Here is a 72,089-nt window from a genome sequence, read left to right as displayed (position 1 = left end):
GTCCCCCCGAAAGAGGGTAAATGACTAGTGTGGTTTAATTTTTATTTATTTATTTCCATTTGGCTGCTGCTCGCTGGTGGGAGAGTCGCCTTCTGTGCGCCAGTACAAATTATGCTTCCAATCATTTTTCTTGATATCGTTAACATCCATTTTGATTAACGAGTTCCCCTTATCTAAGCGTTGAGAAAATCCTGCCCCAGATGAACTGTCAGCAATAGAGCTAATTAATATAGGCTGTGGCAATGATTTGAAACATGGACAACTTTCCAGTAGCAGCTGGGGTGAGTCTGTAAGAACTTGTTTCAAATAAAGCTCAAATAGCTGTAATATGAAAACGACTTTCAATCATCTATTGACTGACTGAAAATCAATTGTCACTCTTGAGGTTTAAATGCTTCTTATCGTTTCAATCCACTGAAAAACAGTAGCTTGTTCTCCAGTTTGCAACTCTGCTAACTTACCATAATTTATGCCCCTTGAGTGTTGTTTTCTTCCAGTGTAAATAAATCTACTGTAGTAATACCACCTGTTACTTTTAATATAAAGAACCCATTAAGATTTGATAGCCTGAACTGTGTGTGTGCTTTTTTTTTTTCTTATAGATCGGTCTCATGGGTCATGTGCTTTTAAAGTCAAGGTCATGTGTGGACTTTGTGCCTTTACAGGTTTACTTAAATATGATAGAGGACCTGTTTGCAGATTTATTATCAAATAACAATAACTAAGCAGATACATCGGTAATAGATTTCATATTTGTAAGCTAAAACAAACTTTACCCATAATTACAATGTTGTTTTGCAGTTACAATGTACTTAATGTGAAAATATTTCTGCATGATTTAATCCTAACCCTAACCCTAACCCTAACACTAATCTTAACCCTACCCCCCAACACTTACCCTTATCTGATACATATATCGTGCAAAATATTTTTACATTAAGTACATTGTAACTATGCATAATAGCATTGTAATTGGGTGTAAGCACACATGTATTTACAAAGTAACCATTATGTAAATTAGAGACACTTAATGGAAAGTGTTACTGCCAAATGTCATCTGGGTCCAAGGTCTGTAATAGTCTGTCTACTGCTGAATGGGTTCTGAAAGACTATTTTTATTTTTTGCTTTTCTCAAAATACATGTACAAAAGGAAATCCCTTCGAGCTGGCTTGTCTGTTTTGGTCATGATAGCTAGAAATTATGTTAAGAGTATATAGTTAAGACTAAGAGCATACCAAATACTGCTTTCTATGCATTTTAAATCCATTCCATACCTCTCGTGCCAACATTTAATGTCATTGTCAGGGTTCTTAATATCCGTGTACAGTTGGACATTTCCAGTGTTCAAATTGCACTTTGTCTCTATATATATTTTGTTACCGAGTTTTGGCGACTCTGGTTCGTTCTGCCCTTTTAAAATATAGCCCAAACACAGCAAAGTGATTTTAAAGCTCTGATGCGCTATTTTTAATAAACAAAGAATCAAAAACGGAAACAAACAAAACAAACACCTAGCTCTAATCAAGCACTAACTACACACACAGGCACACTAAACTAATACCGGACAGATTGGCTATCACAACAAAACATACACAGTTTCGTACAGATCTTTGACTATTACGACACACATTCGGGCTCTTCACACAGCAGCCTCGAGTAGACTGACTGCCTTCTTTTAAATAGTACAGTTCCCCAGGTATGGGCGACAACTAACAATAAATAAAATTAAACAATTAACCAAAACGTGGATACACACATCACTTTGGTTACAAATATATATATATATATATATATATATATATATATATATATATATATATATATATATATATATTACACACACATATAATTACTAGATACCACACATTCCCTTTGTTTACCTTTTGACATGTAACCAGTTTGAAGCAGAAACTAAATTTGGTTGCTTTTCAACATAATGTCAAACAAACAACCCTAGATAATACCTAATGCCTAATGCCTAAATGATAAGACATGTCATTTTCTAAAGCTTCTGGGTTACCACTGTCATTTTAGCAGTGCAGACATTATGCGAGGTTCCTTTCAGTCACAATCAATTGAGCTAGCTAAGCTAGTTAATGAAAATTATTTCTCACCAAAAATCATTATAATTATTAGTAATTATTTTAATTATTTTCAGACAAGTAGTTTACCCATTGGTAGTCATTATCTGTAATATCCTGGGGCTACAAATAACATACTGTACAATGTAAGAAACATTAACAGACTGAATCATTTCAGGGCTGAGACTAGTTGAAAGCCAATACTCCAGTCAGCAATACACTTTATGTTTTCCCCAACCTGTTTATACTTTGCTTGTGTCCTCTTGGGAGTCTGTACATGACGGGTTGTATCGATACAGTCCTATTTCTGTTAACAAACAAAAAAGGGAATCGGCCAAATAAATGATGCATTCTATAAAATAAACAAATCCAGGGATCTTTTTTCATTTCTTTTTAAATGTTTTACACAAAACTTGTTTAAAAGTGTTATGAATGTTGGGTAACTCATGTCTAGCTTTTCGCTGCTGTTTTGTAATATCTGTGTTGTGAATTACAATGCCTCTGAACAGCCTGCACAACATAATGATCTTAATCTGTGTTTTTATTAACTGCAAGTGGCACCTACATTCTGTGCTGGATGTCAACAGATAATTCCAAAACTCAATGATGGAATCCAACAAACTTGCTGCTGGAAACGTCATAGTAGGAGCAATCATGCAAGTTCAGGGGCAAGTTCAGAAATGTATTTTATCTGCCCAACTAAAGTACTGCTCCTTCATTGTTCTTTCAAAACCCCTGTTAGGTCTCATGCCATGAAACATCTGTTTCTGCAATGTCCTAATGGATCTATTTTGTTCTTAACTGGTTAGATCAATCTACCATTGATGCTGCCAACATTGCCAGTTTAACCCACTGTTAAACTATTGATAACCAGATTGGTTAAAAGGCAAACCGACATCCATGTCCGCCTATTTGTGCTTCTACCCCAGATTATAGATGTAAGACTATTAAGCAACCACAATCCTCCATCTGGCTCAGATCAACATGCCATAACAAAATTATGTTTTTTTTTTCTTTTTCTTTTAAGTGGTTTCTCCTCTTTTCATCTTTCTCTGCTTCTTCTTACAGCATGACCTTCAGTTGATTAAGCGTTGATATAAATTGTTAACCTAATTATGACATCAAGCTGTGTTGTTTTAATGGTTTATCTAATTTCTCTGGCTGATGGTAGTTGACTTCCCCTGGGATCTATGAAAATGAATTCTCTTGCATATTTAGTTCCAGGGTTTTCTCTCATTAGTCATCTTGATGGGGAATAGAATGCCGTCCTAATCCTTCTCTTTTAACAACTGGCTGCTGGAATGTGGAGGTGAGTGATTTTTAGATCGGTCATAGTTTTAGTCTTATTTGGTCTTTTTTGTACACTTATTCTTCGAAACCTATCATTGTATTACCCTGAATTAATTCTAGCAGTACCCTAAGTAGACCACTCAATTATCATCAACTGCAACACCGAAGTGCCACAGTACTGAAATTGTTAAGTGTGTATTGATTCATACCATTGTTATACTTAATGCCGTGTTATTTCAATTTGGCGACGCCCTCGAATTAAAGACGCCGCAGTCATATATCAGCTTTATAATAGAGGCCGCCCTGGAATAAACGCCGCTATCAATAAAGAAACAATAAGATGTTTTTTCTCCCCCTACTAAAAAAAAAAACAAAAAAACACACAGTAAACAAATAAGCGCGCAACACTGATTATGTACATGTAACGCACCCGAAGAGACGGGAGCCTCAATCTAGCACGTACATTTCAAACTAATGTACACACACATAGTAAACATGTTTTATTTTATGGTAGTACAGTTCTGAAAGAAAATGCAAGATAAACTACGTACAGAACAGCAGTCCTTCTGGTTTTGTTGTTTTGTTTTTAGTTCAATTGTAATTCCCGTACTCAATCCCGTACAAATAAAAACATTGTGCTTATTATCTATGAGAAGATTTTGTTTCAGTTTCTCTTGCAGAGATATTACAAACAGGCAAGTTAATGAGAAAAAAAATAAAAATAACGAGTAGGACATATTGAGTTTTTACAGAAATCAAACTGATATTCTGAATTTTTGGTGCAGAAAAACACCTACTTAACACTCTTGAACTTTGCTGCCACACCAGCATTGCCCCGCCCCTTAACAACCAATACACACAACTGATTCGCTGGTACAATACTGCCCTGACCTTCCAACTCCAACATAATAGACTCTCGGTAACTGTCAGGATAAATGTACTGTAGTCAAAGTAGGTTAGCCACACACGCTGCTACATACAGGTGGCTACCGCGTTACAGAAAATAAGCAAGCGCTATACTTCTAAAATGTCATAAATCGTGTAATAAAATATTTCAGCGTTTGAAAATCGTAGTACTCACTCAAAAGATGGAGCACAAGGAGATTAAGTGTCTTACTCAGGGTCAGTTAGTGAGCCAAGATTTGGACTGGGGACTTTCTGATTACAAGCCCTGTTCTTTAACCACTGGAACACACAGTTTAATTGCAATAGTACTACTGAGACAACCAGAAATGGATAGAGCTTAGCTTGTATGTGTGCAAGCAACAAATCATCTGGGTTTTCAAAATAGTCAAAACCATGGTATTTTATCACTGTTTTATTTACAGTACTTGATGGCTACCGTAACGCTGTCAGCCACTACTTGACTTGCCAAATAAGCATTTCCCTACTATCACTACAGTAAGAAGTTTTACATTATATCAATCTGCTCTGTTATAACTCAAAACAATAACTAGATACTAGATGTTTTCTTGCAATCAGCAGCATCCAATAGTAATATTAAACAATAAAATATGCATCAAATCAGTAAATCTACAAATAAGTATAAGCTGGTAATAACAGTCACTGAGGTCCATGCAGGAAAAAAAAGCATTGAAATGATAATAAGAAATGTGCATGTTCCAGAACAGTGCTCTTAAAAATTTACCACAAAGTGATAATAACATTGCGGGAGCATTCACACCTTCCAAATATCGATAGTACTAACAGTACTTTCATTTTAACTTAGCACAGTTAACATCTAAGTGTGTTTTCTAAGTGTGTGATGCGAACTTGCACATTCTCTATACAGTGAACTGTCAATTAGCAAACCTGTTTAACTTTATGCTTGATGAGTCTGAATTTATTATTATTTTTTGCATAGCCTGTCAAGCTTTATATATATAATTTGTGTCCTCTTGACACAGCAGTAATATACATATCAAACTAATGAAAAAAAAATGTAATACTGTGCCAAAGAACTGGAAACATACCAAATAGTTAAGAGCAGTGCTAACCGTACTAAATTCAAACTTACACCTCATGCTTCAGTACTACAGTGGATTTAAATGGTTACAGGCATGTATTAGAGAGGTCTTTCATCAGCATCCATGTGGCTCCATGCTGTAAATTGCATCTTGTATTTATTGATGCTAAAAGAGAACATCAGGCAGAGTAAACAGACACTCAAAGGCAGATATTAACAAATATGATAAGGCTAATGGAAAGATCACAGAGAATAGTGTATAAATAACATGATTGTATATTACATCAGACACAGGATGGCATTTCAATGAAGTCTTTGTCTTTCTTAACAAACCACAGAATCCTGATAAAGTCTTCTTTATGTCCCCATTCTTGGAATGTGCTGGCTGTATATTGCAGAAATATTCATGCAAGTCAGCAGTGCCTGTTAATGTATCCTGCCAGGTGTAAAGCTCCTTTGGCTCTGTGTGAAACTCTGAATCCAAATAAATCTTATTCCTCTACATTTACAGCTGACTATGCTTGCACAGATTAGCTCAGACATGTACAAATAAACTTGTATCCCCTGAAAAAGCCTCCACAAGGTGCAATGTACACCCTACCTTACAATAACTCCTGCTGGGATGGGAGAGGAATGGCCCAATCCTATTATAATTCTAGAAAACAGCTTATCTTATCCCCAGCCATATATGAAAAAAAAAACATCTGCTGTGTCCCTGTGTCACCTGAACAGACCAGATTTACCAGCAAATGTTCAGCTTTCTCCTGCCCGCCACTGCTGTTTTCCCTTCAATCAGCTGCAGTGACAAGCTCCTAGTGACAAACATGGATCAGATCCAGCCACATTGGAACATCGCATTGTTTCACCTCTGCTGGCTCATTATGATTTGATGTGTAGGATGTCAGTAAACTCAAGGGAGCAATACGAAGTGAAGGACTGCAGTAGATAATATACAGCAGGTGTTCACAAGCACAGCGTTATGGATGCACGGGAAACGAGATGAGATAGTGAGTTGAAGTGTGCAGTGTTGCAATAAGCTGGTAACTCTAATAATCTATGCTTGGTCTTTTTCATGTTATTCACTCTCGTTGTGGTCAATTTGGTTTGTTTATAGTTTGGGTACTGTTTAATCAGTCATTTTCATATTCAAGTCGGATGTCAGCTGCGTGTGTGTAGGTTTCTGAAATTTGGACTGCTAATGCTTTGAAGTGAGGGCTATCCATTCAGAGACGGCAAGAAATTTAGTATATAAGTGGTCTTAGTAAGTGTGAGTAGTGTCCCCCTTCCCTATGGCTGTACAAACCAGCACAGGTTCACATTTTGTTAGACCAGAGTATATTACTGTGTTCTTTGCATGATAAGTTATGCATGCTTGGTAAACATGTGTATCTCTTTAAAGTTCCTCTAACCCTGGGGAATGAAAATCCCAGAAGATAAAGTACTCTTATACACGAGAATATGTGAGCTCAACAATGTATTTTGTTTGAATTGATGGAGTACGCAATTAACACTCTGGTAAGCTAAAAGACACGTGTTGACTCCACTGGCTCTTTTAACACTCTTGTTGGTCTCTGGGAAATCACGGTCTCATCTGTTGCCATATCCTCCAATGCTGTGTTCAGGATACTGACCCTTTCAGCAGTTCTTGACAAAACATAAAGGAAAGACATTTCTGGAGGGCTTGTCTAGTTTTAGCTACCACATCTAAATGGCTCATTTTCATAATCAGACTTGCATGCATTGGCAATGATTGAGATTAGTCAGAGTAGCGGATGATATTTGAGTACAAAGCCACATTCGTTTGGTTGGGTGTTGACCTTTTAGACATTGCATTGTTTTTTTCTTTTCCAGTAATTTATTAAAAAGGGAGACATACTGTACAATGTATTGAAAGGAATTGGGCAATTCTCAGCATGTGTCAGCAAAATACACAATACTGTATATGCTTCTCTAATTCAGTGAACTCCAAAAGAGGTAGGCGGTGCTTTCCAGTTAAATGTTAAACATAACTGCTGTGCTGAATAACAGACCGAAACATGGCCAGTGTAGGGAGAATATGCAGTGCAGCACATTGACTTTCCACACATGTGACATTAGCATGACCTAATTCAGGGGATTCCAAGGGCTGATTACGGGTAAAAAATGAAACATGTTGAGAAAGAAAGCATTTGAAAATAATTAAAAAGGCTTTTTTTTTTAATATGTCATTTAAGAATATGATTGCTCCAGCTTAGTTTTTGTTGTTTGTTTTTTGTGGTTTTAAAGACTGTTTCAGATTTCGGGATGATCAGGATCCCTCAGAGTATTGCAGCAGATCCACAAAAACCGTTGAGCTGATCCAGCGCTGGATAATGCGTCTCAGCTGGGGTGACATAATGCGCTAAAACAAGAGGATGATGTAATGCGTATCTCGAAATGCAGAGGCAATTTCTGATCCAAAGTCTCTGTGTGGAGCGATTAGGAAACTAACCCCCTGCAATAGCACACAGTACACATTATTCTAAAGCACTGTAAGAATCCTTACTCTGTTACACTTGAATTCAACAATGAAACTCTAAACTATATATTCTACCTATGCATGTTCTCTTGTCCCACTAGCACCCATCAATGTGGTCTTCATGGTAAATATAGTGGACCACATCCTGAGACAGTGTGGACACACCTGGTTATACTGCAGTGTTGTTTGAAGGTCTCTTAAGCCTGAAACTATTTATCTAAGCCTAAAACATTGCCACTGTGTTTTTATTGGTCAGTCCTAGTACCTCAGGTTGTTACTGGGTGTGGGCTCTTTTATAAAGCTTCTACAATATGCCATTTTGTGTGAATGGCAATCCAAGGTGTCTTAAGCAGGAACAAATCTAAATATCCCACCTGTGACGAAAATAGAATTGTCAAGATTAAGTTGTTTCTCTTTTCTGTTTGGCTTGTGAAATAAAATATGTATGTTACCAAAAAAAAACAAAGAAAAAAAATGTATTGCATGCTATGCACAGGTGTCTAGTTTTGTTGGTGTGTGTGTTTGTGTGTGTGTAGCCTAGTTGCTGTTTTATTATATATAGATAAATGATTAGACAGGTGTTTCAGCTTAAAAGTTCAGTAGGTATACGCTGATTTAATTAAAAATACATGCATGGTGCACCAGTGACATCTCTCACAACCCAACAGCTTGAATTTCAATATGCAGAAAGTGCTAAACAAAAACGTATAGAAAGTGCTGCTGTTGTGTATCTTGTAAAGGTAATCAAGGAGAAAAAGGAGTTTAAAATGCTTGCCATGTTTGAAGGTTTGGTATTACTACAAGAGACACATTTTGAAGCAGGGGAGAGGCTCATTGTTATTATTGCTGACATGGCTGCAGGGCTGTCAGCGTGCAGAGCAACAAGGGGATTAAAGTGTTACCAAAAACTTTTAATTACCCTGCAATTCTAGGAATGTGCCATAACATGAAACGACAGGATGACTGCAGCCTTCTGGACACCTTACATAAATAAGCTTACTTGTCTTAAGTCTTAAATAATGAACGAAGCAAATAAATCCCTACAACCTGGTTTGATTGAATGTTATACACAGAAGCATTAATATAGAAGCTGAACCTGCATTTCAGAAAAGAGCAGCTACACGTTTTTAACGACAGGATCAAGTCTATTTCATGAAAATAAATTCTGGCTTTTGTTATTTTGAAATACCACTATAAATAGCCATCTGATTCGCTCTTACCTTTTTTTTTTTCAGTAAATAGAATTTAATTAATAGAAAAAAAAAAAAAAAAAGTAAACTTACAACTATTAGCCTAGGCTAAAATGATCTGCTACCATTAAGAAGGAACTACAGGTTTGTTATAATATACAGTAATTAGCACATTTTTTGCAGTCTTCCTTTGCAGCATGTTTCCTTCCAAAACCTGCATTATGATTAGGTTGTATTACGTTGTTGCCTGGCGCATCACACAGGGTGAGGCAATCCACACACAGGAACCCGAGACCTCTCGCACTAAAGCATAGCACCGATCCTGAAGTTTTTTTGGCCGGTCTAAATTTCACCCGGCCCAGGGCCGCCTTTTCATTTTTCGAGCGTTCACACATGAGATAAGGTGGCCCTGGGCCGGCCTAAACCGCGAGTGTGAACGGGGTCATGCTTTTGTTTTTTTTTCTTTAATCAGTCCTGCTTTGCCGCATTGGTTGCTGAACAAGCCAAAAAAACAGAGTGCTTTTTGACAACCTATATTGATGACAGAGATATGCCTGCATTACTGCTTTTTTCAAACGATCAATATAGTTTCCAGCTTTGCTGCAACATAAAATGATTTTTGTTTCAGAGGCAGTTACACCGCGAGCGCACTTTTTATTAAGATAAAGAGTTGACTTCACTGAGGAGGTGGCTTCCTGTTCACACAGACCGGGATGTTGACCGTGTGGTTTCTATTCTCTTTTTTATTTTTTATTTGGGGTCCAGGGGCCAGGTTCGTTATAATGATGGGCATTATAGCAAGGATGTACAACAATTAGTAGGCTTGTGAATTAGTCAATAGCTGAATTTGTGCAAGTATCTCTGAAATCCAACTTTAAATACAGTAATACAAAAACATCATGTTAAATCACATTACACTCGATTCTTGTTAATTACATAGCCTGTGTGCCTAAAAGTTTTATACAATTATCAGTAATATATACAGTATATTGCAGGTGCAATTAATTGTATACTTGATAACTGCATACAATTGTGAAGTCCATTTCTTAACAATGTGTGTATATATTTATAATATTCAGTCAGGACAATCTTACGTTAAATAATGACTTATTATAATACAAAATCTTACAGATTTACAAAACATTGAACCCAAACAATGGGAGAATACAAATAGTATTTGGAGCACAGTCTCATCTCTTGGAGCATCCTGGTGCCACCTGCTAAAAAACAAACAATAAAATAATAAATCTATGAGACGTGTTCATCCTGGTGATCAAAAATGATTTGGCAGAGGAGCATCATGTACTCCACCCCTCAGGATGAGGCTGGGAGGGAGGTGGTAATTCAAATCAAAAAGTGCAGTTAACATGTTTAGTGAATGGTGAAATACAACTGAAAGCTGCTGCAGTATGTCCACTGTTTTATCATTTCAAAACACTAAACTTTAAAACTGCATACTGTCCTGTGCAATAAACACATTTGTAGTTGAAAAACACTAAAATAAAAGTTGCCACATTTAAAAAAGAAAGTGTAATTTTTGATCCACCTGAATAAAATTACAGTGTCCACTGTGGAAACACAGCACGAAATAATAAATTAACATCCAAAGCAGCACTATAGCATTAAAATGTTCAATACAAACAAATTGTGCCTGAGTTACAAGCTAGTGTCTAAATATTTTTAAAAAATATCCAAAATATGGATTGTAGCATAACAACAGGAAAGAGTAATCAATCAGACTGCGGAGTGTGTATCATCTGATTCGAAACCTCATAACTCCACGTCTTCTTCGTCATCTGAACCTTCATCATTGATGATGCAAGCAGTTGTCTGAATCATTCAAGGCAGAGAGCTACTACTTCTAGGCAGGTTCTTCTGTTAATGTGAGCCATGATATTCCCCCTCACGCATTATTTGCCCATGGTTTTAAAAATGAAAATTCATTGTAAAAATATGACTTTCAGCTAAAAGTTGGGGTGGGGTGATTGTTCAAACTGCAGCGTTGACTCGGCAGAAGTTTAAAGTTTTTCTCTGTTTAAAATCTAAAAAATGTTTTGTGTATCAAATTTGTTGTAGTTCAGTTTTCCACGTCTGTCATGTAGGTTTATAAGTAAGACTCATTTGGGGAATTAAGGCAATTTGAAGTGGTTTTAAAGGCAAATGCATTAGTGTTTTGAAATTCTTTACTCTTCTGCTTCTCCACAGTTAATTATAAAAGGGAAACAGACTGAGCCTTGGTGATTGGACCTTTTTTGACATGCATTCGGATAAGTCACACTTTGAAACAAATGAATATGAAGTTTCTGACAGGTTGTGATTGTTATGTAAGTTAGTGCTCCAACTAGATTCTTTGTTATAAATATTGCTCAGCTGGGTTTGAATCCTTGACACAAAAATCCTCAGTTCTCTAATAACCATCTTTTTTATTAAGAAAGGTAATGCTATATTCATGGCCATGACTGACTAGCCGTGTGTGGTGTGATATATGTCTGTACATATATCAATATAGTAACAAACATTTCTATTTTTAGTGGCACATCCTACACATATATATGTGAAATATGTAGTCTGTAAATAAAGGTCCCATTTCTACTTTCTACAGAGGTCACTTCAGAGTCACATGCATGTGTGGTTTCAGTATTTACAAGCAGGGTGACTAGTCTGTAGACCGTATGCTTTGTACACAGATTGGGGTGTGGGGGTTAACCTTTATTTTGACCCTACAATATCCAATTTCACATTTTGGGCTGTCTATAAATATCATTCTTGCCCACATACCTCCCTCAGCAAAATATGATTTATCTAATGGTGTAAACAGTATACGTTTCCACATTTCCAACAAAACAAACAACAGCAAACACAAACCTAATGGATTTAAATGTATTATTGTTCTGAAATTATCATTCTACTCATTTTTAACAAAGTTGAATGTTTCAAATTATTTAATTAACTAGATTGAGAGGTTCATTTCCAGTGGGAACCTAGGAAATTAAGCAACTGTCTTGATCTAACTGGCCACAAGCTATTTGTGTACAAACTGTGTTGATAATATCTTCACTCTTCTTCCATTTTTGACAGAGGAAAGTATGGCAAACCAAATGATCATTTAGAAATGTCTGAAATACATTTATAGATATCTCTAAATATTTGAAGATATCTCTAAATCATTCCAGATCTGTAAATATCTGAAGATGTCTTAAAATATTTAAAGATCTCTAAATCATTTCAAGATATCTAAAATACATTTAGTGATATCTCAAAATGATTTACAGATATCTTTAAATGGAGCTTTAAATGAGATATCTAAAATGCATTTTTAGATATCTTTAAATCGTTTTAAGATATCTTTCAAATAACTGTCTGTTCATTTAGAGATATCTCTAAATCATTTGAAGATATCTTTAAATGAACAGGAAGCCATTTCGAGATATCTCGAAATGACTTGCTGTGAAAATGCTCTATGTTTTCAATTGACTTCCTGTCCATTTAAAGATATCTTCAAATGAACAGGATGTTATTTAGAGATGTCTCTAAAAGAACAGGAAGTTATTTGAAGATGTCTTTAAATGATTTAGAGATATCTTTAAAACCCTCATTTTAAGATATCTCTAAATGACAGTTTGGCGTGCCATGCTAGCACAATCCACATGGTTTCCATAGTGTTTAAAGATCTGTGTAAATCAATTTGAGATATCTTTTTCATTTTAGATATCTCTAATTGATTTACAGATATCTTTAAATTAATTCTGAATATCTTAAAAACAGCACAATTAAAGATATCTCTGATCAGACAAATTGAATTTTACTAGTAGAAATTATTTTATGATGTGATATAACATAGGGTGAGCTTTGACCTTATTGTCATCAGCTAGTACTCCTCCCCAGCTGAATTCTATCTGTAAGTTCTTCAGTTTTACCACTGAGGCAGCTTAAGGCCAGATTCTTTAAGCATCTTCTAGGGACATCATTTGTGTACTTCTTGTCTTTAAATAACAGTTTTGTAATTCCATTCGATAAAACATTATAGCAATTTAGGTTAGCAAAGCTTAGTGATGTAAACCTTACACTTCTCCATTATTTGGTTTCAGCAGTCTAGCAAACTGACACCTACATGTAACGTTATTTTGAAATGTAAATGTCAGGGACAGGAACTAATGTTGCCTAATGAATGATGGAAAAAAGGCTAATGCCTGTACTGATAGTATTGTAGAAAGTACTAACCCCGGTAGCAGAGATGAGCTGTTCTTCAGTAAATGTCGAAATGATTGTAGCCTTATTTTGACACACAATATTCTGTGGTCAGAAATTCTCTGAATGCAAACTACAGATGCAATTATATTTAGTTTAAGACCCAGCCTCCTACATTGACAGTGAAACACCAGACTAGCACATTGGGCCGATCTTGCGGTACCTCACCTTTTGTTATCTTCTGTTTTAAGTCATACGATTGGTTTTGAAGTGGCTGATTAAACACTGGGGGCTGCTACTTGTAGATATGTTTTTTTAGTGCTGGGACAAATATCCGAATATTCGAACAAATATTATTTGACATGTATTCGGATACAAAAATCAGATGTTCGTATTCATTAGAAATGACAAAAATACCTTACATCTGTTTACCATCTCACCAGAAGTTACGCTGCAGTTTCAAACATGGCAAATGAAAAGAGCTCTGTGTGTTATGTGAGATTAATATATTAAAAAAAACACAGGGTCAACACAGGAGTTCTTGAGCCTCTATTTAAAAGTTTAAGAGAGCAAAAAGTAAACAAACCAGATTATGCGTGCATGCATAGTGTTCCCTATGGAAGGCCTTCTGGGTCAAAAACACATTGTGCTGCTGTAGAGCCAGTCGGAATCTCATGGGACAGAAAAAAGGCTTCACGTCATTCAGAAATGCATCGCTTAAACAGTGCCCAACTTGCTGGAAATGTGGTGTAGTGATCTTTATATAGATTTTATATATTATGTATTTTTTGTTGTGGAATGTAATAAACGAGAACCAAAACGACGAGCTTTTCCCCCTTTATTTTTCACGTTTGTTTTATTCGAAGTGTTTAAAGTACAATTTCAGTTTTTGTTTGCTTGTACAGCTACAAAAGACACAAGTAAACCTTGTGTTATTACTTAATGAAAACATGTCTATGGCCACTGTTTACTGTGAAGAAACAGCAATGGCAAGGAATGAAAACAAACAAACAAATAAATAAATAAATAAATAGAATGTAGTGTCAATTTATGTAGCATTTATTACAGGAATAAACAAAACATCATTCAACTTGAACTGCTATTTGTCATCCTTTATTTTGTAGTTAATTCGCTGGGGTAAAGTAAGTCCTACACAACGTATTCTTTACTGTTGGGATATTGTTCTATTGTAACGTATTATGTATTGTAACGTTTTGCTGTAAAATAAAGGCACACATACAGGGGCCACGGCCACACCCCCCTGCTCCTGCTGCTATGCTGTCTCTGCTTGCGTTCTGAGCAATACAATGACTTTTATTATTTTTTGAAAACGAACAAATATCCAAATGAATATTTAAATTATGAGCGAATATCCGAACATGAAAATCACGAGTTTGGCCCAGCACTAATTGTTTTACGACAGGCTAAAAGTAACTACCAGTAAAATTGTTATTAATCTGTTTTAAATTCTACTGTCCTATAATTTATTTTTAGAATGCTATAACTGAGTACTGTATTTTTCCATAGTTGACCCTTCTGGGCCCAAACTAGTCCATGTTGTCTGTCTGTTTGTTACATAACATGTAAAGTTACTTTCTGATGCTTCTAGATGCCTTCCAGCTACTCTGTCTCTGTGAAATAAACTGCATTGCTCCTGCTGCTACCCGCAGTACTAGGTTATAAATATTATTCAAGGGAAAAAAAGGAAAACAAATTGAACAAACCTTTCTTTTTACAAATTTGAGTTTTTGTTCTACTGGTAGTCAGCTGACTATTTTTTTACATAAGTTAAAAACAAATTGTTGTTTATTGATTTATGAAAAAAAAAAAATTATATATATATATATATATATATATATATATATATATATATATATATATATATATATATCATATTTATGTCATGGTCCACCAATGAGCACAAACAAAAAAAAACACAGATACTGGTTAAATTATTGTTACAGATTTATTTATAGTTCTGACCATTTACACATGTTAAGATTGCTTTTTTGTTTGAGAAAAAAATAACAAACATATCTTAATTAGCAAGAAGCAAGGTGCATGTACTATAGGAGCTTTTAAAACAACACCGATTTTGTAAATTAATGTATCTATCTTTTTTTTCATATTTATTGTTTTTCAATGTTCATTAATTTCCAAACCATCGTCTACTATAAAGATGGACTAATACTATCTTAGTAAGGGAGAGAGGGTGTGTGTCTGTACTTGCCACATTCTCTCCCATGTTAAAACTAATTTCCAATAGTAAATTTGCAGGGTACATTTTTCTGTTTGCTTTTACCATGGAATCCAGCTGCAAACCTGTATAAGGGTAGACATCTGAGTTGTCCTCTCAAAAAGCTAACAGGTGAATCAAGTAACCCTCAGCAAAGATTCCCAGGGCCATGTTTATGTACACATATTCATTTTCAATTTGTCAATGTTTAAGTTATACTCCTTATTACTTGATACCATGCACATTCTCAAACCCAAAACAGTTCTGACTGTAAACTTGCCATCAATGTCCTACTAAAGCTCCACAATTACTTTATATTCTTTTTTTCACTAATATGTTTTACCAACCTTATAATTTACCAGCACAAGTTGTAGGAACAATTCAGTAATTGATAATCTAATGTTTATCTGGGTTGATTAGTTCTCTTGCTAACAATATTTAAATTGACATATTACAAAGATCGAGGATTTACTATGAATAAACATTCACATGCAGACACAAGGAATGGTTAATCAATAGTGGTATTTTATTAAGTACACAAATAATGAACAGAAAGCAGAAAAGTTAGAAAGTACATCTCTTAGTCTCTAAGCACAAACACAATTCCAAAACTCTCACTACATTCATGCTTGACTAGAAGGCAATCGAAATATGACACAGTCTGTCTCCTCATACCAAAGCAGCAGCTTCAACAGCAAGCAAGCAAGCAGGCTGTGATGTAGTAACTTGTTCACATACACCCAGTCCCACATCCAACCACGCAGCCTCAACTGAAATGATGCAGACAATCTTAGAATATATCACATTAAGTTATTAATGGTATATAGATTAAGTATATGGCAAGTTTACTTTTAAAGAAATTCTTCATACAACAATATGAGGTAGATTACTTATAATTACTTCATCAAGTTTCACTAAAAGTTATTTCACACGCGAAGTGTGCAAACTAATTAACACTGTTCCATTCTATGTGAATATGTTATAATTAATTAAATTAGTTCCATGAAATTAAAATGCAACTGTAATTATACTCAATGGTTCCTTGAAGCTTAGACTTTTGGTCTGTTGGTTTGGAAACTCAATCTGTTGAAGTGTCCCGTACAAAACTCTTCTCTCAGCAACAAAGTCTTCAATCCCACGTTGGATCAAACTTGGCAACAAAGCTTTAAATTCTCAATAGAATCAACAAACAGCTGGAGTCTTTCAGATTCTGTTGGTGTCATTAAATAATTAATAACTGCTAAAAGGATGTTTAATAAGTTTAATGTAGCAGTTTGGGTTAGATGTGAAACAAAGACCAGGAGATGCTTGGTACTTCAAGGACTGTAACTGAGTTCCCCTGGTAAGCCTTCGGGAATACCCCTAAAGCTTTCAAATAGACACTATATAACCCTGATGTCTCCTCTGTACTGCGTATTCTTGCAGATGTCTTGCTAAACACCATTGCAGCTATTTTAATATTTTTGTCTGCTTGCCCAAGTCATTAATCAGCTGGGCAAGACTACCAGAGTCATGCCACTCCCCAGCGCTTGTGTGTTTCCCAAGGAATGTAATCTATTTGTGTAAATAAGTCTTTCTCAACCAGTTTGCTATTTTATCTTCTTCTGTAAAAGAGGTGTTTGAGAAGACCCAAAAGCACGTCAGAAGATTAAATGGGAGTACAAGGAATTTGGAAGCATTCTCTCGGCTGGCCTATAATAGTACTGAATGTTCTAAAAGTCAAACGGTGTTCACGATCACTTAAGGCGTGCAATAAGTGAAGCTCGAGTTAGAAGTGAGGACAAAGCTCTAGTCTCTGATACAGCATGTCTAACCTTACACGTCAGCCAACAGGTATTTAATACGTTAATTACGTCCATCAGATGTTAGAAAAGGCAACTGATGACTAATTACTAGAACTTCCCCCTTTGTGCTTAATGTCTTACAGTTAGCAAGCCATTCAGACATTGTTTTTGAGTGTAAATTCTAAGAAGCCCGGATATAGTTTTGGCATTTGATAATAATGTTCAGTTCTGGGAAAGGATGATTGAGAGGTACTCTGTGGTTGTGTTGTGTCTTTTATGAAATACTGATACTGGATAGTGCAGAAAGCAACAGATTAACAGGACTGTAAGCAAGATGGCCTTGCCTTATAAATGTATTGGTTTCAAATAAGGGTATAAACTAAATATGTACGTGGTATAGATAACTGAAATCTTGTGGTGGATTGATTATGTCTACAATTCCCCAATTTTGTATTAAGTATTGAAAGTGAAGTGTCAGGAATTTAAATTAGTGATATATTTAAAAAGAAAAGAAATGCAGTAATAATATATTGATCAACAACTCCTAATGGCATAAAATGTTTATTTATTTGATTATTTGATTATTTGATACCCTTGTTCACTGCATGAAAAAACATGACAATTACTAATATAAATAATTAACTGATGAGAAATCTGGCTGTCCTTGTCAGAGGCAATCAGTAAATCTGGAAGGACGGTGGAGGAGAATGGATCAAGAGGAACATGAATTAGTTGTAGCCCCTTTGTGTCTTCTGAGACCATCAGAGGCTTTGCTGTATGGAGTTGTGCCAGTTCTGAACTGGGGCCTCTGAAACAATACACTCCTCGTTTTCTTCCATTTCATTTGATCTTCTCTATAACCAACCACTTTAGGAATTACTCTGCTTGTGAGCCTGAATGCTTTGATTGCGAGTTGGCAATTGTGCAAGAGAGATTTACAGTGCGCCTGCTTCCTTACATTGCAGTACAACAGGGATGCTTTAGCAAGTTGAATACCTTGAAATCGTTTCCTTCTTCTAAGACAAGGAAATGCAGTTTATTTTTCTCCCCCCCCCCCAAAAAAAGAATTGTATTCAGCTTCTGTAAGTCTGATTTAAATAACGATTGTTTAATCAGCAGACCTATGTAATTATTTTCTTTCTTGCTGCCTCTTGCAGGCCTGCATGGATTTTAGTTAATTCCTCCGCTCGATTTGCCTTTTGTAATTAGGCAACACATAAATAATGTTGTATTTTTCAGGAGGATTTTAGAGGACTTCTCGACCTTATTCAGCTTATTTGTTTTCAAGTGCTGTCAGACGTTCCTTTTGTGGCTCCCTTCCAAAGAGTAAATGTGTTTACTTTCAGAAAAAAAAATCTCTGTTCAATATCTACTCCAATGTCTAACCATTAAGAACATAAGAAGGTTTACAAACGAGAGGAGGCCATTCGGCCCATCTTGCTCGTTTGGTTGTTAGTAGCTTATTGATTCCAGAATCTCATCAAGCAGCTTCTTGAAGGATCCCAGGGTGTCAGCTTCAACAACATTACTGGGGAGTTGATTCCAGACCCTCACAATTCTCTGTGTAAAAAAGTGCCTCTATTTTCTGTTCTGAAAGCCCCTTTGTCTAATCTCTATTTGTGACCCCTGGTCCTTGTTTCTTTTTTCAGGCTGAAAAAGTCCCTTGGGTCGACATTGTCAATACCTTTTAGAATTTTGAATGCTTGAATTAGGTCACCACGTAGTCTTCTTTGTTCAAGACTGAACAGATTCAATTCTTTTAGCCTGTCTGCTTATGACATGCCTTTTAAGCCCGGAATAATTCTGGTCGCTCTTCTTTGCACTCTTTCTAGAGCAGCAATATCTTTTTTATAGCGAGGTGACCAGAACTGCACACAATATTCAAGATGAAGTCTTACTAGTGCATTGTACAGTTTTAACATTACTTCCCTTGATTTAAATTCAACACTTTTCACAATGTATCCGAGCATCTTGTTAGCCTTTTTTATAGCTTCCCCACATTGCCTAGATGAAGACATTTCTGAATCAACAAAAACTCCTAGGTCTTTTTCATAGATTCCTTCTCCAATTTCAGTATCTCCCATATGATATTTATAATGTACATTTTTATTTCCTGCGTGCAGTACCTTACACTTTTCTCTATTAAATGTCATTTGCCATGTGTCTGCCCAGTTGTGAATCTTGTCTAGATCATTTTGAATGACTGCTGCAACAATGTTTGCCACTCCTCCTATTTTTGTGTCGTCTGCAAATTTAACAAGTTTGCTTACTATACCAGAATCTAAATCATTAATGTATTAGTTAGACACGATCTCCCTTTCCTAAAACCATGTTGACTGCCTCCCAGGACCCTGTTACCATATAGGTAATTTTCCATTTTGGATCTTATTATAGTTTCCATAAGTTTGCATATAATAGAAGTCAGGCTTACTGGTCTGTAGTTACCTGGTTCAGTTTTGTTTCCCTTTTTGTGGATCGGTATTACGTTTGCAATTTTCCAGTCTGTCGGTACCACCCCTGTGTCAAGAGACTGCTGCACAATCTTGGTTAGCGGTTTGTAAATTACTTCTTTCATTTCTTTGAGTATTACTGGAAGGATCTCAGCCGGCCCAGGGGAATTGTTTATTTTAAGAGCTCCTAGTCCCTTTAACACTTCTGCCTCAGTTATGCTAAAGTTATTTAAAACTGGATAGGAACTGGATGACATGTGGGGCATGTTGTCAGTATCATCTTCCTTTGTAAAAACTTGTGAAAAGTAATAATTTAATATATTTGCTATTTTTTTTCTTCCTCTACAATTTTGCCATTTGTATCTCTTAAACATTTAATCTCCTCTTTGAATGTTCTCTTGCTGTTGTAATATTGGAAATTGGTTTTAGCTCCCTTAGCAATGCTCATTTCTATTTCTCTCTTGGCCTTTCTAACTTCCTTTTTGACTTGCGTTTGCAGTTCCGTGTACTCTTTCTTCGTACTTTCTTTTTGGTCCTTTTTTAATGCTCTATAAAGTGCCTTTTTTTGCTGAATTTTTTTTTTATTGATCTGTTAAACCATTTTGGCAATTTAGTTTTACATTTAGATTTGTCTACTTTAGGGATGTAATTGTTTTGCGCCTCTAGTACTACATTTTTGAAGAACAACCATCCTTCTTCTGTGGGTGTTTTCTCTATTTTATTCCAATCTACTTCTGTTAGTCTCTGTTTCATACCTTCATAGTTTGCTTTTCTAAAATTGTAAACCTTAGCTTTAGTCATTACTTTTGGGGTTTTAAAAAACAGTTCAAATGAGACCATGTTGTGGTCTGAGTTTGCCAGTGGTTCTCTTTTCTCTGTTTTAGTTATTCTGTCTTCGTTATTTGAAAAGACTAAATCAAGGCATGCCTCCCCTCTAGTCGGTGCCGTGACAAATTGTTTTAGGAAGCAGTCATTTGCCATTTCTACCATTTCAATTTCATCCTTCGTGCTACCCATCAGGTTTTCTCATTTTATATGGGGGAAGTTGAAATCCCCCATGAGTATGGCTTCTCCTTTGCTACACGCATTTCTAATGTCGTTGTATAACAGATTATTTTGCTCACCGTCTGAATCTGGCGGTCTATAGCATGCTCCTGTTATTATGCCCTTTGAATTTTTGTCCATTATTCTGACCCATATTGATTCGGCTTTGTTTTCTTTATCCAGGTTTAACACCTGGGCTTCAAGACTGTTTCTTATGTATAATCCTCCTCTTCTGTCCTGCCTGTCTTTCCTATACAGTGTATACCCACAAATATTATATTCGTCCCCATCACTCTCAGACAACCAAGTTTCTGTAACACCTATCACATCATAGTTACTTGTTAGTGCAGTAGCTTCGTTCTAGAATTTTGTTTCTGATACTTCTAGCATTTAGATAAATACATTTAATGGTTGTCTTACCTGAGTTGTTGTTCTTGTTTTGCAGTGCAGTCCGTCCCGTCTATACAGATAGTCCTCGTTGTAGAATGTGGTCCAATGATCAAGATAGGTGAAGCCTTCCCGTGTGCATCACGTCTTCAGCCATGCGTTTTGATTAATTATTTCCAGCTGTCCATATGGTCCTTTGCAGGTGCTGTCAGACGTTCCTTTTGTGGCTCACTTCCAAACAGTAAATGTGTTTACTTTCAGAAAAAAATATCTCTGTTCAATATCTACTCCAATATCTAACCATTGAGTGATTATACCTTGTGCTTTATAGATCCCTGAGAGAATCATTTGAACACCCTGTTTTAAAGCTAGTCTTTTATTATCGTGGCTCATGTAGCTGGTGCTCTGCTTAGTAGCACGTTGATGTCCTCTGTCACAGTTCTTTAGTGTCTTGCTTAGGCAAGGAATTAAATTCAACAAGGTTCTGAATTATATCTTGTCATATATTTCGCCAGCCTTGAATTTCTCTACAGCTGGTAGAGCTGATTATGTGTCAAGATGATTAAATTAATGTTATTGTGGCCTTTTCTGAGTCTTCTACAGTCTGCAGGATTGAAAGTATGTTCTAGGACCACAGTGTCCCGCAGACCCTAATTAATTCCATGCTCAATTATCATCTGGAACTACAAATGCTCATTATGACAGCTAACTGGATACTAAGATAATGTAGCCAGCCCTAACTAATTACAAGAGTCATGGTCTAAACATGTTCAACTACTGTTCAAATCACTCAAACAGGAATCAGCTAACCCATTTAATCTAGAACAAAGAGGTACTGTATATTTCCTGCAAATACTGTATTTGAAAGAAATCCATGAGGAGTTCACGGCAAGGTAAATCAATAGCACCATCTAACATGCAATTGAAAGGTAATGCATAAGTAAGCATCTGGTGACCAAAGACATGTCACAGAAGACCCTGCAGTGTTTATAAGAAATGCATTACATGACTTTTACTGTATTCTGTGTTGCCTGAATTACAGCAATATATTTTTACACATGTTCCAGAGATTGTTTTGATATTTTATTCACACATAAATCACATGGGAAATACATCACACATAAACTAGATGCGTTCCCCGGGAATACAGAACATTTCTCCTATAAACATCGTCGTGTATATCCTGCAGGGCACCACTCATTTCAATTCCCAAGCTGATTCATGACACATGATGTGTGAATAAAAAACAAGCAGGACTATGTAAAAATAATTCTGTAAATCTTAGTTGTCATGCACTTCCATTATCTACCGAGATGTGAACTGTGCAGTTGTGAAACACGTGTTATAGCACGTGTGTATTTCCACTTTAACACATGGTATCTGGTACTACTCCAGGTTAATGAAAGATCTCAGTTTGCATGCCTTGCTCTCAACTAGTCTGGTACTCCTAGGCTGCTTTGCAGCAGCTGGTTCTTGTGGGTCAAAGCATGTTACTGGATGAAAGCATATCTGCAAGGCGCAGTTTATTTTCACAACTTGATTAAACAATCGTATTTACTTTTACCATAATGTATGCATCTTTCAAAAAGGTAAACTTGATATCTACCAAGTGATGGCAATGCATATTATGTATTACTGGAAGTGTATTTATCTATTTATTTATTTATTTGTTTGTTTATTTATGTGTTAGCTGTATGTATTGTAACAATTAAATGTATTAGGTTTTTCACATTCAAGTTGGGGGTTTCTTTCAAATAACAGCAACTGGGTAGTATTCATTCATAAAGGTCTTTCACTTTGTACACAAACAAAAAATGTAATTTTTAAAAGTTATGAGTCATAAGCAAAAAGCTTAAGCAAAAGTAACCTCCCATTTATATAATAACTGTTAAAGTGATGTTTTTGCCTGAGTCACAGTTGGCACAGATAAATGTCTTTAATGTACTAATTGTGCTCAATTGTGTAAAAACACTTATTGCAGATAAACCTGCAAAGTAGCTTTGGCTGACAATCAAGGTGGAACAAAAATTGATGGCATGACATAACATTTTCCATAACAGGCCCCTTTCTCCTGAGCGTGTGAAATATTGTGTGAATTTACTGCTAGTGCAGACGATCTGTCAGTTAACTTCTGTTCCTCGGTAGATATAGACTACATGTGTTTATTCAGATTTACATATTGACAAGATGATGTTTCCGGGAAAGAAGATGAAAGTTGATCGGTTAGTTTGGGGGAGAAGGAGCTTCATTTACCAAGGTTATCTATTGCTATATCATGTCTATGGTACACAGCCCAATCATTGATTTGGCTGATGTCAAGAAGGAATGACCCAGGCTGTCCCCCAGCAACGTAAAACATTTTCAGCAAATTTAGCCTATGCCTGGAAAGGACATTATATATGTCTTACATATTTAATATTCAAATATGTGTTCTCCATCTTTCTCTATTTTATGCTTACAAACTATTACAGCCAAAAAGAGGTGTCAGACATTCATTCTGTCTACTGTCCGCTGTAATTGTGATTTTGTAGTCAGAGTTGCCACAGTTGCCGAGGAGATGACTGTTGCAAACCCCTAGTGGTCACTTCTAAAACCAACTCATGGCAGAAATTCCGCTTTTCTGAGTCTTATAACCCTGTGGTTGAAAATGGCTATCAGTTAGTAAGCCTGCTTAATAATGCTCTTATCAGAAACATCAATAGACAATTACACAAAACACACATAACAGGATATTAAACAGATAAGCAATGAAACGTCTGAGAATGTTGGTAGTAAAGTGGCCCTTTAATCGGTTTAGTTTTTTAGATTTCTTACCATGCACTTTGTAACACTACACAGCTCCAACTGGTAAAGGTGTGGTACTCCTTACAGTTTTAAAGAAACACAGCACACCCTGTAGTGTTAAAAGAAAAGTAGAACTTAATCTGTTCAATTTCCATGTTGTATTTTTCAACATAATCCAGATTGTTTTTATAACTTGTCTTAGCTTTCATTCAGAGATATGAAAGAGGATTTGTCCACTTACTGTATAAGTGTCATAGTGTATAGTGAGGTCATGCTCTTTCCTGATATGACTATTATGAAAACAGAAAACCATCAAAATGCATTTAGCACGCTTTACCATGTATAAAAGACGGTACCATAAAGCTTCTGCAAAACCTTTTATGATTCAAATGCCTATGAGACAAGTTTATTTGTACTAATTTGGATAAACAGTCACAACAAACTTAAAAGTACAATTTAAAAAGGTCTTTAGAAAAACAATTTGGTTAATAATCTGAAGAGAATTCTCTTTTCATGTGCCTCATGTTTGTATTTTCCAGTAATCGGCATTAAAAAGGAAAGGAGAATTAGGAACCCTTAGCTTGACTTAACTGGAACAATCAGGATTGAATGGATCAGGAGATGAGATCAGAGTCCATCGTTACTAGCTCCACTAATTATCTTGGTCTTCTGCCAGTTTCATGTGGCTAGGTTGTGCCTGCTTTATTAAACATGTATGCACAATTTATCAAAAGGAGTAAAGGAAGTTGCCTCACTATTTAGAAAGCTATGAATGCAGCTGATCTGATACATTGTATCTGTATGGAAACACCCTTTTTCAATATACTTTAGGAACTAAGTAAAGTAATAATGTGATAATGTTGAGAACCACAGTATGCTCAGAATTCCATTCAGAATGTCTGTTTTTACAAGGTTCATGATTCTGCAGTACTGTGGCAAAGCCAGCATATTAATGGAAAACTTGGTAACGCATCTCTCCGCTATTTGTAGACAAGTGTACAATTTTGTGCCAGTTTGTGCCGCTACTGAACCGTCTCTGGGTTTTAAAATATCCATTCACACAGTTCAAAATTGCGCAATCTAGGCCAGTATAATACGGTCATAACCCTTTGTGGCAAAGTGCCCGCCCCTGTGTGTATTTTCTGTTATATGTTGTGTGTTAATGTTGGTGTATAGTCATTGGTACACGGGATATAAACGGGTTTGTGTAACACGAGTGTTGAAAATGTATATTTGTATTTAGGCACGAGGATTGCACAGCACTTCACGTGCAGGTAAAACGTAATAATATGTGAGCACGGGGAATTGCACTTTATTAATTCACATGCAGTTGTACCGCTACTCCAATTGAATGATTGATTAGCAATCGAGTCTCGGTACAGCTGCATGTTTTCACCCACTCGGGGTTGTGTGTTCGTGAGTGAAGAACGGGATTGGAGACGGAGGTAATAAATAATTAAATAATAACGTAAAGTTAAAATATCTACTTGCCATGTTTTGTGTAGTGTTAGTCCGTTTTGTTTGTCTCTTTTGTTTTGGCGAATGTGCCGTGTCCTGTGTTTTTGTGTTTGTTACAACCGTTTATTTTCTGACTGTCTGTTCACTTATTAAATGCTGAGCAAAACCATTCGCTCCGCTCCACCAAACTCCACCTCTCTCTGTTGTTTATTTCCTGTTTCTGGTCTGACGTCACCCACTGTAGCCATCTTTGTGACGTAGGATGTTGACTTTCAATCCACGCCCACAATAGTGCTTCAGTGCTGGCATAGCATTTCACACACGAGTTAAGATGCTTCAGTGGTTAACTGGATGCTTTCACACAGAGAAGTTATGATGGTTCAGAACCTTCATTGAAGCGGGTTATAGCTCTGTGTGAATTGCCTATACTGCCACAGAAACGTCATATTTTATGCCGTCTCTGAATGACCTTGCGAGGAGGTTCAGAGATGGCACTGAACCGTCATAACTGCCTGTGTGAAAGGCTATACTGCCACTGAAGTGCTATAGTTGGGCGTGGATTGAAAGTCAACATCACATGTGACTATACCAGACCTGCTGTGTAATTTTATCATCGGTGTTACGCGCTTTCAAATACAATGGATTGTCAGGAATTAGGAAGTAATTGGAGACCAGCAGAAGTTAAGGAATTGTTAACTTTACAATTGTAAGGGTGAAAGCTACTAAACAGATGCAGCACTTGGGGGCACAGACCCTGTGCAAATCCAGTTAATGTGAGGGGGCAAGTAAAGCGAACAACAGACACAGCAGACAGTGTAGTATATATATATATATATATATATATATATATATATATATATATATATATATATATATATACATATATATATATATAATATATACATAATATAAAAACAAAACATATGCGATTTATTGTAGCTCTTGACACTATATGGAATAGGTATAGTTGTTTTTTGTTATGGTCGACATGCCTACAACTTTTAATACGCTGCAGTTGGTATAAAAACATAAGAACACAAGATTTTTTTTTCAGAGTAAAACAGGTTTAAAAGGCATTGAATCTCAAAAGTACACTCAGTACTGTATCTCCAGCCAAGCCCCACCTCTTGTTTGCTGTATTTTTCACATACCTCTTTATAGACGTGCATACTGATAAATCCTCTCCTGGTCGCTCATTTTATCACCAAACTCCTCAGTGATGCGATCCGTCATTATTTAATTACTATAACATCTCAAAAAGCTCTGCAAATGTCCATGATATTCTTTGAGCAACTGTCTTCTTTGTTTATGTCTGTGTTATCTCTGTAGTGCACGGAGATACGCCTTTTTTCTTTCTTTTTCTTTTGGCTTAATTCGGCTCATATTGGTCTCACTCAGCCATTGAAAGGTTTTCTCGGCTATTTCCGGAGAAAAAACGACTGGAGACTCTGTTTTACATCTTTTTGATGATGTCAGAAAGGGTCTGACATCAGACTGGAAAGGGGAAATTGTAAAGAGTTAATAGAGAGGGCAAAGCAAGCACAGGGAAGTTTACATATATATAAAATGAGATGCACCGAATCCAAGTTTTTGGGATTCGGCCCGAATACCGAATCATTTTCAGTTGCAGTTGTTTGATTTCATATGCACAACAAATCAAAACTACAGAAGGAATTTAGTGCTCCAATATTTTTGCACACTACTGTGTATATATATATAAGATATTTAACTATACTTCCTTTTTCATCAATTTCTCACATTTCTGTTGTTAGTCCTGATTAAAATGTAGATATTTCAGATGAATAATGTTTGGTATCAGGTGCCAATTGTATTATTGGTCAAAAAATGGAACAAACCCAAAACTTAAAACCTATGAATCTGAATCCAAGCTGAAAATGAGCTTCAGTCCTTGCAACCCCTAGTAGTAGATATATGTGTTTGTGGCGACCTTATAACGGAGAAGGTGATGAATCAATTGAAATGTTCAATGAAAATATAAAAGGCAACACCATTATTGTGATAAAGGTGTCACGCGTTACTAATGCAAGACATACTGTTGTTAAACACACACTTGTAACACACAATCAACCTCTCTTATCATCATCCATTAATAGATGGGACAGGCAAGGAAATGCATACTCAATCAGGCCCAGCCAGGAACAGATAGAGGCTTGTGCCACAAGATACAAGTCTGTAATTAAAGCAGAATAAATACAAAGTTTACAAATCTAGGACATAACCTTTAAGTTAGTGTTTGTTAGCTTGTACAATTGCACTGGATTGCTGTAATGTAGTTTTGGATGCCAAAGGCATTCCCCAGATGTATTGTCATCTGCTGATTCAGTTTGTTGCATGTATGAACCCAAGAATACCCTTGTGGAGTACTTGCAAGTAGACAGAGGTCATGTTTCATCTGTGTACACATTAGTTCATATTGCAAAAGAAGGATACACCTAAATATAGCTTAGACTCAGAGACAACCCCAACAGCTGGTTTGGGAGAAAGCAGATGAGCATTAACTAGATGTTGCCTTCTTTCAGATTAGCTGAGAGCCCACAACCTCCCTTTTGCTTTGTGCTGAAAAAAGTTACACAATGTAGCTGTACAGCAGGACTTAATGTTGGTGACCACTAAGTGTGACACAGACTGTTTGGAATTTCAAGAGCATGAGGGTAAAATAGATTTGAGTGGCATCTGTGTAATGATGAAAGCTCATGCGAGTAATTGCCATAACTGTTCAAAATACAATTAAAGATGGAGCCTCTTGGAATGCTTGAGCAACAAGAGAGATTTTGATTTGCTATCTAATGAGATACTTGGTGACACTGAAACATATATGAGTTATGTAAGGAGTTTTGTCTGATAGTTCAAACAGAGTTTATTCACAATGTGTTGCTGTCAATGGTGTGAAAAGCTAGAGAGTCTTAAGCAATAGCACTATAAGCACCAAGAAGTGCCCCCTCCGCATTGGTAGCAGATAAATATGTAATTAATATGAATTCAAAAGAATATAATATGTTAGTTCATATATAAATGCATATAATTGATTCACTGAAAGTTTAACCTATTATTACAATATGAAACTTAAAAAAAAAAGATTAGTCTCATTTAAAACAGACAATGGTCTTCCTTTAATTCAAAATTGCATCAGAAAGAAAACTATGGGTTCCAAAGTGGTGCTTTTCCTGAAGAATTCAGGAAAGGGATTGCTGCCACTTCAGCATTCTTATTTACAGAGCATGTAACTGCGGGAAACCTCCTCATCTCTCCAGTGCAGAAGTACAGCTTGTTCATGCACATTGTCAGAGCTGGTGTGAAGGAGCGAATCTGCACAGCACGGAGAGAGCTGTTAAAGCAAGGGATGCTTTTGCCATTTTGCTGATGAATACATGCATTGTTCTCTGACCTAGCTCTAGGTGACAAGATTGTGAATAATGAGCTTTTCTGTTAAGTGATTTACCAGTGACATAAGAATGTGAAAAGAAGGCAGGCAGGCTGAACGTGTGGCTTTAATGATATGAGGCAGGCTGCCAAGAGGTTCTGTAGACTTGATATTGAACCTGGGTTGCTTCATACCTATAAAGCGTGAGTATGTTCACATCAAATTGCATGCAGTGTCGTCTGAAGAAGAAGTTTCTCCACTCCTGCTGTCAAATATGTATTGGTTAAGTACGAGTGTACTGACTATGTCAGCAGCAGTTGAAATAGAGAGACACCGTGGGATGTTTTCTGTGCAATGAGGTAATCTTTGCTGGGAAGATAAATGTACATTTTGTTGTGGCAGAATAAAGTCAGGAACAGAGTCTACAAAAGCGGCATAGCTTTTAAAAACACACTGTGTTTTTTTTTTTTCATACAGGGTCAGAATTTGTTTTCTCCAGCTGCTATTCTTTTTTTCATTAGCGTTTTGCCAGCTCCATAGCAGCATGGCTCAGGCAGGTCAGGCTTCTGCAGTGGGACACAAATTATCACTGTATATATACAGAGCACAGGTTTATTTTTAGGACACTGACAGTAAGGATTAACATCATAAATAAGGTTGTAGTCTAGGGAGGGGCAACTCCAGTCCTGGCCAATTATTACTGGGAAGGAGGAGGTTTTCATTTCAGTCTTGGCCAATTATTCTGTGCACATACCGCAGTATTATATAAACAATTGGGTCAGCTGAAAAAAATGTATCAAAAAGAACTACTGGCGATGAGACATTTGTTTCGTGTTTTGTTGTTGTTGTTGCCATCCCTGAATAGAAAATGGTATCCTGTTCAAACATATACAAAGAATTTAAATTAGCAAGCCACAGTATGTCAAAATGTCAATTTTCTACTTAGATGCAGGGTGACCTCTGGATTGCATAAACTAGTTATCTGTGGTTGTACTGGAACGACCTCTTCAAACAAGGAGTTGTTGCAATCCAGGTGGACTCTCTGGTACTGTAAAATGGAATGGCTTATCCCATCGGAGTACAGCTTGATCTAACCAACCCCCCTTGATTCATATTAGTTTTACATCATCACATTCATGTTTCGTTCTGTCGAGGAGCATGAGCAGGAAAGCATGCTGATAACACAACAGTAACACTGTCAGAACACATACTGTGTTATATTGTTATAAAGCATCACCTTGCCTCCAGTGTAAGGTAGCCTGCAGCTTCCTTGCTTAAAGTTTTCCAGTCAAAACTGAGATCAGCATGCACCTCCATGTCATGTTAGAATATCTGTCACGTTTTATAATTATGGTACAAAATCCTGATACAGTACCTGAAGCATTATACCATTGAGAATACAAAAAAAACAGTAAATTTTACCAGTGGTTACTCTTTTCTTCATTTTTAAACATTGATTGAGTAAATAGGCTCAATTCCCCTCTCCAAGGCTTTTATTTCAATGTGTTTCTATAATGTTATTACACACAATGCTGTACTTAAAGCAAGTGGCTACAATGGACTTAATGAAAGTGAAACCAGGTTATTATGGCACAAAAGTAATCAATGCATGAAGAGACACTTATTTTATGTCACTTGATCTTAGGGACCTTTTGCATGTTATAAACCTTCAAGTGAAAAGAATACTCTCTGATAACACTTTTCATGCTATACTGTATGGAAATCTTTTTTGTTTTTTTTGGTTCTGCCAGGAAATAAAACAGGGTTTGCATACTGTTTGCACCCAGTTTATCTGACAGCTCAAACTAACTTGTCATCTTCCTTGGTCGATTGAATATCCCTGCCCAAGTGGATATGGTAGAGATATCTGTTGTTAAGAAGAGCGGGAGGAATTTCCAATTTATTAAGCTGTGCTGAAAATGAACCCTTATTTAAAATAAATAACCACTTTTTAGGGACATGCAATAGGAGGTTAAATAATAATATATTCGGTAGATAGAATGACATATACAAACTAAAATAAATTACGTTAAGGATTTGATACGATATAAATAAAATATGTTTCCGCTACAGCACAGTGGATAATAGGGACCAGAAAATTTTACCGATATTTTGTGTGGGCATTCGTAAGAATTAATGTAGGTCATGGTTTTGTTTGAGTTTTGACATATTATTTTTTATATTACATTATGCTACTTGCTGTTCACATACTGTAGGGTATAGTATCATGACACTGGTACATGTAATATGTTATTTATTCTATAGTCTAGGTGGGGGATAGGTTTGTAATTGCTAATTTCTACTGTTAAAGAAAATGCAGTCAAACTAAACATATTTGCTTTTTCTTTAAGAGTTTACAAATATTTACTGTTACGCTACTTCAAAAAAACCAGAATATAATCAGTGATAATGATAACATTACAGTATACTGTTTCATCAGCATAAAGAACCTGCAGTAGATTCTGAATCCAATAGAAAATGTAGTTGTACATTATGTCTTTATGTGTAATGCCTAATATATCAATAAGTCACCATAAAGTGTAAATACATTAAGAACTGCATTGTAAATCTTGGGCCCTAATTTGCACAGGGCTCTTCCTTGATGGTGGTAATGGAAGGTACATTGCGGAATGTTTCAAATGCATGTTTATTCTCCTGAATATAAAGTTATTGGCATATCTGACATTTAATAATTAGCTTTTGTAATATAGTTATTAGAATGGGGTGTTTGATTTATGTCTGTCTCCCTGAGGAATGATCACAGTGGCTAAAATCTTTATAGGCTCTGAAATATTAGCTTGATATTAAACTAACGCAATCTATGGTTCAGTTGAGCTTTATATCTGAGGGCTCTTAATCTTCCAGAGAGCTTGGAGAGGTGAGGGTTTCTTAACGTGAGACAATACAAGTGTAGCTGAAGCAGGCTACTGCGGGAGAGTGGATTTATAAAGGACACTGGGTCCTACAAATTCATTTATTGCCTTAGTCTGGTGGTACTCAAGGAACATTTTTAACCACTGTAAATGTAATAAAATGTTTCAAAAGGTTCCTGTTGAAATATTTCATGAAATTATCATTAAAAAATTCTAAAGCAGATGTAGCTGCAATTTTGCTCTTTTTACAAAAAAATAAAAACAAAAATGGATAAAAAATGTAACTGCAGCGTACAATTGCAGAAGAGTTTTAAAATATATTTTTCTGCTTCCCCTTGTAGCTCAGCATACAGATATGGCTAAACGTATTGCATCACCCTATATAATTTACAAATTTTGCTTCATAAAGTCGAATAAAACCTGTTAATAATGTTACGTTAACCTATTGAATTGCATACTGCTTTCTAGTTTTCCATATCTTTAACGAAAAAACTGACAAAAATTGAAAAATGTGACATTTCGAAATCTAACATGAAATACTGCACTACCTCTAGGCTTCTGGTAGGCTTTTGCGATATCATGTTGTAGTTTCTTTGATTATACAATATAAAAGATCTAAATTATGTTCCTATAGTTTTCATTAGGACTCATAACCAGAGGATGTTTTTATGTGAGGCAGCACATACAGCACAGTGTGAGCGTGAGCGCAGGATTATTAACCCTGAACAGTTTTAAGTGTTAACTCATGTCAGCTAGAGAGCACTACAGAACCACAGTGTAAATCACAATGCACAATTATTTGTGTTTGTACCGCAGTAGTTCACTACTATAACCTTCTCCAATCTGCTATGCCTAATATAAAAAAAAAAAGAATTTTTTAAAAGTTCCTTTTTCATTGGTTGATCAATAGAATTTGTTCACACAAGATATCTAAACCACCTCCTGTAGTTTGCCCTCTCGTATTGTAATTGTTGATAAAGTGCTTCACGCTGTTCTTTTTGAAGCTGTGCTTGAATGATAAAGTGTGCTGTGCATTATAGTGACTCTGTTTGCAAAACTCATGTTCTAATACTTATGTTCTTATGACATCAAGTTTCATTATCACAAGACCTTGAGGACAAACTGGAAGTTCTCCATCCACCGACAGAACTGTTAGTAGGTAACCTCATGAAAACTCATGGTAACAAGATCTTTCCAAATCAATCACATACTTACAGTACCATTTATCATTACACCACCAAGCCACCACCTGCCTCACAATTTGTGAAAATGGTTTCCTGTAAAATGTCTTCACAGCTTAATGGATTTCAATTATAGTTTGTATATAGTTACTATTAGCCGAAGCAATCAGGGGCCAGTACACATTATATACAGCAGGTCACAGACCATGACCTAGAAACCTTCCAGAACCTATGCTGAGGAATGCCCACACTAAATGGTTCTCAAAATATAGCTAAAGATGTGTGTGTCCTACAAAAGTATGTAAGCATGAGTGCCTCCACTATATCCTTCTATGCCAATAAATTAACTGTGTCCCACAATGCCAATAAATTAACTGTGCTGTTTATGGTTCAGTCCTCAAAAAGATAAATAAATTAATAAAATATATATACACACAGGCTCACTCTGGTTCTTTACCCTTCAAAGTCACGACCCAAAACATAGGATTGAAAGGAAATAGCACTGACACACACTTTTAATTCACAAAAATAAACAAAAACAAACAAACACCTAGCCCTGAGTAAACTGGCTGCTGACTATATATACCCTGAACCCGGTCCTAATTTACAAGAATCCCCAGGTGCGGGTGATAATTAAACAATAAATTAGTTAAACAAAACGTGCATTCACACATGTTTTTGGCAGGGAGGATATTAACCCCCTCATTGCTGTGTTACTATATATATATATATATATATATATATATATTATATAGATATATTCTATATATATTATATATATATATATATTATATATGGTTTGCACATATCTAGTGACATTGGAAGATCCCACCTGCAAGTGCTTCTCAATTTCGGTCTCTACTGAGATTAATCTCCTGCACCGGCCTTTTGTTCTTGCTTTGTGTGCTCTCTGTCATTCTGCCTTGAGAGTGATGGCATTTCCATGCTAATCGTACAGTAGTAACACTGGTAGTGAATTTATGATGCAGACTCTGAGCTGAGACCCAAACAGAGCAAGTTTTTTTTTTTTTTTTTAAAGACCCCAATTTCTTGGAGGAGAGAAAAAATGATTTTTTAGCCTTTCAACCTTGGCATAGATTTTATCCCAATGTCTGGAAGTTAACTCTTTTTCCTGATTGCCAATGCAGTCACAGCTGTGATTCTGTTCTTATTTCTGACCTCACCTTTTGTTTGTGTGACTTCAAATCACTTGAATAGCAACATTAAATAAAGTTTCTTCTGAATCTGTAGTACAAAATACAGTATTACAACAATAACAAGAGGGATATTGAGTTTAAAAAGCATTCACTCCATTGTCTCATTCCTCTGTCGAGTTTTAACATTAAACCATTGAACTATAGTCCAGGTTCAGCAAGGTCCATGCCATTTCTGAGAAATCTAATAATGGCTTGAGTATAAAAACGGCATCGCTGCCTGCATTTTTACATTTTATAAAACACTCCCATGTAAGGAAAGTAATAGCCTGGAAAAGGGATACAGCCACTTAAGGCTCTGACATCAGCATAAAGTCCCTGCAGCCAGAAGCCATTATGGAAAATAATTTTGAAATATAAACATGAGGGGGTCCCTTTAGAAGCTGAAATTGGGTTTGGTTAACCTGTTTAATGGTACAGTTAATTTGCTATTTGTATGTATATGACTAAAAGGCGGTCAGATGTGAAATAGTCCAATGCAATTAGTATTTAATGGCTGCTGTAAGTTATATCTTAAACAAAAATATTTCACCTAAGTGTTGGGGACTACAAATTAAAAATGAAATGGTGCTTTTGGCTTATTTACTTTTTCTGCGCCAATATCCTGAAAGCACGTAAACTGTCCTTGCTATATAGAGAATACTTCTCTTCTCGCATATCCGTCCTGCTGTGTTCACACCAGTTGAAGTTGGTGCACGCAGCAGACATTTATTAAATCAGTTACACCAAAGCAGTTTAAATCCCGCCTATAGAGGCAATGCAATTATAATAAATTAACATACGTGGTGTTCAAATAATGTCTGAGAAAAAACTGACCTGATAACCCTTGATATAGACCTAGGATGTTGAACAGAATGCTGTTGAGAGTAACACAGGTTCTAATAAAGTCAGTAGGAACTGTTGAGCATATTCCTAACCAGTGTGTACTGCATGCCGTCTGTTGAATTGTGCTGTTTTTCTATAATATCGTTCTCTCTGTAAAGTCCTACAATCTTGCTGCTCATGACTGGTATGTTTTCTGAGGTGAGTGATTTTCACATGGCAGCATTAGAAACTGTTCTGCTTGGAATTTTTATTTTTACAATCACTGGTTTTTCTCTGAGTTTTAATTTCCTTTTTTTTTTATTGAACCTGTTAGCATCTTTCATTTCCTTTAGGTTAAACAGAACCATTAATTTTCTGTGGTATCTGAAGAACTATTTTTTTCACTTCATAAAAGCCATCAAACATCAGTGCCTAACTGTCATCTGGGAGACGAGGCAAGTCATACAAAGTCACTGCCCTGTCAGTGGATTAGCTGTGTGTGCGTTCTCTGTTTCTCCCTTTCCATTCCCATCACTGGGGTCGAACCTGTTGGGCACAGATGACCAGTGGCACTGGAACAATTTTTAAAGTGGGGGTGCTGAAAGCCATTGAACAAAACTGTAACCCCTGTGTATGATGGAAGACATGCAAAGCCAGGGGGTGCTGCCGCACCCCCAGCACCCCTAGTTCCAGCGCCCTTGCAGATGACCCATCCATCTATATTCAGATAGAGTATAGACATCTATATTCAAGAAGTAGCACACTTTTGAAAAATAAACCAAGGAGGATTTTTAAAAAATCCAATAAAAACAATTATAAATAGCATAAAAAACAGGCAGAGTTTAGTTTTCCTTGCAACTGCTTTCTTTTATATTCTTAAGGCTAACTGGTCATTTGAAAACAAACACAGATTTAATATTTGGTGTATCAACTGTGGGGAGTCAAGCAAATGGATGCTTTTATAACACCAGGTCTTCTCTACAAAGAAGTGTGGAAATAGCTTTAAAAGTGGATTGCCAAGAACAGGGTTGAGACGAGGTCTAAGTATTTTCAAGGGTCGCCACACTAGAAGAGCATTGTTTTCACTAAAAATCTTTAGGTGTTCCACTCCATTGGAGTTAAATTGTTCTCCCTGTTCTAATTCAACCCCCCTGATTTCCTCCATCCAATATATCTGCAGTGCTGTCCTGCCTATTGGCATTGAATTTACACCATGTTGCCATTCTCTTCCCACAGATTGTAAGCACCGTCGTGTCTTTTTGTCAACCTGCTTGATTTGGGACAGTACCTCAGAAATGAGCTTGATGAACAGCAGACTTTTGAGGACATAGACTGTTTTCTCCCATTATTCCAGTTTCATTATCTGTAATCTACTTTAATCAGATTACTTTGTTAGTTGATTATCTGACTAATCTAAATATTATTTTAAAATCACAATTTAGAAAATATTCTGTTTGTTTTTGCCTGATTTTTGAGTGCACATTATTAAAATGCAATGCTTAAAATCATTTGAAAGATATCGGTCTTACAGTACATAGTTATGTAAGAACTTCCTCCTAAAACCAAGCAATAGTATAGCATTCCATAGTCAGGGGTAGGTGGTTTGTCTTTCACATGTACCATGGGTCTTTCAGCCGATATTCCCATATTCCTGGTGTCGCATTCAGGTTTGATCCGAAAAAAAATGTAAATTGTTTATTGCAATAAAAGCAGCTGACATGCACTGCAGAGTTAGGTTGTGTCTATGTGTTAAATAGAGTGAGAGGCAGCCTGAAGGGAACAGTGGTACCATGAGCTATTGAAAATATGCATCGTTGAGCTCTGTATTCTTAGACCGCAAAACCTCTGCTTAAAAAAATTCAAAGAATATCAAATTAAGAAATCTTTCCTTGGACATTGCTTTGTGCACTTTGTGATGGGCTGAAAAACCCTCACATGTAAATAGGGTTTCTTTTTAGGTTTATTTTGTAACACCGTGTACTGCGCTTGCCCAGTTATGCACAAATGATTTTAGTTCAGAAAATGAGGAAATGACCAGCTGAAAGGGGTACGATGTACTGAGTTTGGCCCTTAAAGTTATTTTTAATATAATTTTTTCGCAATTCAGCAAATTTATGTGACTTTAACTGATGAGCAATAAATTGGGTTACCTAAAATTCTAAACATATGCAATTTTGTGGGTGAACTACAGTTCGTCTTGTTCGTAGTGATTTGTGCAGTAGTCAATCACAGCATTGACAGCATACCACTTTCTGCCATTATACAGGCATTTGTACTTGTTTTCATTCAATCCAGTACTCTGCAGTATAAATGCACAATATTATTCCACCAGCTACACCAGTCGTGTCCAATCACGGTCCTGGAGGGCCACTCTGCTCCATGTTTAACAGCTATAATTATATCATTAAATATTTCTGGGTCTGGGAGGTCTAATTAGTTCAATTTAACAATTTGGAATAGGGTGGAACAAAGACCAGGAGTGGAAAGATCATCTTTGGCCACCCTTGAGCTGCACCAATAACAACATTATCTATAGCGGTGGTGCACAACTCGGTCCTGGAGGGCAAAATGCAAGTGATTATAAAAGGCTGCAATAGTCCAGCAGGGACTAGATGCTGGTGTGTGTGTATTGTTTTTGTCATTGTTTTTTAAGAACCTGTTAGTAGGTGATTTTTTGTTTCATATTTTTGTTTAAGAGCTTTCATTTTGTTGGTCTTTAATAAAAGTCTGTGCCTTGCACTTAATACCTAATGAATTTGTTTGTGTGTTGCCTGCCTGACCGTGACCACTCAGCCTCGTCCCCTTTACACACTTCATTAACCCGGCTGGCTTCTCTGACAAGTAACCCTGAACCTATACTGGTTTACAGCATGTACGTTTCATATTACCAGTTGAACCCCATGTACTGTACAGGTGATCACTGAAAAAACACCCATCAGAGTTTTTTTTACCACAGTTAAAAACTAGGTGAAAGCAGGTCAGATGGTATTTAACCTCCAACTGAGATCCAAAAATCTTGCAGTTATATTAAAAGAAATATATATAACTCTGACAAATGCTCCAGCTAGATAGCTTTCTCTGTGTCTTCAACAGGTGATTGTTGCCAAAGGTGGTGCAACACTTTATTTCGCAACAAGCAAAAGTAGCAGGATAGCAAGAAAAAAAGGACAGGTTTTACCCAATATAAATGCTTAAAAGTGCTGAGGAAAAAATGCACTAAGGTTGTTCTTAACCCTTATTAAGCCCTTATTTTATGCATGGAATGTGCCATAGAATGCTACATTATGATACTGGTGGAGAAATGTATGGTTTGCTAAAGAGGTCTTAGTGATTCATAAGTGTACTTCACTGAGATGGTAAATAATTAACTGTCTCAATATTTGTTCTGTTTGTCTGCCATTGCTTATAGATTATATGCTCACATGATTCACAAAGCTTTATCAGTGTATAATGATATTTTATTATCCTGCTAACTGAATAGAGAGGCAGCAGATGGCTCGTGCATGCTGTATATGTCCATAACTTAAACTCATAAAACCTGAATACAACTGCTCCTTTTATTTAAAGCTATTGTGCAATTTATATTTGACCTGCAGACAGTCCCATCACATGTTGAATCCCATGTCTATATGTTTTCTGTGGTATTGTTTGGATTGTTGCACTGCTAGAGGGCTGGCCCTTATATGCCAAATCATTGTTATACATGAGAAATATTTTGGCCCAACAAAAGGCACGTGATGTCACCTGAAACAAAATGACACAATCAACTCACTGAACACAAGAAAAATATTTGCTGTGTTCATCAGACATCTTTAAACACACACTTCCATGAGAAATGTTTTGGAAACTGGCTCCTCGGAGCGATGTTGCTGAACGATATATAAAACCATGGATATTCCTCGTTCGCAGATAGTAGAGGTATGCAGCTTCCTCGTGTTTCCGCCTGCATGACAGCATTGCAGACGCATTCATTTCCCATGATCATTGCCACAGCCGGGTTATCTGTGGATTTGCTCAGTGCTGACACAGTTTAGATAAAGGCTGTAGCAGTGAGAGGACACAAACCCTGCTATCTCAGGGCTTGAACTTCTCAAGGTAATGGAAACTCATTGAACCAGTTCTTTATCTCTAGACCAATCAGCCAATGGCAGGTGCATCAGCTAAGGTCTATCCTTAGGGCTTCTGGTTTTTGGTTTTAACCGATAAATCCCGATAAAACACCCCTGGTACAAAAAATAAATTAATAAATAAATTGGTGTATAGCCTTGTGATGCGGATGGCTTGAGGGTGACGTCAGATCAGGAAGAGATGGACACAACTGGCAGGTTGAACAGAAAACAAAACACTTCCACAAAACAAAACGACATGGTGACTGAAACAAACAAACAGATACCAAAACAAGTAACATGCTGGTTTATAGCCAGCAAGAGCACCAATTGTTTTTATTCTTACTTTCTTTATCTCATGGCTCATGTCTCTCGTTCTCCACTCTGAACACCAGCCCTGTTTAGCCAAAGCTGCAGGTTTTTATACATGTGATCATCTCCAGAATCAGTCTGGAGACAGTCACATTCTACGCTGGTTTAGCTGTCACAAGCCTATAAACACTGGAAAACATCGGAATTTTTTTTTCCCATTGCAGCTGGGCAATGTCCCTCCTTCCTGACTCATATCTATCATTGATTCGTTCTGAATACTTTAAACACACCCCAAATACTGAGTGGCAGCACATTCCTGCATTTCTATTGGAGACTTTGCTTGTGAGATTTAAAACAGGATTACAATTAGGAATGGAGTCTTGTTAGCAGGATTTAAAGTTGTATTACAGTTAAGATACAGAGGATTTAAAACAGAATTGTAAATTGTGTTGTCGAAATGTAAAGAAAATGCCCTAAGAATGTGCCCATGACCATAAGAATTTTGTTGTGGAAGACAGCAAAGGAAAGACGATACAACTCAAGTGTGTAAGCCCTGTGGAGTTATTATACATATTGTGACAGAAAAAAAAAACGCTCAAGCATTTTGGAAAATAATCAAAAACAATAATTTCATACAGTATTTAAAAAGCGAAAGCCCCGAAAAAAAAAAAAAAATTACATAAAACTCGAAAGTAGCTAAAAATAATCACCAAAAAAAGAAATGAATAAAAACCGAAAAACTGAAGTCCTACCTATATTCTACTGGTAATAATCACAACTGCTCTTTCTTTTGACCTAATCAGAGTACCCACCACAATTAAACACCTTACTGCTTTTTAATTTACAGTGCCCAATTATTGTAACATAGTTTCTCCCCTCATACAACGTCCAATTATATTCCACCACAGCAGCAACTCCCCACAGCACCTCATGGGAACTGAAGGTCAGTGAGCTTCCAATTTACAAACCAATAAACTGATTGCACCCAGCAGCTCAACAGCAGATGTTGGTGAGCTACATGCCACTGGAGGACAAAGGCTAACCATGCAAGTGTCTGTTTGGGCTCAAACAACGTTGACGAGTTTGTTCATTATTGTCTCCCAGTGCAGAATCCCTAACAAGGATTGTCAACAATGCGTATCGAGGATGCAAACCTGCATTCCCCTAACTGTATGACTCAAACCACTCGCCTCACCAGATGAGATGCTCAGGGACCACAATACTAACACTTTTTCTTTCTACAACGCAATACATCAGATTCAAATGCTAAATGCTGTTGTGCACATGTCCCCTTATAAAAGTTTACCACAGTAAATCTGCACGTTCCTTTTGCAGTTCCCCATGCTTTTCCCATGCATTCCTATGTGTTTGTTTTACCTTCAATACTTATGATGATTTTACTGTTCTTCTTGACACTTTTCTATGCTATTGCCAGTCCACTTTGATATGGCAACATTAGGGTTCATCAGTTTTGAACTGAACACCCCTGGGCCTCCCTCAAACAATGACTGCCAGGTGTGCCAAAATTTGTGGTGGTTGTGTGATGCGAAATGTCCAGTGGGGGCTCTCTAAACTCATTTCTTGAATGACCAGAGCCAGATCTGAACAGAGGTGAAAAGCAGGGAAGGCTGATACATTAGCTTGTTGTGCCACCTTGCCCCTCTATAAAAGTTCAGCAAGCTGGGCTGAAACTTCTGGGGCTGATACCTTTCTGGAAAAGAATTACGGGACCCCAGGGCAATGGGTTTATTTCCAACTGAGCGCTCTTTCAAAAAATATGTTTGTGATCTACAGGGTTTATACAAGTTAATTGATGACCCCAGGATCACTGTAAGTGCTCAGTAAACCAGAGCTTTATGTATTTACTGTATTTATTTTTTATGGATCTTAACTGCTGCGACAAACCCAGCGCCATAATAAAGGCTTACACTTTTTAAACCTCAGCAAAGACTCCAGCCTCCACTTAATGAAACTGACGCTCTACCAGAATTTTAAGAGAGCCCTGTCTGTCTCAGTTGAATAATGAAAAAGATCCTCAGTAATCTTAACTAATCCAATGCAAATCCTGATAATCTTCTTTGCTTGTTCACAACAATTATTCTTTGAACAGATAACAAAGATTATTGTTGGGTGCTCTGTAGCCCTCTGAGCACTTTCTTTCCTTAAAAAAATAAATAAATAAATAAAAACTCTTGTGTTACTCTGTAATATATGCCTTGTAATTGAAATTGCTTCCAAGCATTTTTGTATTTTTTGATATTTTTCATATAGTAGCAGGGACAGAAAATAAATTTGAAGTATAGTTGAAACACAACCATATTTTATAGTGCTATTTCTTGACGGTTTCTCATGCCAGCACCTCTTTTTGAAAAATTAGATGTATATCCTTGTTAAATAAATAAATTAGAAACGTTTCAAATTTTGAGAGCCTTTCCAGTTCAAACTGAAAAAAGAAAGAATCTTGCACACACACTAAAGAGCCCAGATCTGTTTGGAACTGAAAGGTCAACTACAAAGGTCAACACATACCACGTATTCTCTCCAAAAAGTACCTTGACCAGAATCTGTTTGATTAACACTGGGCTTACCCAGTTAGTTAATGAAATACTTTTGGAGGCTGTGCTGGAGTTTAACACAGTGGTTGGCCAGCACTGAGTATATGAGAATGTATTTGCATTTGTGGGAAAAAGTCAGCAATTGCACAAAGTTGCTTCCTTTATTTGTCTTCAGGGGATCCACAATACTTATGAATGATCACAAAGGTATATATTAAGAGAGAAGGAACACATACCGATAAATGGTAAAATGCATGGGACTTTTTAAAAGTTATTTAAGATTAAAGCACACATTGGTCTAACATTTTCACACGAGTGCCTGTTGTTTCTATATCACTGATTACTGATGGAAAATGGAAATTCTCACACCCAGAAGTTGTCATGCAGGTAGGTATATAAAGGATATAAATTACAAATCTTGAGATGTTCGAATACAATACTACTGTATATTCATCTCATTCCACATTCTTTACTAACAAAAGATAATATCTTGCTTTTATTTAAGACACAACAAGGGGGTGTGAGACCCAACTTCTCTAATAGTGTATTCAGGTTTCTTTAGTGTACCGTAATTATGTGACTATAATGCGCACCCTTTATATGGATGAAATGCCTTTTGACAAGCTCCCACTTACACAAGAAAAAACACTATAGTTTCTACTCGGACCTTACTTTGCAGTGCCCCTTGTACATAACATGCAAGCTGTGTAGTATGCATAGGCAATCTGATGATGTTTATAAAAGAGTGCACACTGTACTCTAACAAACATGGTATTTTTATTACTGTATTTCAATCTGGATTTGTTTAAATCAATTGAATAGTCCCTAAATTCTTTATTTTCAGATATTTTTAACCTCTTACATTTTTACAGGGGTTAATTACACACTGCTATTCATGGAAAGCTGCAGAAAACCTTCATAGGGGAGAAAATGTGTCAATTAGCAAGCCATACCCAAAGAGCCTAACCAGCACTCCCAGACTCTTTATTTGGCTTATTAATTAGAAATCAATTAACAGGTTCTTTCTAAGAGCTTTTAACTTTTTTACTGTTTTGTGTAAAATATTACAATCAGCGTGCACTTTTAATGTCTACTTTTTGAAAGGAGAGACATTCTGATTTTGTCAGCCTTTCCTTCTTATTGTTCTCTAAGTAGCAGATACAGTTCAGAGTAACACTTTGTTAATTGTCTCTTATTACTGTGTATTTCCATGGTAGTTACTTAGTAAATACATGTGTACTTACACATAATTACAATGTTGTTATGCATAGTTACAATGTACATAAGGTGTCAATCTTTTTGTATGATATAACCCTAACCTTTTTTTGATACAATTGTGTACTTACATATATTGTGCAAAAATGTTTACACATTAAGCACATTGTATGCATAATAACATTGTAATTAGGTGTACGAATGCATGTATTTAATAATTAACTATGATGTATATACACAGTAATTAGAGGCACTTAATATAAAGTGTTACCCAGTTCAGCTATACAGTATGAGCTGTTTTAAGCACTATTCAATAAAACTTTCAGCCTTCAGTGGAAAATCCACGAGCACCCGTTGCATTATCTAAAGTATCACAAAGGTAATGGTGAACAAGTTCATGTAATGTACTTTTGCACAGAGGATAAGATTTTAGGGGTGCTAGTCTGATGAAATGACTGCAATCGCAGAAGCAGAGGTTAAATCAAACGCGTCTGCCCCGTAGGGCGTGGCTTCTCCAAAAGTGGGATTCTGAGCAAAATAAAAACCCAACGCAAGTGCGTTTAGTGGTGCAGTGACAGTGCCGAGCCAATCAATGCTGAGCAGGTTGTGGAATCTGCTATCCAATCAGGGCCATGCAACAATCCCTTTAAGAGACAGAATGTGCTTGTTTCACCGCAAGGCTCCGTTTTGAGTGTAAAAGTGGCGATCATGTCGAGCGGCAGTAGCACAGAGCAAGAAAAAACAGTGCAAGTCAGAACAGCAAATAGCCGGTCACTCGCCGAAAGAATACGTAAACCATTCTTCAAGACACAGGAGATTGCTATATTAATAGAAGAGGTAGAAGCATGTAGGGCAATCATTTATTATTTATAATAATTATAGGTACATTATTTCATGGCATTGACATTAAGCGTAAAATACTTACTACCCTCCCTGATCTGTCTACCAGTAGCAGCAGCTGATTCATTTTCTAGTGGGACATGAAGTATTGCATCACGTTCCCTCTGAGCTTGTAATGTACTAGAGTTTCAATATAACCAGGGCTTAAATTCTCATGGAATATTTACCGAAACCCACCCCCACCCACCACCATTTGTGAAAAGATCACGTGTAAGGAGTAAAAGTACAGATTTTTTTTTTTTTGCATTTGCATCTGAGTGCATGTTTGTGCATTTGTGTACATTTCAGTATTTAAGACACTGTTAGGTCCTGAAGTTAATCACAGCCTGCAGAAATAATGGAAGACCTGCAGACAGTCTTCCAGTTTGGTACACTTATTTGCATGGTGTTATGCTACACACCCTTTAATAAATATTTCCCATTGCCTTATATCCCACAAAGTGTTGATTCCAACTTTTTCAACAGCTGGATTGAAAGACAGTACAGAGAATTGCAATAACTATGAAACTAGAGTTTAACACCTGTTGGGGAGCGTACAGAGCCCAAAGTCATCTAAACTAAACTGTCAACTGAGATGCTGATTATAGCCAATTAGACAACTTTTATGGAAAAGCGAGATGCTTGACATTAAAATCAATACAGTAGTAATACTGGAGATTATGTTAAATGCAAAAGTGCCCTTTTTTGAGAATAATAAAATAAAAAAATTGAACTCAAAACAATAATCATACTACTCCTAACATCCCTTAGGGTGATCATTGCTAGTTGCATAACATGGATGCTGATGTTTTTTCTCTTTCAGAAAGACATGTAGGGCAAAGTAAGTGAAGTATGTTATTCCACCTGTAGCAGGGCGGCTGGGTGGGTGATGTCACCAGACCAGGAAATACAAGCACACTCACAAGGACTGCGGGGTGAATCACCATTGCACACTTTCTTTTATTAAATAAATCAAATTAACAAATAAAAGACTTAAACACACAAAATAAAAGACTTGTACACAAATACACAAAACAAAAGACACAAACACTGTGACGTTAATATAATGAGTTCTGGTTGGAAATCTCCCTCCTGACCTGAGAGGGCTCAAAATAGCGAAAGGAAAAGTCCTGAAACAGGCTGGCCTGACAGTTCATTTCCAGGGTCGGGAAGTTGGTCAGCCTGGAAGAAGGCGAGACTCCATTGCAGCAACGTATTGACCTGGAAGGTTAACGAGGTAGCAGCTGCAAGCAATAAAAGCAGCTGCAGTCATTTGCCAAGAGGTCATGTATAATAGCATAAAGGGGATGGAGAATCAGTAATTTTTTCCTTCTCTTGGGTTGTGTGCATATACCTGAAAGGACTGAGAGAGCCGCAGTAGTAACTGCCAGAGAAACATTATTGTGAAAGAATACTCATGAGTGTTTGTTTGTTTTACGTGTTGTTAGTAATTGTCTTGTTTGTTGAATCACCAGACTGCTAAACACGTTCCGGAGCTGTCACTTTTGGGCCAGCACAAGCTGGAACTGTACTTCACGAACTGTCAAAAAATAACCTGTTATCACCCACCACGAGCACTAATACACAGACCCCGGACTGGTTACCATGTTTTAGTATTGTGGGGTGGGTAACGTTTATTGTTTGGGACTGTAAACCTGTTTGTTTTGCTCTGCGCCATACACACTGTTGTGTATTGCCAGAGCGTTTTCTTTTTGGTCACCAGACCCGGACTACAAAAAAAACATTTCCAAATGGATTACAATGGTCTGTGATTACTCCTGCACTGCATCACCTCTACACCTGTTCACAATCACCAGCCGCTTTGCCACAAACACACAAAACAAAAGATTTGTACAAAAACACACAAACCAAAAGACTTGTACAGAAAAAGGTATGATGACAAATTTTATATATAAATATATATATATATATATATATATATATATATATATATATATATATATATATATATATATATATATATAATAGAGCCCGTCGATGCGGGCTCTATCGTGTGGTAGATGACCACGACTGGATTTATGCGTCCCAAGCCATAGGCGAGGGCGCTAACGAAAGTCAGGGTCATCTACCACACGATAGAGCCCACATGGAGAGGGCGCTATCACTATTATAAAACAATGTATTTCTTTATTTTCTCTTGAAAAAAAAAACTTTAAAACATTTATTTATTTGGAACTTCTGATATTTCGTCAGGCAACATTCTGCTGAGGAAAATACTCCCTAACATAATGAGAATAGAAAAATGACATCCACGTAGAGAAAACATTATTATTACAATTATTATTATTGCTAACATATTTATTTATTGAGGTCTTACTCTTTCTTAGTATAATGTATCTGGACAATTTTGTTGAATAGTCTGTGTAGTATTGAGTCTGACTCGAAACTTGTTGTTGGGGGCGGGGCTTCATTCAAGCAGGCAGGGAGTGGATTGGCTGGTGCTGTTCGCAGCCAATCGTTATATTATATATATATATATATATATATATACAGTACTGTGCAAAAGTTTTAGGCAGGTGTGAAAAAAATGCTGTAAAGTAAGAATGCTTTCAAAAATAGACATGTTAATAGATTATATTTATCAATTAACTAATTGCAAAGTGAGTGAACAGAAGAAAAATCTACATCAAATCCATATTTGGTGTGACCACCCTTTGCCTTCAAAACAGCATGTGCACTTGCACAAAGTCAGGGATTTTGTAGGCATATAGTCAGGTGTATGATTAAACAATTATACCAAACAGGTGCTAATGATCATCAATTCAATATATAGGTTGAAACACTATCATTAACTGAAACAGAAACAGCTGTGTAGGAGGAATAAAACTGGGTGAGGAACAGCCAAACTCGGCTAATAAGGTGAGGTTGCTGAAGACAGTTTACTGTCAAAAGTCATACACCATGGCAAGACTGAGCACAGCAAAAAGACACAAGGTAGTTATACTGCATCAGCAAGGTCTCTCCCAGGCAGAAATTTCAAGGCAGACAGGGGTTTCCAGATGTGCTGTCCAAGCTCTTTTGAAGAAGCACAAAGAAACTGTTAACGTTGAGGACCGTAGACGCAGTGGTCAGCCAAAGAAACTTACTGCAGCAGATGAAAGACAACATGCTTACATCACTTTGAAATCAGAAGATGTCCAGCAATGCCATCAGCTCAGAATTGGCAGAAAACAGTGGGACCCTGGTACACCCATCTACTGTCTGGAGAAGTCTGGTCAGAAGTGGCCTTCATGGAAGACTTGCAGCCAAAAAGCCATACCACCAACGTGGAAACAAGGCCAAACGACTCAACTGTGCACGAAAACACAGGAACTGGGGTGCAGAAAAATGGCAGCAGGTGCTCTGGACTGATGAGTCAAAATTTTAAATATTTGGCTGTAGCAGAAGGCAATTTGTTCGCCGAAGGGCTGGAGAGCGGTACATGAATGAATGTCTGCAGGCAACAGTGAAGCATGGTGGAGGTTCCTTGCAAGTCTGGGGCTGCATTTCTGCAAAAGGAGTTGGGGATTTGGTCAGAATTAATGGTCTCCTCAATGCTGAGAAGTACAGGCAGATACTTATCCATCATGCAATACCATCAGGGAGGCATCTGATTGGCCCCAAATTTAATCTGCAGCATGACAACGACTCCAAACATACAGCGAAAGTCATTAAGAACTATCTTCAGCGTAAAGAAGAACAAGGAGTCCTGGAAGTGATGGTATGGCCCCCACAGAGCCCTGATCTCAACATTATAGAGTCTGTCTGGGATTACATGAAGAGACAGAAGCAACTGAGGCTGCCTAAATCCACAGAAGAACTGTGGTTAGTTCTCCAAGATGTTTGGACCAACCTACCTGCCGAGTTCCTTCAAAAACTGTGTGCAGGTGTACCTAGAAGAATTGATGCTGTTTTGAAGACAAAGGGTGGTCACACCAAATATGGATTTGATTTAGATTTTTCTTCTGTTCACTCACTTTGCATTTAGTTAATTGATAAATATAATCTATTAACAAGTCTATTTTTGAAAACATTCTTACTTTACAGCATTTTTTCACACCTGCCTAAAACTTTTGCACAGTACTTTATATCCCCAGCACGAGTATCAATTGTCTACCTTTAATTTATTCTCTTTTGCTCTCTCTCCTGTTCTTTCTCCCTTCAACCCTCTCTCTCCTTGTGAGTGGCTGCTGTGCTTTTATATATGTGGCCATCTCCAAATTAGTAATCACATATTCAATTTGGAGATTGTTAATTCCACATCTGATTTAGGATGTGTATTTAGAGTTTTTTTTTTTTCTGAATCTTTATCTGACTGATTATTTAAATTACATTTTCACTTCTTTTTATTGATCTGTGCAAATATAGAAAAGGTCAGAGAGGGGCCTATTTATTTTAATTTACACAATTTGAAATCCCAATATGAATGTTGCCTCAGCGCAGCGACACACTAACAGGAGGACTGAAGATCAATGGGTGACCTCCATTCTGCTTGTTGAGCCAATTGGCTGTACCTATTAAACTAAGAAACAGAATTTACCAAGTTACTGAGCCCCAAAGATAAACCTGGGGAATCTCTGCCTACACATATGAGACACCAATCTAACAGGGGTAGCTGAACAATGCTAAAACATAGAGGGGAACTGAGTCTATTTCCCTCTCCAACCCACAAGTGCAAAAAGTCAATCCAGCACTTTCTGTGGTCCCTCAGCCAAGATCATCATGCCCAGGATTCGAGTCAGCAAACTCCTGATTTATTGGCTGACAGTGCCCTCCTTTGCAGAAGTGCCTTTCTGGAGGAGCCAATAGGAACCCTGCTAGTGAGCCTAGTTTAAAAACGTTTTTTTTTATTTTTTATATCTGCTGCCAACTGAATAGGATAAACTGAGTACAGATTTAAGACATTTAAAGCTATTTAGCACTTTATAGTCCTATTCTTGGAGTGTATAGAAAACAGGCCTGGAGGAAGGCCTAGCATAGGCAATTTAGATACATCGTTAAATATGCCATTATTACTGAGGTGACCAGATGGCTCTGTATCACTGGTGAGACACTTTTCTTCTGGAGACACTGTTTGGCATTACACCGGGACAGACTGAGACAGTTCAGATTTACAGACTCCCATCATCACCAATGCATTTAACAGACAGGTGTGTAGGGTTATTCAATTGATCCGTGATAAGCCATTCGTGTATCTCAAAGAAACTGGGACTTGTGCAAGTATTCTAAAAGCATGAAGTTAATTTCAAGGCTGTGTGTAATTAGAATGACAGTATTGAGAAAGGTAGTAGCTGGCATTACAATGTCGGTCTTGCCCTTTTGCTAAGTTTGTATTTTCAAAACATATGGTACATTGGGAGCATGTTTTTTATATAATATTGTAATGACAATGGTTCAGTTTTCACCTCAGGTAAACTTTTGTTTCCCAGTGCGTTTGACAGCACAGATTCATGTTAAATTGGGATCCATGTGTGCTATGTAAATTAAAAAGATATATCATTTCGGTGTGCTTAGCTTATTCTAATATTACTATCTGCCCAACAACCTATCCATTTTGGATAGTGTTTTTATTTTGTAGAATAGTTGTTAAGCAAGAAAAATCTAATTTGTAATATCAAAGAAATGTCAATGCTTTTGCCAAAACATTTATTTTCAACCAGTACATTTAGTAGTTTCATATTACAGTTTAAAATGATGACGTTATTGAAGTTATGAAACAGCAATTTCAAAATCCCATATACTGTGGAAACCCCATATAATCTGTACATGATCCGTACAATTTTAGAAACCAAGTTATATACGAACACACACAGCGATTGCACAATACAAGTTGAATCAAAAACCTATTGATTTAAAAAATCAATAAAATAATCATTACCTGACTGATATGAGTGGCAAGTTGCCTAGCACCAACTCTGATAAAACTAATAAAACTCTACAGTATCTTAAAAATCCCCCCTCACAATTACACAACCTTTGCAATTAAAATATCAATGAAATAAAGCACCATTGCAATTATCAATTACAAAAATAGTACAGTAGTCTCCAGTTAAGAGAATGCCCCTTAGGAAGCAATCAAAGTGTTCTCCTAGCCTGAGTTGACCACCAGACACAATATGAATCAATCAATAAATAAATATGTATTACTTGTCATTACCCATGTGCATTAACATATGAAATTGACAGAATATGTAAGAGAAAAGCAATAGGCAAGTGTATGTTAATAAGCTATAATAATAAAGTAATTGACAAACTAACGTTAATCAACTAACTGTCAACCTAAATTAACACAGCACCCCTACACATGTTAAAAAAAAAATGCAGCAGCTCTAGATAAGCTGCAAAATCCAGGATTAACCACAAAATATATGTTACTTGGCATGTGTGCACTATGGTCTCTCTCTCTGTCTCTTTCTCTCTGGGGCAGTGGGTGTGTGTGGTGGGGGTCTGGGGAGCGGGGGAGTGCAGGTTGGTGTTGGACATCATTCTGTTGAAATGCATGTCAGTGAATTGCTGCATGCTGCTCAGATAGACCAGGCAAACATTAACCACTCACTGTGAAACATTAATTTTGCTTCATTCTTTCAGCAGTGTACTCTGAACTGTGGTTGACTATTTGCATAAACTTGTTTGATGTCCTGCAATCAGTTCAAGGAACTTAAACCACCTAGACAGTCTTTATGACTGCATAGATAGCAGCTGTGTGCCCTAAATGGCTTTCATAAGCTTTCTTGAGTGCTGCACGTCAGAGCTAATGATTTGGCACCCCATTGCTTCTTTATGTACTATAACCAGTTTGCAGGCCAATAATGGACCCACAGTTTGTTTTATGGAAAACTCCTGACCTAGGCAGTAGACAGCTAAGCCGGATCTAATGTAATCTACTCTCATCTGAATGGCACTTTTTTTATGTTTTTTTTTTTTTTTTCAGGAGAAACACCAAAGTACTAGATGGGGGGAAAAAGCTGATTAAAAAGCTGAATGGTGAATAAAAGTTGTTATTATTTTTAAATAAAGAAACAGTTATAATTTATGTGAATACTATAACAGTGCAGTTGAGAACCACCAAGTGTTGGTGGCAAATAAGATGTACTGGAATGTTTTTTTTTTCTTGCCTGGTGCCCCCAGCTGAATGCAGGTACAATCATCCCAAAGTCTGAGAATAGTAGGAATAAAAATGGGGATTCATTAATAAGAATGTTTTATTCAAGACAAAATATTGTAAGACAAAGTATAACCACAGCACATAGACTCTGAAAACTATCCTGCTTCAAAATAAATGCAGGTCACTTTGTACTAAACAGCCTGTAATTGTGAGTATGGTAATTAAAGATGGTTTTCAAGTGTGTTTGAATATTTTGTTTTATTTCCCCAGCCTAATTAACAAGTACATAATACAGGTTGTAATACTACAATACTTGCATTGTCATTGCTAGCAGTTATCATTGCCCTTTCAATATACAGAATGTCTTAAATACAGTATTATGTAACCAAGTAACCCAATCAAGACAAGTGTTTATAATGTCCTTGTGTTTTCTTTAAGAGTCGAAGGTGTATACTATTGTGGTTTGCCACACAATGGTGACTGATGGCATTACCCCAGTGCAATAGGAAACACAATGCAGGTTGTGCAAAGCATCATGCTAGTAACTGAATCACTCATTTTATTATTTATTTTTTATATCTGCATAAAATTTCACACATATTCTTGTACAATAAAATAATCAAAATAAAGAAACGCACTATTAAAACACCAGATGAGAAAGGCTGGTGACACACATAACTCCACTGGGTCACGCAATCCTTCACACAGACCTACACCAACTGAACAAAAACAATACAGAATGGCCTGAATAGATGGAAGGGCCTCGCTCGAGGTGCACTGCATGAGTGGAAGCAGTGTTGAAGGTTTCTGTGCTTTGGGCTGGGCCCCTGTAGGACATCTGTTGTTTGTCACACTAAGTTGATAACAGGTGCGGGCTCGATGAATCGTGACCAGAAGAAGTGGTTTTCTGCAAACGCTGTCATTCCAAGAACACCCAGGAGACTTGATGGATATGTTGATCAATGCATCCACTGCGTTCAGAGTTGATCCAGTTGCACGGGAACCCACTGTTATGACCTTTGTAAAGTCTTTTCCATAATTTTTGACGAACAGGTTCATACAACTGTTGCAGTTTATATAGATTTAGTGGAGCAAAAAATTATTTTGGCAGTGCATTATGGTAGAAACGAAAAACAAACATTTCTGCAACAAGGAAAAAATAAAGAAATATCAGTGTCTTTATTTCCTTTCTGATGCAAAAACTTTCCAAAACATCAGGTTCTTAAAGAAGAACATCATGTTCAAGGCTTGCACCGCTTTGCTGAAGCTATTTTGTGAGCTGTGCAGCTTCCTTTGTGGCCTAACATTATAATGTCTCTGATGATGTTGAGATGAAACCACAAATGCATCCTGAACAGCAAGCTGTCAAAGGGAGTGGTTGTTTGTTGAAAGTTTTTTATATTCAACACATGTACTCTATGGAAACTCTTTCTGTAAGTTCTCACGCTATTTTTTCCATCATAGTTGGGGCTATCCTGCTGTACACCAAAGTAAAACATAAGCACTTTATTTTTCATTTGGTTCCTATCAGATTTTATTACATAGCCCCAATAGCTTTTTTTTATGGCATTACATATTAATTTAAAAAATGATGATGATTAACTTTCTCAAACTGAGAACATTTTATTTTACACTTGCATTATTAACATTTTCAGACAGTGCACACATCAGTCAAACACATGTTCTGTTGTGTTACATGTATACACAGTGCAATATTGTACCTTCCATGCCAAGGGTTTCATCATGAATCTACAGCCTAATAAACAGAAAAGTTTGACCAAGGCTAGTAACTACCCAAGGGCACTCTAATGCATTCCTAAAAGACAGCCTATTCTAGTGCACCAGACTCACACCCTTATATGTTTTATTAAATACATACATTGCCTCTACAGGATAACCATATTAGACATGTAAAATGATATACACAAAAACTGTGCAAATTAACCATGATAACCATGCTTACACAAATATGGACTGTAGATTACACTTTTACTGAAATACTAATTCGCTGAGGAAGAAACCACATTATGTTTTCTGAAAACACACTGAGGGAATTAATGTGCAGTGTCGGTCACTATTGTTACCTGAAGGGCAAATGTTTTCCACTAGCAAAACTCTGTGGTATACCATATGGTAAAAAGAAAACATAGTGGAAGCATGGTAAAGCACCAGCAAGCAAGGTATATTACATACATGCATGTAAAGCAGGATAAAAATAAATAAATAAAAAAAAAAGGTTAACCACGGTAAAGCACAGTAAATGCATAGTAAAAGCATGGACAAGGAGAAGTAAACTTGCAGAATTACCATGCAGACTTACCGCTCAAAAATGTTATAATGGTTAGCAAATAAGTTAGTCTAGTGAAGCAAATGTATCAAGGCACTATATTCCAAGCATGCATTGAGTCAGAGGACTTGCTTCAGCCTATGACAGGTTATGGGGAGCTGGAATACTCGTTGGGAGATTTACCATCAGGCAGACCACGGCATAATTGGTACCAAAACTAATTGAAGAAGCTGTCAAATTGTCACTCTACTTAAGTTATTGTGAAACTACAGCAATATAGCAAGGGGCTGTATATGTGTGTGACAACAAGCATATACAGGCTTCTACCATTCCCTGTTTCTTTAAGTTCATGTATAACTGCAGGGCTTTGAGTATAGAAATCTTACCATAGACTGTAGCGTCCCTGGTCATTGTAACCCTATGTCTTCCTGCTTAACCCACTCATGAAATCCTGCAAGACCATGTCATCGCAACGTGTCCCCTTCACCGAAACTGGTAAGATAGTTAGTTGTGTTGGCTAGAACCCAGGCAGTAGTATTAGTTTAGTGAAGCTGCATACAAAACAAAGTCCCAGGTGGGCACATTTTGTGTATTTTGTTTTCTTCTGTCAAGGAAACGATTTATTCAGCAAAAGTGCCAGTGAACTATGTTGTAACTCACGGTTTCTGTCTTTTTTTTTTTTTTTAATTCAGTCTCCTACAGAAAGTAAAAAAAGTATGTATTTAAAACTTACAAATGCATTTACCCTTGTTTTATTTTCTAATGTTAGTTTTCCCTGTAGAAATTCTAGCAATATTAATTACTATTCTAAATTATGTGCAGTTCTGCTGGTAGACTTTACAGGACAATATTTCAATGTATTTGTTAATGTAACTGTTTCAACCAGTTAAATTTAGAACATGCATTGAAAGTTGCGATATAATGTCATACAACCCATATATATATATATACTTCAAACGGGATTCAAGGTGGACTTTCTTGAGTAATGGCATCCTTTTTGCCACACTATCATACAGGCCAGATTTGTGGAGTGCTTGGGATATTGTTGTCACGTGTACACTTTGACCAGTCTTGGCCATAAAAGCCTGTAGCTCTTGTAAAGTTGCCATTGGCCTCTTGGTAGTCTCTCTGATCAGTCTCCTTCTTGCTCAGTAATCCAGTTTAGAGGGACTGCCTGATCTAGGCAGGGTCTTGGTGGTGCCATACACCTTCCACTTCTTAATAATCATCTTGACCGTGCTCTAAGGGATACTCAAGGCATTTTGGGTGGGGTCCCATCCTCGGTGTTACATTTACTTCCTATGTAACCTGATGGCAGAACTTTATGAAGCACTCAAAGAGCTAGAAAGCAATGATGCCAACTGTACAGAACTAGACTGTGTCATGGAAGGTCTTAATTTTAAGCTAAAGAGAAGGAAAGAGAACAAATCTATGAATGATCAGCGCAGGCTATTTTGCTCAATGTCTCTCTATCGAATAGAGGAGGAAGCAGATAAGGTATTGTCGCATACCTTGAGCATTGGTATGATTCCGACACATCTATTTTCAAACAAATGTCAGTCCTCTCTCTAGACAATGAAATACAATGGCTATTGAGAAGTTGGCCAAAGTTCTTTGCCTTGAGATTGATTTTGACAAGCTATATGATGATTATTTCATTTTACAGCAAATAAAGTGAGAAATAATTTCAAAGAAAAATATTGATCAAACAACACAAATAACACAAAGTGAAAACAGCAAAAAAAGTGTTGTGAAAGCAGAGTTACTGGTGCAGCTGAACTACAGCATGTCTTGCGTTGACTTTTATGAGTATGTGAAGAAGTCTCCAGAGTTGCTGAAAGTAGCAAGAAGCCAACTTAAGTACAGGCTTAGGAAAAAAAAGAACAACCACTGCTACAGGAGACCCAACTTTTATAAGGGAAATGCAATAATAGTTATTTATTTTATTAAGTCTAATGAATGTGTTTTTGCTGCAGTAATCATTTGGTGATGCTATGCTATTTTCTTTTAGCTATTTTAAAAGTAGCCTTAACTGCATCACCCTTTTAAAAATAAGATTCACATTATTACAACTGTTGATTTTTCAATATTATTTACCAGTGTGTTTGAACTTTGTGTGCACACGAAATATATAAATGCACACACTGGTCCTTATTTTTCAATGGGGCCAAACCACGGGTAAGCATGTGTAAGTACACATGTATTTACTAAATAACTATTATGTAAATACACAGTAATTAGAGACACAATGTAATGTATTACCATTTCCTGTTCAATGGAAAGTGGGCGGGCTTTAACTGTTAGGGTTAAAAGGGAAGGTTTTTGTGAAATCAGATATAACTTGACACATACTACTTCTGTGTCACATCTGGCAGGAAATGCAGCTTGGTTGAGAAAAAGGCGGAGCTATAAAGCTGATCTATTACTCTAATCCCCATATCTATGGAAATAGCTAGAACGCAAGGAGAGCCGTCAGATTTCCAGCCAACCTAAGATACAAATCTACCATGTTGCAACCAGTTTCCCAGTCACCTCATTCCAATAAAACATAGTTTATGTAGGATGTTACTGGGACTGAAACAGCCAGTTGATAGTTGTCTACATTGTGGCTGACATCCTATTAAATTTCCCAGCAGATTTGCATAGGTTTTGCATTAAGTATTGCATCTGCATATGCAGGGAATGCCAGAAATGTCCCTGTTACCACACAAGAAAACATCAAATCCATCTTAAAAACATCTTTATGATAAAAAAAAAAAAGATGCATTGTATGTTATGGATTTGTAGTAATAATCAATCCAACTAGCCATATCTATGGAATCAACACTTCAGGATGCTTTCTGAGTCTGATTGTCCTTTGTACTTGATGTAACCTTTTGTAGCAGGGCTGGGGCCCAAGCATGTCAAAATGTATACATTGTGTGTTTTGTTGAAAATAAAGTTTGATATATATTTTTAATGTGAGTTTGTCATTGATGGGGTTAATTTCCAATCCCTAACAAATCCATGTGCATAATGTGGCTGGGTCTTAATGGATCGATTGATGATCAATTAAGCCCAGCCACATGGTTTGAACGAGGAGCCAGATCCTTTGTTGTTTGGTTAGTTTAGGGAGAAGTCTGAGGCTGAACTCCCTGACTGGGTTTCTGATTTGTATTTTTTAGTTGTTTTTAAATTTTTTGTTTGCTTTTGTTATTTATAAAAGTACACAACCATGCTGAACTATTTTTCCACCTTTTGCGTTTGCTAATCCTGCCACTGGCCAGCCTTGACCGCAATACCACACCTTCACACAAGAACACCAGCATTAGGCTCCTTCTCTTTTTATTGCAAATCCTAGATTTCACAGCTTCCACACTGTGACAATCCCTGTTTAAATACAGCATTGTGTGCCTCCGGAAATTTAATAAGAATCTTAAATGATTACAGTTTGATACCATATGTATGAAATAAGTCATAGAAATAAGTGTCTCAGTCAGAGGCAGCATAGTGTGGTTAGCACAAAGGACAATGAACAGGGAGTTTTCAGGTTTCAATCTCAGGGAAGTCGCGTGACTTCTGTTCAGATACTGTGGTGTCAAAAGAGATTCAGATAGTTAGCCTAGTACTATATAGATATATCCCCTACCTGCTAGCAAACTTTGAAAACTTCAGTGGTGCTGGTTTTCAGATATGAATTTATTTTCTTTCCTTTCCATGGTCTTTATTGAAATTATTGCTGGTACCTGTTTGTTGTGCTGATAATCATGTGGATTTTTTCTTGTGTTTTGTTTTGTTTAGATTAATTCAAGATATGGACTAATTAATGCAAGTTACACTGTGTGTAAGATATCTCTTGTTGTATAAGAAATGTCATCTCATACAATTTTCCTTGAGAGAACTGCAAAACAAAGCTGCTGAAAAAGTCTCAATTTACAAGCACAAAGAGGCTCATTTACAAAAGAGCACTTAACTTCATGGTGCCCAATAATTGCAATTACTGTGCACATTAATGGTTTCCGTATTCACTATTGCACTTTTTTTCATTATCATGCGAAATAGTAGGCATATTATGGTGCACACTAATTTTATTGTGCCGTACTATGGTAATCAGAATGAATATGCGATGTGTATTGTAATGCATGATTATATATTTAAATGAGCATCCATCTCAGAATAATAAGATGAGCTGTATTCACATGGTATTTACTAAAGGACGTTAATTTCAGTGCGTGCATTAAAGGGATCGTTTATTAGTGCGTATGGGAACCAGGCTTTAACCACTGATGGGCGCGCTATTTATCTTGCATGAAAACTAGTGATGTGCAGTTCGGTTCTTTTTACTGATTCAACAGATTTGTTTGTTTGATTCACTGTTTCACTAATGCAAAATAAATACATCTTGCTGAATTACTTTTATGAACATTTGTTTGATGGAAAAATCTGGCAGCAAGGACCATTTAAGTTAAGACTGTTCAGTTGGTGGGCCGCACCGTAAAAAAAAAAAAAAAAAAATGTACGTAGGCCAATATACTCAAATATACTACGCAAAACACATTACCCCCCACGGCATCATTTCAAGCATGCAGGCACGATTTCAATCATTTAATCAACATATTACTTAATGCATTTTATAGTACAGAAATAGGCAGATATAACTAAGCAGCTATCCTAGAACACTGACAAAAAACATATGTATAATGCTAATTCTCAATATTTAACTTGTATTCCAAAATATAAAGTTTTTATCAGCACTGAAGAAAAAGATACTGACAAGCTGTGAAAATGCTATCCAAATGAAAACTATGTGTGCTGTGTGCTATATGACTGGCTATTTTACTACCACTGTCAGCTGTGTTTGGCATAATGGGAATGTCACTCATCCAATGCAGACTGCACATGTGGAATGTGCGGGTTGTCTTAAAGAATTCCAGAACGATACACTACAATGCAATTTTAGAAACTAAGTACTCATTAAAGGAGAAAGGAAAAAAGTGTTTTGTTTATTTATTTATTTTTTCACATCACACAAGGAATACATGTTAAAATGAAAAGGTAAGCAGTGCAGTTTCACTTTACGTTGCCTCTGCCTGTCCCCTGCTGAGTGCTGTGTCTGTTGATCACTCATTTTCAGTCAATGTAAGCCACCTCCACCTTCACAATAAGCTATTGACCAAAAGATACGTCTGGACTGCTGGGGCTTTTGATATCATGTACATTAAATTATCACTCACAATACATGTAACGTGCATGGTATGGTATGTAAATTAGCCAAATGCTGTGCATGTAAATTAATGCGTTCCCTGTTAGTAAATGGGGTAGTAAATTTAGATATATCACGCTTGTTAGGCTAACTACTTTACGTGCACGCTAACTCCAAAGTTAGCACCCTTTCGTAAATCAGGCCCAGAGATTGTACTCAGGAACTACTCATAAATAAATAAATAAATAATAACACCTGCTGGTTGTCGTGCTTAAAGTTATGTTGTACGCAGTGAATCCAAGCCATTATCAATGATCAAAATTATCTGAGGATCAGTTTTATTTATCAAGGTGTTTTGTTGTAAGCACTTTAAAAACATATTCTGGTCAAAAATACACCATCTGGATCATTGTATTTAAGGTCCAGTATACCGGCTACAATAAAACATAGAGGAAGTGTATTCAACTACTTCCTGGAGAGATATTCATCTGGAAAGGTCTGGTCCACATCTAACATGACCAGTGGTGCTCATGATGAGAGATGACTTCTGTCATATCAATGCACCTGCACACCCAGTATATTAGGACATTAAAACTGCCACAGGGTTACAGAGCTAAACAAATAACATTATTATACTATCACAGCAGGAACAGTAATAATCAAACATACTACCATTTTGAAATACAGTACATGTAGTTTACATATAATGTATACAGTATATATTTTAATATATATATATATATATATATATATATATATATATATATATATATATATATATATATATATATATATATATTATTTTTTGTCAGGTGTATTGTATATAGTGTTTATTTATTAATAAACCTGTATTTCATACAGAATTAAAAAGAAAAACAACATGTGAAAACCTGCTCAAATAAATGGCTGAAGAAATGATTTTTTCCTAATTATTTCAGGCACGGAAATAGTTTTGCGGACCACATGTCGTGATAACTAGATCAGAAAGCTACATTAAAACCATCACTAAGTGCCTGACAAAGGTGGAAGAGCAATTTATGCTGGGAGTCACTACCTTTATTTTAAGGCTTTTTCAGTAATAATGGCTGATTTAGATGGATTCCTGCCATGTTAGATCATGGCTGGTGACATTAATGGTTGCAAAGCTCCCAGAATTTTGATTGATTGAGGTAATCTGCGGAAACTATTTCAGGATAGGGATTTATTATTATCAAGCCTCTGAAATGGTGCCAGAGGTCAGAGCCAGCTGATGATTTGTGTTGTGATGCATCTGTTACAGAAGGCAAGATAGGCCCAGATGAAATCTTTTAATAAAATTAAACTGATGCATGAGGGGCTGCGGAATTCAGAGGAAGGTAGCTGGGTCTTTGTGTTACAGGTTAAATAATTCCTGGGATAAAAGGCGTCATCTTGAGTTGCTCACTCCGGGTGGTATGTGACGGTCAGAGGCAGGAGTGTAACAGAGTCCCGGGGAACACAAGCAGAGCAATGACAAGCTTCTTTTCATTCAGCAGCTTGGAGTGGAAAGCTACACTTATTTTTCTTATCCTTTGCAGAAACAACACAAAGACACATGTTTATTAACCCTTTCTCTTACAGTTACAAAGGGGGGAATAAAATATCACCTTTACAAGCAAGAGCCGTCCTGAGGCTACTGAACATCTATATTATGTCCTATTACTTATCATAGTAAAAGCATAGCTAAGTATAAATAAATAAAGCAAAGTGGAAGCATTGTAAATCCCAGAGATACATGGTAAAGCATATTAAAAAAATGGCAATCCATGGTAAACTATAGCACATTTCTAGCATAACCATAAAAAAAGGCATGGTAAAAAACAAAATTAGCAAATTTATTTTTAGAATATGCTAATTCTGAAAGACATATTCTAGTGGGCTCCAAAACAATACTGCTATGATTTCTGAACTGTAGTAGAGCCAACAGTGGCTTGCAGTCTCAGGGCTTGCCCTCAGCCTCCAGCACTGGCTGAACACCACCAATGGGCTGGATCTCTGGTTTCAGGGATTATACAGTACCTGTTTTATTTAGTGGTTAGATCACATAGCTTCCTCTACCTGGACTGCAATGTGTTCCACCCAAACCAAGTTGTGAATCTCTGATACTGATAATGTACACATTTATGTTTGTACAGTTCTGGATCAGTATTAGTAACAATAGAATGTAATGGGGGTCATGTTATTAGCACATCCTTACATAAGACAGTTAAACAGTGGATTATCCATGGAAGTTTCTCTTTTATCAATTATGACAGTGCCATTTTCTCAGAAGTCTGTTCAATTGTTTTTGCAGGTAACTTTCTGGAACAGCAGAAAATTACAGAAGTCATTGAAAGAGCTATTCTTTAAATTGGATAAATTAAATAAATGTGTGTATTGCTCAAGTGCCAAATAACTTGTTCTAATTTATGATTTGTTTTATTATGAGTTGCGCACTGTGGTCGCTGTGGTGAGGCAAACTAGTCCTGTATGATTTTCCTTCTTTGCCTGCAGGGGTTCCTAATCAAGACTGCCAATGATTTTACCAGCAGGCTCCTCATTGCACGACTACCCAGAAGTATCGCTTAGCTGGTGAAGTACTGGGGACATAAACACACAAATATGAATCACTGGGGACATAAACACATAAATATGTTTTTTATTGTTTGGTTCCCAAACCTATTTCCGACCTGTATTGATACACACTGCCCTACTTCCCTACACTTGGTAAAACATGGAAACCCTGGCCACTAGCCAGAACGTTTGAAACCTATGCCACACATGTTTCATAACAGGGTGTTTGCCTACACACACCCAATGAACATTGCTTCTATTTGGCAAAGACAATAAACAATCATTATAATAAAGGGAAAAGGGCAGATGAATAGGGTGTTGTGAAAAATATATTCCAACTAACAGCTCTGATGTGTCTGTGTGTGGAGGGGGGAGTTATCTGTTTGGATTTTGCAACCTTTGTATGAACAAAGTTATACTTGTATATATAATATAATATATATATATATATATATATATATATATATATATATATATATATATATATATATATATATATGTGTGTGTGTGTGTGTGTGTGTGTGTGTGTGTGTGTAATGCCTCCCCATCAACATAGATAGCTTACAGCAACACCACAAGCAGCACACACCTGCCTTTAATGCCAAAATATCACAAGATGTAGAGCGACTACGCCATTTCAGTGCGATAAGGCACAAAACAAATTATATAAGATCCTTTAGGTTGTTTTTATTCAGATAACAGATCTAAAAAATGTAAGAACAAGGTCATCAAGAAAATCACACAGATACATTTTAGCAGTCATTTGTTTAATGTAAACTTCCAATAGCAATACATGGTTTAAAACAGTAATTGTATAATAAGACAATAATCCCATTCACCCATTAACAGGTAACAAGATTTCAAGCAGTTAAACAAGGTTCACATTAATGAGGTCATGTATTCATGTATTGACAATGCTGCTACCCAACAAATAAAGTGGAGATACACATTCAAAGACACTGTAAAACAGTTAAAATAAAACAATACCATGGTACAAAAGTACAAATACCTGCAACACACACACATACACACAATGTCCGTGCAGGGGAGGGAACACACAAAGAGAGCGAGAGAGAAACCAGCATCACAATATAGCTTATTCTGTACACTTCTTAAACTGCAATCGACCTCCAAACAGGCTAAACACACTCAAGCTGCTCACCAGCATACAATCTTCCCAATACTTATTGTTGGGATGCTCCATTTACTGATCTACTCCTCTCTCTCTTACTCATCGTTCCAAACTCCAAACTCATAGACACTAACCCCAAGATGGATATCCTGTCCGTAAAAAACATGTCCTATTTATATTCAGGTGCATAAATTGATCAATAATTCAATTAGACAGTGCCCAATAAGACAAATAAAGGGAAATGGGAGGAGAAGCTACCATAACGTGATGCAAATCAATTATAGTGTAAGACAACATAAAGTGTGCACTAATCAAATCAATAAAATAATTTTTCTTTAGAAAATCAGGATTTCTTTTTCCACCACATCTTTTAATTTCCCATGAATATACACCTACACTTGTTTGTTTTATCTGTTATTTTGATATTAGTTTTACTAATGGTTTATTTTTTTACCATCATCTGGAGCCCCAATGCTATCCATCCACTACACTAGAAAAATGTATATATTGTCTCAAATAAAACGTCAAATGCAGATGGTTCCTCATTTTGCAGTATGCAGGCCACTACCAGAATCTCTCGGTTGTTGTTTATACAGTGTTAAAAAGCACAGGTACTCATCTGTGCAGCCGGTACACAGTGCATTTATGAATACAAAATAAGCCTTAAAAAATAACTGATAAAATATAATCAATTCATCATCAACAAAGAAGCTGAAAATACTGAAAGCTGTGTACCCTTCTGCATGTATCATTCAGTCATGTACTGTTATATAACACTTCAGTTAACCCTTAAATGATAAGTATTAAGAAACATTACCCTATGCAGTAGCTGTTGTAGAGATGGAGTTTTGTTTCATGATATGCTAAAAAAGGGGGGATGTTATACAAAATGTGTATAAAGAAAACAACTGTGCTATGAACAAATGTCAAGGTCAAACAGTGTGCAATACCGGCTGAAATACCCTCTATTTTTTAATGTACCAGACACTACTCTTAACAAAATGACCTGGCCATTTCAATCTCCATTTTATTCTCTGAAATCCTCCCCATACTTGCCAAACCCTGGGTGCTCACTTACAACAGGACCTGGCCATGCTGTTTGATAACTTCGGATTAGAACATATATCCCAGTTGTTATTATTATTATTATTATTATTATTATTAAAGATTACTTATCCTACAATACATTCTCTGTGCTTCTCTGTTGCGTTTCTGTGTAGATGAATTATATTATGATCTATTAATATATCCCTGGCATTGTGGTTCCTACACAACAACAAATTGACAAATTACACATTTTCATAAAGTAATATCATTACTGTAGTTTACATATGCCTTTACACGCAAGTGCAAACTCAGATTTAACTTAAATAAACTGTAGAAAAGGGGGCATTGTACAAAGAAAAAAAAAACATCTCACTGTTTACAATCTTTTACAGTCCTCATAATAAAAAATGCTAGGATCACAACAAAACAAAACTTTGATCTTTGTGCTTAACATTTGCCTTACAAGTTGGGCCAGTGTTTGGAAAGCGTAAAAGCACACCTGCATCTGACTCGCTTGTCCATTCTGAAGCAGCACTGCTTTGTTGAGCCTGTCTTTTTATGTTAATCCCTGCTGTCCCACACATCACTTTCCATCTTACACATTTTTTGTGCAAATTCTGGCAAGAAAATCAGTGCAAGACAAAACACGTTGTGATAATTATTTCAAATATTTATCAACTGTGTAATTTATGGCAGTAAAGGTCATTTGAATATTCAGATAGTTTCTCCAAACTTAAGAAAATAACAATTACTCCATGACGTTGTTTTCACGTTGCACTGCTAAGAGCTTCTCTCGTTGATCAACTAATGAGCACTGACACAAAACGAAATGGGCAGAGATTTGTGACGCGTGCCAGCATGAAATCTAAAAAGAATGAAAGCTCGGCCAATCAACATGCAGAACTGACTTTAATGGTGGCCAGTAGCAGCTAACAGACAGAGAAGCAGTATTAGGAAACAGAATGCAAGCAGCATGAACTGTGCTGAATGAAAGTGCATCTGAGAAACGTTGCGCTAGTGTGAATGAACGGAATGCAAGCACGCTGGATGAAAAGCAGATGAAATAAGTCCCGGGACCCTGTGCTGGCATTAAAATAAGACCCGGTACAGAGTACCGGTGAGTTCCGGCAGAATTTCACCACTGGATGTATGGATAGCATAGGAGAAAAAAAAAGACATCAAAGTGTATACTATCAATATAATCATAGTAGTCACACTAGGTTTTTGTTTGATATCTGGCAGTCAGAATATTTTGGACTTGTTATTGATTGATTTTTGTTGTGTGAGTTTTGTGCAGAGAAGATAACTGCATGCACAATTGGGTGCTGAGCATTTGAAGCGAGTGTTGAAATATTTCTTTGCTCTTTCCACTCGTCATGATTACCATCTCTGAACCAACCAGTAGATTCTGACATATCTTTATCTCTACATCAGATTGACCTTAATGAGACCTGCCAGTGCTGCTTGTACATTTTACTGATGGGTGGACTTGGTGAACTGTGTCTTTGGTTTAAATGGGAATCCTTCTCCCAAAGAATGATCACCCCTATTGATTCCAATGCTTGGCCTCTGGTCCCTTTATAAAATTATATAAAATTGAATGATGCATTGCTTTGTCAAATCTGGACCGTCTGCACAGAAAGTAAGATTCATACAATTCATTCCGAGGAATAAGAAACTTAATTGCAGCATGTGTGTGATAACTTTTCGATCACAGTTCCCTTGTGATTATAATTTCAGGTTTATTTTTCTAGAGGTAAACTACATATTTATTCAGAGACAGAAAATCGCTAGCAGGGTGTTCCTATTATGCAACTGAACTGATGTTATCTTTTTTTAAGGCATTCTTCCAAATAATTCTGTGAGGTCATGTCCTACATTTCACAACAGTCATCAAAAGTCTACTTTCTGGGATTTTTTTTTACCTTTCATAGAAAATCAACCATAAAATCAACATAAAAGGTGGTTGTTTTCTGAAGACTTTTGAAAAAACAAAAACTGAATTAGTTAGTGTGATAGTGTGAGATAGTGTGGTAAAAAACATATATTTTGTATTGCATTTTGTCTTGCCTGTGGACTTCAAAACACAGATGTTTTATTTAAAAGAAACTCCCAAAAACATTAGTTATTTTAAAACGTAGGATCCCAGAAATCTTAATCAAAATTGTTACAATCCTGGGAAATAGCCCTCATAGAACCATGTGGCTAATTTTAGGGGTGATTGGTCATGCTAGTCATCTTAATTTGTTACTAGTTTCTGTCTGTTTCACAGAAGAAGCCACAAACAACACAAATAGTAATCATATGACCCTATCATTCTTCATTGAGCCCACTTTAAAGAGTAAGTAGCAGGGTTCCGAAAAATATAGTGTTGCACGTCCCCGCGCCTTTGTAGAACTGTTTAAATAACATATCTGTAACTTCTCTTTTCGTTGTTAACATCCTGACAACTTTTTACGCTTTTAACTTTAAAGTCTGTTTCAAAGATCTTTTCAAAATGTCTTCTACATATTTAGCATTGTGCATGGGGATGCAGAATGCTAGATTTTTTCGGAACCCTGATACTTACTCTTTATGATAGAACTATAAATCCCTAAAATATATACAGTGGCTTAAGAAAGTATTGACCCCCCCTTGGCATTTTTCCTATTTTGTTGCCTTATAAACTGGATTTTTATTTGGATTTGATGTAATGGACATACACAAAATAGCCCAAATTGGTGAAGTGAAATGAAAAAAATAACTTGTTTAAAAAATTTTAAAAAATGAATAACGGAAAAGTGGTGCATACAAATGTATTCACCCTTTGCTATTAAGCCTCTAAATAAGATCTGGTGCAACCAATTACCTTCAGAAGTCACATAATTAGTTAAATAAAGTCCACCTGTGTGCAATCTAAGTCACATGATCTGTCACATGATCTCAGTATATATACACCTGTTCTGAAAGGCCCCAGAGTCTGCAACACCACTAAGCAAGGGGCACCACCAAGCAAGCGGCACCATGAAGACCAAGGAGCTCTCCAAACAGGTCAGGGACAAAGTTGTGGAGAAGTACAGATCAGGGTTGGGTTATAAAAAAATATTCGAAACTTTGAACATCCCAAGGAGCACCATTAAAGCCATTATTAAAAAATGGAAAGAATATTGCACCACAACAAACCTGGCAAGAGAGGGCCACCCACCAAAACTCATGGACCAGGCAAGGAGGGCATTAATCAGAGAGGCAACAAAGAGACCAAAGATAACCCTGAAGGAGCTGCAAAGCTCCACAGCGGAGATTGGAGTATCTGTCCATAGGACCACTTTAAGCTGTACACTCCACAGAGCTGGGCTTTACGGAAGAGTGGCCAGAAAAAAGCCATTGCTTAAAGAAAAAATAAGCAAACACGTTTGATGTTCACCAAAAGACATGTGGGAGACTCCCCAAACATATGGAAGAAGGTACTCTGGTCAGATGAGACTAAAATTAAGCTTTTTGGCCATCAAGGAAAACGCTACGTCTGGCGCAAACACAACACCTCTCATCACCCCGAGAACACCATCCCCACAGTGAAGCATGGTGGTGGCAGCATCATGCTGTGGGGATGTTTTTCATCAGCAGGGACTGGGAAACTGGTCAGAATTGAAGGAATGATGGATGGCGCTAAATACAGGGAAATTCTTGAGGGAAACCTGTTTCAGTCTTCCAGAGATTTGAGACTGGGACGGAGGTTCACCTTCCAGCAGGACAATGACCCTAAGCATACTACTAAAGCAACACTCGAGTGGTTTAAGGGGAAACATTTAAATGTCTTGGAATGGCCAAGTCAAAGCCCAGACCTCAATCCAATTGAGAATCTGTGGTATGACTTAAAGATTGCTGTACACCAGCAGAGCCCATCCAACTTGAAGGAGCTGGAGCAGTTTTGCCTTGAAGAATGGGCAAAATTCCCAGTGGCTAGATGTGCCAAGCTTATAGATACATACCCCAAGAGACTTGCAGCTGTAATTGCTGCAAAAGGTGGCTCTACAAAGTATTGACTTTGGGGGGGGGGGGTGAATACTTATGCACGCTCAAGTTTTCTGTTTTTTTGTCTTATTTCTTGTTTGTTTCACAATAAAAAATATTTTGCATCTTCAAAGTGGTAGGCATGTTGTGTAAATCAAATGATACAAACCCCCTGTGGAAGGAGTGTGGGTAATTCACTGACCAGGAGACAGACAGGTGTAATTGAAAACACCACACAGGTGCCCAGTTTTATTTCAGGGGCGCGTTGGGTTTCTTTAGGCCGCAGAGGGCGCTGTTGGTCCGTGGTCTGCTTACCAACTATGGTAAACAGAACCACGGGAATACCAAGCAAGGGTAAACAGTTCAGGCACACTCGCAGGCACTGCCTGTGCGACCCGGATCACCGTCCTACGCTGCCGGCTACCTAGCCTGCTCAGCTATCCTTATTCAGGGATCTGCCCAAGGGTTCCCCTCCCTCACTGTCTAGCTCTGAACCTCTGTTCCGTTCCGTTCAGTCGTGGACCAGCGTTTCCGCGCACTCTACGCGTTTAAAAGGGCAGAGCTGAGGAAACAACAGAGCGTTAATTTATAGGGCTAACAATCTCCCAAGACGCGCCTCTCAGCCATTCAGAGAGGGGGAAAGTCCACACACCCACTTTCCCACCTCCCCGTGTCACTGCCATGACTCACAGGCGGTTGTTGGATGACTGCCGCCCTCTTCCTGAACACGCCAGCAGAGTCAGCACAGATCTCTCCCTGTTGCACCCCCCAAAAATTCATTTTAATTCCAGGTTGTAAGGCAACAAAATAGGAAAAATGCCAAGGGGGGTCAATACTTTCGCAAGCCACTGTATATATTTCTGTCAAGGGAACCAAATAGCCCAGTGAACATATTATTGGAAGTGGCTTTTGAATTACACAGACTACTGTATCAGGGCCACTGTGCGATATTGGTTGCAAATTGTGTTGCCATTGCTGATAAAACTATGGTTCTGCTAATGGTTCTGCTAGTGTTTCTACGAGGAAATACACTTGTATTATCACAGTGCTTTTAAAATCTTTCTTTCAGCCCTTAGTCTAAACCGCAAGTGGACTTTCAGGATTTTATATCTCATAGACATGGTGTGAATGATTTTCAGATCTGTGGCTGTTACTTCAGCTGGATTTCTAATTGCAGAAATATTATTAGTAATGGCATTCACTATGATAAAGCATGCATAGTGTCGAGATAAAAACAATATACAATACAATGTATAATATTTATAATCCTTACCAAAAGACATTATCACCGAGACAATTTCTGACATCATTATAAAACAAAATCCCAAATCTGATACAGCATCCCATTAAGGAAAAGCAATCCAGTTATGATGCTCAACCTATCCATTCAAAGCAAACTCTTGTACTTGCCTACCGATGCATGGACCAGACTGTTACCTCCAAACTCTCTTCCTACACCCCCACCGACCTCTACTCTCCCCTGCCTCCAGAGCCCACTCCATGGAATGACCTTCTTATGGAAGTCAGGACTGCCCAGTCCCTGACCACCTTCTCGCGCCTCCTCAAAGCACACCTTTTCGGACAACACCTGTAAAACTCAACTCTTCCCTTCTGGACAATATTGCACTCTGCCTTTAATACACTGCAACTTGCACTTATCTGCTCCCTATTTTATTGTATTTAATCCTATACTTAACCCAGTCTGTAGTATTTTGTATTTTACTTGCACTCGTATCTAACCTTGATATAACTATCAACACGTTTATCTGCTCTTGAACTGCCCCAATATCAAATCATACTGTGTTTTGTATTTGCTCTTTTTAGGAGTGAAGTCATTGTATTTTGTATCTTGCTCTTTATTGTACTGTAATTCTTGATATGTAGTTTGTGTATACAACAGTAAGTCGCCCTGGGGTAAGGCTGTCTGCTATGGAATAAATTATAACAATACTACTATACTACTACTAACAATAATAATAATAATAATAATAATAATAATAATAATAATAATAATAATAATAATAATAATAAACATAAACATAAACCTTTTATTTTCAGGCTGCAAAACAATATACACATAAACACAGCATGTAAGACAAATGTACAACATACAATCTAAACTTTAGATTTTTTTCAGGGGAGTTTAGACTAACTTAGTCACGTACTTAGTATTCTCTAGAGGGCATCAGCAGTTATTTTTGGGTTCGTTGCAATTCTTAGTACGCAGCTGGGGACTAACTTCAGCCGCCAAGTTCGTTGCATTTGGTATTTAACTTGCGTACTAGTTTAGTACGGAGCTGCGTACTAACCACGGGATCATCCCCAATTAATACGCTGCTTTCAATTCCTTGCAATTGTCCCAAAGTGACTGCTACAGGTGTGAGAAACAAATTCATATCCAGAGAGAACTTGAACCCTTTAACTTCAGTGCTGTAACACCATCTTACAGCTGCAGATCGACATTTATTGTCATTATTTTCGCTCATTCCCTTTGAAGTATAGCAATATTAAAAGTACCAAATTATTATTGTTATTATTCTGTTTTTTAAATCAGAACCCAGCTATAATGATGTCATTTTAAAGATTATATTTAGGCTTAACTTTTGCAATTAACAAAATTAGAGTAAGTTATCATGGCAATGTAGTTAAAGAGAACATTTTAATAACAGGTAGATGCCAGTAAATAATGTTAAAGTTAATAATACAAAAGTAGCCTGTCCTCAATGGCACTTACTGGTAATAGGTGAAAAGTGTTTGTTTATAGTACAGTAGTTGTGCCATAATGAATCCTACAATATATTGACTCAATAGAGGATGTATTTCCCACATACTTTGGCAGGTTGTAAATATACGTGGCAAGTGTTTCCTCAAGCCCTAACAGTAGCAGCTGTGCTGTTGCTCTTGCGTTTCAGAGCAGCATTTAGGTGGTACAGTATATGGCAAGTGCAAATTCTGCAGAATTATTTTCAATGTGAGTACACAGTACAGAATAGCTCCCTTGGTTTTTACATTACAAAGAGCTGCCACTAAAGTTGTTGAGAGCTGCAAAATAATATAGGATAAATGTATTTAACAGGTGCCAACTGCAAAATCAAAGGTATTTCTGCAAGGCCTGGTGAATATGGGTGATACTGAATGCATTCATATCAAATGGGAAAATTATACCCAGCCTGCACTTTGGCATTGAATCTGGTGATTTTTTTATACCAAATAATTACGGCTTGGGTTTGCCTCTCTATACAATAAGATACATTAATTGAGATTTCTATCATAAAATACATGGATTAATTCAGGACAGCTCTTGTGATTTAAAAACTTTTTTTTTTTTTTTTTTTTAGAATAACAGTTGACATTTATTATAGCACTTGTTTGGTTTTTGGTCAACTTTTTAGACATATACCCAATAAATATAGATATCATCGACGTCCATTATGTTCTTCATGATAGTAAACAGAAGGTGACTTCAACAGGAGTGATATTAAGCATGCTTCCCTGTAGTTTGATTTATTGTAGTTTGATTATTGAGGCTTCATAAAGCATCTAAATGGTTATATTTGCAGAATAACAAGTATATGCTAGTTAAAAAAGCTCCAATAAAATAAAATAAAATAAAAATAATAATAATAATTACAAAACAGCTCGTCCTCAAATGAGGACAATGGCACTTAATTAAACTTATCGCACTTTGGAAGGTACAGCAGTAATGTCCTCAGTCTTTTTTAATTGCATTTGCATTAAAGTTACATTGGCATTAGTTATAAGATGTCATGATATACAAAGGCACTGCTGCAATGCCAACTATACTTATATATTAACTTATATATATTAACTTATATATTAAAATAAATCTCACTAGACTTTTGCCTAGGGGTACAGCTCTTACAGCATACCAGGTGTGTAATCAGTGCCAGTTTGCCCAGGATTATGGCAGTATATCCCAGACCTTGTAATGCACTTACATTAGAACCAGTGACCTTCTGGGTACAAGCCCTGGTCTTTAACCACTGGACCACACTGCAAAAATACCCAGAGCTTTATGACAAAGATCACTGCAATTCTAAAAATACTGATTTGAAAGCTAATATATGGGCGTCCATTTTGAAGTAACTGGATAAGCCGTTTTCAGTTTGTTGTGTTACAACCTGAAATCTTGATGCATTTAAATGAAAACGTCCAAGGGGCGTGAATACTTACTATAGGCACTGTATAAAGGGGTGCTGTGGCAGGAAGGATAGACACAAACCAGTTCACAATGAAAACGGCTCTTAATTTGGCTGGGTTGCGTTTCAGCAACTCTTAAATAATAGTAACGGACTCTACACAACAATATGTATTGCACTGTTATTCAAACTGGTTAATTCCAAAAATAAGAAGACATGATACAAACACACACATACACAGCACAGTCACAAGTGCAGAACGAGTGCAGGTGGTGAATGACAGTAAAGGTGTATATTGAAGTGACATGACTGACACATCACCTACAGTGTTGTGGCTCTGTCCCCTTCCTAGACAGCGACCTTGGAATGAACTGTCACACCATCCAGTCCGGGGCACACTGTTCTTGTTACACAGCGCCCTCACAGGTCGGGAGAGATTGTTGACTCCGATTCATTCACGGTCTGTCACAGGTGCCCATAACTACTGACACCCTGTAGGAATAAATCAAATCATGCGGTATCTGGATGCACTGGTTCTAGTGAATATGTATTTAATTAACCATTAGTAAAAAGGATGTACAGTATGCATATAAACGACTTTTGCACAAGTCTGGGAGAAACCAAACTTCTTGAATGACCAATGAACTTCTTTGCATCAACTTCAACTCAATTCAGCAATTCCAGATTGTATTTAAAACTGAAAATGGATTATGGTCCAAGAACTGCGATATCCCCCCA

This window comes from Polyodon spathula, chromosome 1, assembly GCF_017654505.1.
Source record: "Polyodon spathula isolate WHYD16114869_AA chromosome 1, ASM1765450v1, whole genome shotgun sequence".
Lineage (NCBI taxonomy): Eukaryota > Metazoa > Chordata > Actinopteri > Acipenseriformes > Polyodontidae > Polyodon > Polyodon spathula.
The sequence above is the reverse complement of the archived record's forward strand: the minus strand, read 5'-3'. Positions refer to the sequence as shown.